Source organism: Glossina fuscipes, unplaced genomic scaffold, assembly GCF_014805625.2.
Source record: "Glossina fuscipes isolate IAEA_lab_2018 unplaced genomic scaffold, Yale_Gfus_2 61, whole genome shotgun sequence".
NCBI lineage: Eukaryota > Metazoa > Arthropoda > Insecta > Diptera > Glossinidae > Glossina > Glossina fuscipes.
Genome location: NW_023998433.1, coordinates 6,145,227 through 6,217,315, shown reverse-complemented (window position 1 = coordinate 6,217,315; position 72,089 = coordinate 6,145,227). Strand labels below are relative to the sequence as shown.

The window sequence follows — 72,089 nt, the reverse complement described above, 5'->3', positions numbered from 1 at the left end:
ATCTATTCAAATATTCTACTTATTAATGAAAAATATATATAATTTTTAATTTTTTGATATGTGATTGTAATTATTACTAATCGACTATCAAACCTAGTAAACCTTTATATTTCGACGTTGACTATAAAAAAATATGAACACTGTTAATTATAAAAAAAAAAAAAAAAAAAAAAAGAAATAGGATGTAAACTTTTTGTTTAAGGGGAAAACATTTGTTAAAACTTTTACAACATTTTGGGATTCTCGTTTAGTTGTTAAGCTTGATGAATATATATCAACGACAAGCTGCTGGGGAGCCAATTAATACATAATAAAAACTTATAGAAAAAGAAGAAAAACTTTAAATATATTGTATACATTTATATTTAATACTGCAATGTAATAAAATATGAAAAAGTAATTCTTTAGAAAAAAACAAATATTTGTACTCATAAGGATTTCTTTTTAAATTTCTGATTTTTTGGTCATTTTGGTCGTTCGTTGATTAGCAAAGGTTATTCTTAATTCATTATTACACGTGAAAAAATTAGAACTGCAAGTGCACAGACGTTCCGTGAATCGGCACTAGCTATTTTATAGTATCAACCTCTGTTTGCTTGACAGCCATAAAATTATGAAAGTATAGCGGTATGAAGACAAGAAATAAATATATATAAATTATATATTTTATAAATATTTTGAAGAGATTGGATTACGTAACAACTATAAATGTAATTGAAAAGCAAAAAATTGTAAATATAATCTTTGAACTTCCAAAGGACTATTTAAAACCATTAAACTATTGCATGGTGTAGGCAGCACTCACTGAAGATGAAATAAAAATTTTCTTGAAACACGAGTTTGTAGGGACTTTAATTTTCTAGAGCCATCGTCTGCGTTCACACTTTTAAATTTTATACGGTGCCTAAGAATTCCCATTTTATTTAATTCAATTCCCTAGTAAGAATTTTAAGATCTTTTTTTTTTATTTTAATATACATTTCCCCAAAGTCAAATAAAAAATTTCAAGTCGACGCCATTTTTTTAAATCAACAAGTGCGCCTGGTGGCGGTGCGGTAAAGAAGAATTAGTAAAAGGAAGACCAGATTTGTAGTTTCAGATGTAAAATCCAAATATTAAGAAAATCTTCCAATTTTTTATATCCTATTTTCTGGATGGATTAAGTTTGCCTGTACATTCTATACATTTTGTTTTCTTTTATTCAAGGTAGAGGTCGCAATTTTTGATATAATGTAATGAAATTTGGTACAGAAACATATTTTAGTTCAAGGCCAGATGCTATTAAAAATGATTCCTATCGGGCGACTTCTTCGACCACTTCTTATATGAGGCTTAACTCTGAGAAATCGTTACATGAACACCTGTAGGGTATTGTAGGGCAATTAATGGCGGGACGTTCCCCACCGTAGTGTTTTTACTTGTTTCAAATTACAACACTATCCTTTAAGCATTTGCATAAGTGTGTAATTAGACCTACTAAGCCTTCAGTAAGGGCTTTTGTTTGGTTCGTACGGTTTTCTCTATTCACATGTACTTTTGTGTTTCTAGTTTCTTTTAGGGACTTGATTATACATTGTTTTTTTTGTATTTTTTGTATTCATCAGGAATGAACTTTAGAGATTTCATAAAGTACATACATGCTTGAGCAGCATTAAAATCTGAATTTAATTTAAGAATGTCCTTTTGACCGCCTATATCTCTATTGTAGACATGAAAACATCGGCTTCAAATTTGGCATAAATATTCGCAATCTTGCATGCAGATTGGCATTAGAGATGATTCAAATCGGTCAAGGGACACACCTTCAGTATACCGTAAATTGCAAATACTTCTGCAGTTTAGGCTTTTACCACTTTTTAAGATTATTTAACGATTTGCGAATCCGTTAAACTGCTTCCTTTTTTAAGTTTGCAAAAATTTAAACATAGTCTTAGTGTTCTTCTTCAGCTCACAAAGTCTTTTAAATCGAAATATCCGGGATTTGACTGTAGCATACGAAACGCTTATAGAAACACGCTTATAGAAAGCGGGTTCTTTGTCAATAATTTAAAAAGCATTGTAAATATTCATAATTGTTAACGTAACAAATTTACTCATTTAGTTAATGAATGATCCACCACAATGCCTTTTTACGTCAGACAGACACAGATCGTTTAAGCTTGCCTAAGCCAAAAATCAATTGCTTTCGACTTCGAAGTGTGGCTACTCTTTCTATTTATGTTTTCTTACTTCTTCTACTTAATTAAAAGTCACCGTACAATATGGTAAAATTTATTACATTAGAAATGTTACGAATGTATTGATCGGAAATGCACGTAATGCATATAATAATTACTTGAATAAATGTTCCGTATGTATGATGGTCGGTTACCTTTTCTGCTTTTTGTGCAGTTGTAACTCAATCACTCAATCATTCCAATAGCAATGTTTTTATTTAAATTGTCACACTTGTGATTACTCTGTTGTATTGCGTTCTTCGTTTTAGTTGTTTACTCATTTATTTAAGTATTTGTTTTTTTTTTGTTTTTGCAAATAAAATAATTATTTTCCTTTATGTTCTGCGGGTTACCGTACCGCATAACATACCCTATACAGGAATAGCAAAACGACAGAACTTTATCAATATTTATGGTAGAGCAACACCCCTTATTTTTACTCTTAACAAACTGATCTCCACGCACAACATCTGCTTTAATTGTACATTTATTCATTATACTGTTCTCTGCAACAGTAACCCAACAAGCGGCCATATACAAGCATGTGTATATAGGCGAACACACACATAATATTTTGGCACAATAAAATAATGCCTCATACATCATTATCGCCAAGAATACAAGAAAAAAAATAGAGACCATTTAGACATTCTCCTGCACAAATTTATATATCCACACCCATACATATATATAATGACGTTTATGTTTAGTTAATGTTGAAGTGCACACAAACTCGCAACCATTCCGACACATATATATATGTTAAGATATCATGGTAATAATTCAATTTTGACAACACAAGTCACAAAATATGTCACCATAATAATATGATAAGCGTATGTGATATATATACACATCTGCGAGCGTGTGCTTATTTGTGTGTATATGTGAGGATGCTGGTATTGGTGTTCTGAATTTATCATATATACACTGTATACAATCTTCTCCTTTACTTTTCCAACACTAAGTAAGTAATAACAGAGACTATGGGTGGTCTCCGGGGTTGCTTTAAGTTTATTGTAAAATTTACACTTCTTTTTACGATCTATCTTGTCTTGCTTTTACGTAAAGTGATCATTAGAAACTTGGAAACAAAAAAAAATCAAACAACAAGAAAACAACACCAAAAAATAGCAAGTACTTCAAATGAAATTTATTCAGAGGATTTTATAGTGTTTTTTTTTTTTTTACGAATAAGAGCAAGTACTAAAACGTTTGTACATTTTTGTGCTTTTATTAGATTCGACGACAGCTTATGCTCATTTAGTTGGAAAAATGTGTCGTAAAATTCTTTTATAATATTAGCAAAAGCAATGTTTTTATAAAATTTATTAAAAACTATGAAAACTTGCTTAAAAGCAAAAAGTGAAAATAAAAAAGTTTACTCTATTGTACTTAGATTCTTTATAAAGCTATTAATATCTATGATCTTTAATAATAAATGAAAAATTGGCGATTTCTAATCTCTTCTTTCATTAATCTCATAAATGAAGTTTTCAAAATTTCTTCCTTAATGATTTATTAATTATTAGCTTTTCACAATTGTTGAAGTCGTGAAAACAGCGGTTTGCGCAGCTTTGCAAAAATTGCAAAAATTTCATCTAAAACTCCTAAGAATTTAAATGTTGTCTATCTGGGCATGTCCAAATATATCTAGACATCTTTACGATGTTCAAGGGAATATTCCTTGTCTCATGCAAGATAACTGTATTTGATGTCGATAACAATTTCGTACGATTCATATCGAACTTCTCAATTAACTCTTCGATAAGAATTGTAATCAACTGCTTTACCATCAATGCATTTCCTTAGAAACAGGAGTGCTGTCAATCATAGAACACTTCGATACTTCAAACGAAGTAATCAATAGATTAGGTTTCTTAAGCCGATGTAAGAAATACTTCATCTCAACTGATATCTGCACTACCTAAAACGTCTACATTCAGTTAAAATTAGAGTATAAGTGCCATATTAGTACGTCCAGATGTTGCCTCTAACGTATTCATGTATCGCGAGGGGAGCTTATGAGTAACGAGGACGTTTCCGACATCTGCTGTACCTATGCTTACGAATTTCCACTTGAAGATAAAATAAATCTGTCAGTTAACACCTTTTATTGGATCACTAGTTTTCTTTACTTTCTCAGAATCTCATCGACTTATCTCGAAGATGCTTGTATATCGCATGACTGCTCACGACTGCTTACCCTTTAGCCGCGCTACCCACCTTTGGGACGCTCAACATGCAATAGTCTTTTCCGCCGTTTCTGATATTCGTACTTTCAAATTTTATGTGTTTGCATACTACTCTCTTTTTACCTCCCTTCTCCACTTATAATTCTTCTAACCATCATCGTATCTACATTTTAGGCTAGATCTTTAAAGCGAACCATTTTATTTGAAGGTATAAGAAATTGTTCAGTGTAAATACATTTGAGGTGAATTATTCAAGTTAAAGAGATGAGGTAAACAAACCAAATATGCAAATAATTACCGATAAACTATTTCATATTAATCCGAGAGAGAGTATTAGTAATATTGTGGGGGTAGAATAAAACACGCACTGCAACTTCTTCATTTGAAAGTTCTCTATTTAAGCTATACGCATCTGTGTAAATTGTTGCTTTAAAGTGTACACAACGTAATATGTTAGAGCTTTGAATAACTGTACTTTTGTGCCAAAAAAACCGGAATTTTGAGAAAACTTTACTTATACTGCACAATTCGACGAATTGGATAGCTACATTCTCACGAATGATGAACAATGATTGCATTACGTTATTCAAAGCTTAAATAACCATCATACAAACCAGGCCAACCACAAACATCGTCAATAAAGATAAATAAATATCTATTGTAGGGCCATTTGGACGAAATGTTTTATCCTCCTTGTTGTTATCAGACCTACATTACTCCGATTCCAATCAATCAATAGATGTCTTATTGTTTACTTGAGCGGTGCTCCAAGTCTTATGACTTGAGCAGCGAGGGTACAGCTGTCGATAAAATATGCCATTTTCTTACTATGGAACTGAAAAATCTTTCGATCATAAAATTTCTGTCAAGCAACATATTCAAATTACGATTGAATTTAATCGATATCGATAGCTATAAACTAGACCCTGATTAGATTGAGAAAGTCTCCGCATTCGCCACGAACTTTGCATACGATTTCAGCTTAATTAACTGGTCTTCACATACCGTTCGTTAATAGTTTTTTGTGTTAGTATAATTTTATTGGTACTCATGGTTTTTGTTAGCGGCTTCGCGCATTTTTTTTGTAGTGTACAGGTGCACATGCAGCAATACGTATATAAATTATTTAATTGTAAAATGAAAAACAAAAGGAATTCTATAGGATTGTGCTCCAAATTTTCATATACATTACCTATTTTCTTCTTTTTTTTTTGCTTTGAAAAGGAACAGTTTTTTTTTTCGCAGAAACATTCTTTTGTAGCTCGTAAGAGTGACTGTATACGGTTTTGATCACTATGAAAAGCACAGTTGTTTACTTGTCCATTTAAAATCACGTGAATTATTATACACTTTAATGTTTAAAGCAAATGCAGATGCACACAGTTGAGAGGCCTATCTCTCATATCTTTTATTATGAAACTAGATGCTCACTATAATTGACCCTGCCCACAATTAGCAAAAATCCACGAAATCTTTTTTGAGGTCTCGAAGAGGCATACATCTGTCTATTTACTTAAAGGCGAATAAGGATTTTTCACTAAATGGAATAACTTGTGCTTCATGTTTTATTACGTATTCCCCTTACCTGTACTAAACAATTACGATGCCGTACATTATCAAATGTTATAAAGAAAATGTTTATATTTATATTACATAGTTTCTCTTTCTTTATTCTTCTAAAATGGTTAGAATTACAAGATGTGGTACACAAAAATGATATTTGAAATACGAACGCGGATGGATGCATTGCAGGTTACACAGGATCTTTTCAAAATGGCACATTAACCGTCCGAGATTCACTAACGTTCTGTTATATTATTATGTTGTACCATATTATTGTCTTGTCAATGACAGTATGCTCGTTAGCCTGTTTGCCGCATCAGTGCAAAAATAAATTTCGAACAAAGACTTAACGTTTAAAACCTTTGCTAAAATGTTTCGATTGAGGAGACAAGTTTAAGAAAATGAGTGTTTACCGCGTATCAAAATCCGTCAATGGTGCCCGCGTTCCATGTGTGGTCATGAATATATGAATTGCCAATCAAGTGATACCTGTCACAATTTATTTGAGAACATGCGCGTACCAATCAACGATTAGTCAAAATCTTTGTCGAAATTAATCCTGATCTTCACAAAGAATGATTTTAAATCACCTTTGAACTTTTCTAGTTACCTCACGTTAGATTTCCGGAAATTCTTTCTCACGTTACTTTGCACCAATAATTGACACTCAATGAAAAAAATATTTTTGTAAATTTGAAATTAGTTGCAATATCAAAAATTATCATACCCCCTAAATGTGTATTATTCTACCACAATGTGACTAATAGTCACATAGCCAGAGAAAATAATTCGGAACTTGATACCAGAAGACAATCGAAGAGAAAACTGAAGACAGAGGTGCGTTGAGGACTTGCGCAGTGGAGTATTTCAGAACCGTAGCCACAGTATCACTATTCTTTTCGGAGTCATGAATTGCATCAACAAAAAACTTTCTTCTGATGTTTTTAAGAGCTCTTATATAACATATGTGCATAATATTTTATGTTTGTTTATAGGTTGTTTGGATGAATGCACAAATTGACACTATAGATAAAAACAGAATCATTTTGATTAATCCACGGGTTCTGCTAAGTGACCACGAGTTACGTCGTGGTATGATTTGTAATAAAAAAAAAAAAACGTGGGAATTGGAATTAAGTATTAGGTGTGCAACTACATTTTCTGTGAATTTTCATAAGAAACAAATTTATTTAATGTTTAATAACTGAATTATTTACCATAAGTATCAATGGTCTTTTGCCTCTTATGCGGTAGTTTACGGATGCTGTCGCGGTAAAACCTTCGTGGTAGTCATCGAGTCATTTCTGTACATCTTCGACTTTTCTAAAGCGCTGATCTGCTAAATATGACTGCGTTGATCTGAACAAGTGGTAATTAGGGGCCAAGTCTGGAGAATAAGCCGTAATCGAGCGAAGCCCAGCCGAAGTTGAAGGTCACGTCCCAGATTGCGTTCACAGCAGATTTCATCTCTATGAGTTTTATTCGCTTCCGTAAGCTGAAAAGGAATTCATTATTTTTGTTTTTTCTCTATCTTTTCCAATTCTGCGCAATGGAGCTGAAATTGCGTGTTGACTTATTCCCAACTGTACAGCAAAATCTCTTTGAGGTTGTTTTGGATTTCCATCAAGTAAAGTTTGAATACCTTTGTCTAACAACTTTTGCGGAGCTCCAGAGCGTTCATCGTCCGCATGGCTAAAATCATGCAAACTACTTTCTAACTATCTCATATATCTTACTTCATTCTTATCCCAAGTCGATGTTATTATTATTTTTTTTACTTTATAACGGAATAATATGTAGTGCCGTAAGTGCTGCTGTCTGACATCCAGCTCTTTACACCTTTACAGAACTAAGGCTTATATTGTACAAACACCTTCCTCTAAGCTATGTGCCAACCAGAACGAACCGAAGAAATAAATACATTTGATTTCCTAAAGCAATCAATCTCAACACACAGAATTCATTTGCACACCTATTATCTGTAAAACGCCCGGCATTGCAATGTTGGCCAAATAATTAAATCTGTCAAAAGTTTGTTCACGCATTGTTTATAAGCAAGTACGGAACTTCTGATTGATTGTTTTTTTTTTTCTTCTTTTACCAAAAAGCGTATTTTGCTAATCAATCACTCGTTATATTCACCAAATATTTTTAGTATACTATGTGCGAGTTCTAGTTATTTGAAAAACTTCGCTTATCGGGAAAGCAGAAGCATTATGGGGACATATGAAATCATTCAAATGATTTACATCGACTTTCTTAACAACATATCTGAAAATGTCGTAAAGCACTTCTTTAAGACTGTTTTTCAACAAGCTGCGTGAAAGTTGCTATGTAAAATAAGATATGCCATGTTATCATTGTGCAAAGAAGGAGAATGAAACAAATCTATATAATAACATTTGTAGGTGTATTGCAAACAATTAAATCGCAGGAGTCAAAGACTCGCTCTGAGACGATTTGCATTGAACTGAAAAGGCCGACTTCACATAATCACTTGGATCACAATATCAATGTAAAAATTGTAACTGAGTGACCAAGTATCGGACGCATATTCAACTAACAGTCTTACCAAAGCCGTGTAGAGATCTTTCGTAAGATAAGAGTCATCAAAATCTTTTGATCACCTTTAAACGAATTCAAAGGCAGATCTCGCTTTGCATACAATCGATTTCACATGGAGATTAAACGTAAATGTGTTGTTATCAAAAACTACACCAAGATCATTAAATAATGACACCGACACCAAAGGCTCGTCATCGACTTATACTCAAAATTGTTGTTAATAGTGGACACTCTGTTAAATGACATAAATTTACCTTTTTTATATTCAACGACCTTACACCATTCCGACAGTAAAAATTAATCGGACTCGAGGAGACGAAAAATTACGATGTTTGGTGAGGACAGAAAAGGTTTAACATTATCAGCATACGTTAGTACCCTGGAGTGTTTAATTATGTTAGACAAATCATTTATACATAAAGAAAATAAGATGATTCTCCTTCGGAACTGCAGATTTCATCATTATATGTTCAGACAGGTACGATTTAATTAAAACTCTTTGGGTACGATGCATTAGATAACAACAAAATCAATTTACAAAGCCGGGACTAAAATCAAATTTATTTGACTTAAAAATTGGGAACTCATGACTTTGTCAAGCGCCTTACTAAGGTTAATATAAATAACATCTGTTTGCACGCCATTTTTGAATCAGTCAAAGACATGGCAAGCAAATTCTAAGAGATTAGTGACACTAGATTTGGCATTCACAACGCCATGTCGCCATGGTGAAATAACTGATTTAATATTGTTAACTAATCTCTTTGCAAGAAGGTTTTTCAAAAATTTAGGCAAAGCGGATAGTTTCACAATGCTCCTGTAATTCTCAACTGATTGTCTACTGTCAGACTTATCCAGCGTTAAAATATAACTGTATATCCCAATATCTGGAAAAATTCCTCTAGACCGAGAAAGATTGAAAATATGCTAAATCGGCACTCCAAGGACGCTATCAAGACCGGAGAAATAGAAAAACTTTCACCCACATAGGGTATTAAAAACTTCAGAATCCGAGCATTTCAGATTGGAAAAAATGTCAGAATTCTCAATATAATAGGAATAGCTATCAATATCCATACGACTTTGGACAGTATAACATTGTTCCAAAAGTTTTGCAAAGAAGTTAGAAATAGAGTTCAGATCACCTGCTTCCATATTACCAAGATGCTTTTGTGATGGTAAGCCATAAACACTCCTTTTCGAATTCACAAAACTATGAAAACTTTTGCGATTCCTTTTAAAATTCAGTCTCATTTTTTATAAATAGTGTAAGTAATACTTATTGTTGAGAATACCGAATTTCTACGTGTAGGAAGAACGCAGTCTCCTCTTATAGAAAAAGTAAAAGAGGATTGTACAGTCTATTCCTATAGTTTCTAAGGCTTTTAAGTTCTTTCGTCCATCGTGCACGCAACCTTTCGAACCTTTTTTTTTGAACCTTTGGTTCAACTGAAGAGGCATGAAACGCGAAAAAGTCAATGTGTCAATATATCATAAAAGCAATTTAAACTACTATAAAGATATGTAATATACGAATCCCAGTTTACTATGCTTAACTCAATATACAGCGTTCCACAATTGGCTTTGAAAAAAACATATTTATGTACCTCGATATCAGATTCAGTTTATTTGTGAAACACAATACCAACAGAGATAACAATTGTCGAATGAAAACAATCTTGCGGGTAGATTAAGAGGCGGGTGCGAGAAATTAATAAATCATCTATATTCGAAAATATTAAATCCAGTAATCTGTCACTAGAATTATATATAGTTGCATCAAGACCAGACTCCCTACATTTTCAAAGGAAACATAACAAACCTCCGAATAACACGGATCATGATCGCGATTCTACTCTAAAGTCGACATATTGAAGTCAATTCCCGACACTTTCCGAAAGAAAGTGGCGCGCTGTAAATAGAATTAGACGCTGGTGACATCTAAGATCAAGTTATATATAAATTATGTTTAGACGACTTCAGACGGACGCAAATGAGTTCCGCATGATTTGGATTAGATACGAAAAAAATTAGCAGGAATTGAAGAACGTAGGGCAATCAAGACACCACCCCATTTCTATCGGACCTATCACGCCCGAATATTTATTACACCGGGCAGAAAACTGCGCTGTTTCGCTTATTTTGATTTTAAACCACTTGTCTGTGGAGATAACAACTTAAATTTCCCAATCCATTGTGCCAATATACAAGACGCGAAGCTTGCTCTTTAGACTTCTTACAATTTGATATACAATTCTAGAACTAAAAGGTTGTGTAACTAGTTTTAGCTGGTGATACATTTTTTTTCATCCATGGTGAAGGTGTAAATGCTTTTACCAGAATATCCTTTGGCCAGAATGACTTGTCCAGAACGGTATTGAAATACCCCATGGGCAACAACATTTTTTTCGGTTGGTTTCAACTTAAAAATAGAAATTTTGCAAGGGTTGACATTATGAATTTTCATTGACATACGTAGTTTCATATCTTCTACTAACTGTACAGTGAGCTAACCTGGAAATAAACGCAGCTTTCTTCGGTGAAACCGAAACTAATTCACGTCTTCTCCTAATATTAGGACACGAGCATTGCCTCCCAGCACTACTTGAGGCTAACCAAACTTGATTATTTGTATCAGTCCTAGTTGAAAAATCGATTGAATAATTTTGAGATGTGCTGGGTGATGTGTAAAACGATGTAGCTGCGGATCCAAGGCACTCGACAGAAGCTGTACTCAGAGTATCTTTTATAGGCTCAGCATAACCCTAGGGGCAACATTTCTAACCGCTTGTCTTTAGGTAGCGGCAATTGATCCAGTTGGTCGTGAGCTTTATCCGCCAAAGGTGGGTTTCGCGAAGACAAATCAATAAACGGATACCAGATTTACGCCCTTATATTCAAACTCCAGAGAGGCGCGGCCCGCCGAGGTCAGAATTTGAAGGCTAATCGGCCTCATGATGGGCGCTCCACGCGCCAATATATAGCTGTAAATAATTTTTGTATAGTTTATAAAAAATCTAAATGGAAAAAAACTCAAAATGTATTTCTATCAATAGTTTGAGAACTGACTGTTATTGTAGATGTTATTTTTAAAAATTTTATGCCAATACAAGTAAATCCGTCGCTAAGAAAAATTAGAGATTTTTCCGTTCATTTCGAAAATTCATTCATAGTCCTCAAGAGAAAAGTGAAATATTTTTCAGGTACATGTGAAATAAAACTTTTCCGCGTTAGTCTACATTAATGACAGATGTTGTATGTTATACTTACAATTATAAGAATACTCGAAAATATTCATATAACGTAATAAGATACTTTAGATATTGTGTCCAAGGTCAATATAGCTTTCCTACTCGACATTATACACTTGTCATGAAAATTGAACACTTAACGTTACTAAAAATTATGACACTGAACTCATGTGAACTTGTGGTGATGCAAAAAAGCCATAGTTGATTGTAGAGATGAGGTAGCTAAGCTGATACTTATTTTTGTTTAATACGAGGTAAAATGTATAGAAGCAAAGAAGACAAAAAAAACATTCCCGTCTTACAGTCAACATATGTTTGCCTTGAACGGAATGTTGAAGATTTCAACTACACTTAAATTAGTTCAGCACACAATAGTTCCAAGATATAACCAAATTTCAGGGTTGTGCTAATTGTCAATGATAAGCATACGGTTTAACAGCGACAGTTCTTTGGTTCTAAGTACCGATATATACATGAACACATGCCATTTAAATCGAATCATATTTCTAATTTAATTAAATATAAGAGAAAATAAACTATTCCTTAGACCCACTTTTCTTGTGTGATTTTTCTTTTTTTTTTAAGTTAAAAATAAAGTGATAGTTTTTTAAATATTTTTCATACATTTCAAGGGGGTGTTAACCAGAAATCATATATTCTGTGGCACAAAAATTGAAATAAGAAGAAAATTAAGTGTATAAACAAACGAACGTTTAGAATTCACTCCTAAGAAGTACTTGTTGGCGCCGCTTTTCTTTTTCTTTTCTTCCCTTTTTTTGTTTTTTTTTTTTTTTTTTCACTTATAAGATGATATTTAAGATGAAACACGTCGTTCGTTTTGTTTTCTCTCTTTACAGAGAAAGAAAAAAAAAACAAAAGAAGAGCAGTTAAACCTTTAATTTTATGTGTTATAGAATATATTATACAAATCAATGCGTAAAATATGTTCTTCTCGGACAAGCCGATTTTCTTTTTCTCTTTCTTTTTTTGCTTAGTTCCGCTTTCAGTGTACGTGCATATACACGTAAGTGTTAAAGTTTTGTATGCATTTATATGTCTTTGTGTGCTTGAATTCAATTTAAATGCGTACATGACGCATTTGGCTGATGCTCTTACTGCTGCTTTAGTTTATGTTGGGAAATGCTACACATGTTGTCAAGTGCCAAAAAAAACTTATATATCTTTGAGTTCATTATATACTCACATTATATATAAATATATATATTTAAATGGTAAACAGCCGTCTCTATCAATATAAGGTGCTTCTTTAATATCATACTTTTTTAAAGCAGTATATTTATTTCTATATCCTCTTTGCCCCTTTTCGTACAATTTTCAATTTGAAATAAGAAATGATGTCTTTTCCATTGTTTTCGTATATTTCTTATATATTAAATGTTATTTAGATGCATTTACGCATGCACATATATCGGTATTTATATAAGTATATAATTCAGATGGAGGATACCTTAAGGAATTTGTTTAGGGATGATTGTGCTTTACCATGACGCATGTGGTGTATATATAGAGTATGTATTACGTTGCATTAATGAGATTTTGACCAGAGTGAAAGAGTATTGAAATTGCATTTTCTTAAGGTTTAAAATATTATTTAAACGTTAAATGCATAGCAAATTGTTGTCTACAACCAAAATATACTTTACCCCGTCTTTCTGTAGATAATGTTTTAAATGTCAAACATTATCAAAAAAAAAAAATATATATAGAAAATTTATTTAAAGCAATGAGAAAGATTCATTTTATACGTGCGAGTACTTACCATTAAATTCATTCATTCAGTCTTTCATATATTCGCCCTTGGTATTGCCGTTTGCTTAAGTGATATTTCATGTCACCTGAAAGAGCAGAAGAATTTTCGTTATACATACGCATATATATTGACATAAAGGAGCGTGTAACGTACTTTCTTATTGGAATTATTAGTCATTCATAGACACCCCGTATTTAAAAATACGTCCTTTCTATTAAAGAGCAGTAAGTAATAACCAAACATTGAAATCCAAATTATATGTTATATTCAAAGTCGTCAAAGATTCATAATTTCATTGTTTTCCTCTTTCCGATTTCACGGCGGTTTCATTAATTTAGAGAAAGTAACTAAAATCGGTCTTTTCGTTTATTTACAGAAATTAAACATGCGCCGTAGTTCGTAAAGTTAGAACAATTACTAATCGGATCGAAACGAAAACATAGCACTGGAAATTGATATATTTCCGATGGGGTCACTGGTAAAGGTTATAAATTTACTGAAAAACTGAACAATATTGTTATCTCCATACAAATAATATATGTTGTCATTAGTTATATTGCTACATTGGGTCTGAATTGTGTGATAAAACAAGATGTTATTTTCGTACGGAAATTTTCTTAACTTATACAAATAAGACGCCACAACTTTAAGCATTTTTTTTGCTTTCTAGTCGCTATTTACTAACTAAACTTAAAACTTGGAGAACTAAAAAATTTTTCGTTTACGTGTGGGTGAATGAAATCATAGCCCACAGAATTTTATAGAATCTGTGGACAATTTCGTATAATATTTACGAATTCACAAGCAGTGTTCCAATTACGCGATGACGCTGATACGATATGAAGGAAAGATGTGCGTCTTGTAGCTCAATATTTGAAGTATTATTATAAAGTGAAAGCAATTATTGCCATTAGGAAAAATCAATAATAAGTTCAGTTTAACACAAAATTGTTAAGGGGAATATTCTCCAAGTTAATTAGAAAATAGAACAGTGGGACAAACCGCTTCATTGCCTTTGATATATTAGGTAACCTAAAGCACTTGTCGGTACAGTAGTATCGATTCTAATGTGTATAACAAGTTTTGATTTAATTTAGTGTGATGAGCTGTCGTTTTTACTTTTTCTCTTTGATTGGTTTCCTCGATTCTCTCCACTTGTATAATTAACAGAAAGGAAACAAAAAAGTTTTTAAGGCACACTTAACTGATTTTTGAGATGCATTTTAAAACATTTTTCTTCTCAATAATCAAAATCGATGAACTCGGAAAATTATTTCTCACAGCTAAAGTAAGTTAGAAAACCATTCTGGTATTTTTCCAGGTCGTAGAAATTAACCCAATTATTTGTTGGTGTTGGTTAATTAAGGAAAATTATTAATTATGGTGGCATTTGGTATCCAAAACATGTGTAAAATCTTGCTTAAAAAGTTTTTAGATTAATTTAATATATGTAAATTGGTTGCTACTTGTGCAACAGCTGCCTTTTGTATGCTTGGTTTCTCTTGCTCTTGTTATTTTTAGAGCTATTTAAGACATCAAAATATTGCATAGAATAACAAAACCGTAATTTTTTCGATTTTCGTTTTGTTTCATCGTTTATAGACGGAGTCGAAATTTTCACAAATATTTCGTTTTATAAATGATTGCAAACCAGTCTTAACTTAAAGAAAGACTACGATGGCCCACCGCCTGTCTGCTTAAACCGTATTACAGAAAATATGGAAAAATTATTCTGAACGATCGATCGTTGCCTTTGCCAAGAGATAAATAAATACAATGTCCTATATGTCTTGAAGCTCCGAACATTTTCTCTAAAACTTCCTTTAAGCTCCTTTGAAAACGATAAAGTTACTAGCATTTAGAAATCTTTCGCTTAATATTTACCATTTGCAATGAGTCGATAGATACTCAACGGATGTGCTCTTCGAATCTCACTCAAGTTCTCCATTGTCTGGTCGCTTTTTTCAATCTGAAAAAAATACTTTCTCCAATATTATCACCGATAATATTTCTTGCCTTAGTAGAGATGTAATTTACGTTATTATTGTCGCTCGCTAACGGCTAAAGCTCAGAAGTTTGTTTTTCATGTAAATTTCCTCTGATTCTATTATTAACTTATATTGTGAGTATTTTTACCGTTCTCGTGGAAGAGATATGTTTCTTTGCTGAACATGTTTCTTGATTTTGACGCAGTCGTTCAAACGATGCAATAATGTTCCGTGACAGGTACGGGAGCAGATGCTTTTTTTAAGGATATTTAAAAATTTTTTGCTACGTGCTTCTCAAAATCCAGCGACAAAAATTTTCCTCATAATCTAATCACTGTGATGGATGCGTATTTCAAATAGTATTTCTGGCAGGGAAAAAGTATTCATTTGTATTGCTGTTGCATCCATCATGCAAGCTTTACGTAAAATGATCGTCAGTGGTTGAGTATATAAGTTTACATTGACTTTTATTATACTATTATTCTTGAATTTGATAGAATTACAATGTTGTTTTCAGCTTATTTTGTCAAAGGTGGGAAAAAATAGATACTTAACTTACTCAGTGCTGTGCCCAGCGGTTTCAATTCCGATTTCAATGTAAACGCAAATGAATATACTACATCCTAGTATCATATTTACTCGGAAAAGTTTTCGGTCTGTTAGTTGCAAACAAGTAATATATGATAACTTTACCTGTTTTTAATTTGATTTGATGATTTTTTAGTGATTGAATGCATTCCAGGTCGACATGTCCGAAGTTCGCGTATCCGTATTTATTTGTTAGCTTAAGACCGTGAGAACATTTAAACGCCTGTGTCCTCTTTAAAAAATTTGGAATGAAGTAAAAGCAAAAGAATGCTAGACCTTTCTGTCCGAAAGTTCGCCTCGTAGCTCCCTAGAACCTATATATGTATATATACTCTTTGTCTACTTAAAATAGAGAAATTAAATCTGTCCACATGTTTTGATTGAGGATGGATTGGGAAGGATATGGTTACAATAGGCAGAAAGATTCAACTTACGATATAAGAATTATGCTGAATCCAGGATGGAAACGAAAACATTTTCTAGAGCCTTTTAATATATCAATGTAATCAGTTGGCACGCCCATAGTTAATAAAATTCCAACAATCACAGATGTTTTGTACTGCTTTGAGTCGGTGATGCGTGTCGAGTATTTGCATTAAGATGAATATAAAATTATTATTAAAATAATGATAAATATTCGCATCAATTCAATTAAAAATCAGTCAAAAATGTAAGATCCCAACTAAACATAGAAAATGATAAATTTTCATTTTATTTACGTGATGAAACTACATATCTAACATTAACTTTGTAAAAACGAAAGAAGACAAGGCGTGTCATGTAAAGAAAATTACGAAAGGTAGCCACACCTAAATAAATAGATTAAGAAAAAAAGAAAAGTTTTCTTCAGGTTTTCAAAATCCCACGTGGAAGGAAACACAATCAAAAAGAAAAACAATTTATTACGAGATGTGAGGTGTATATGATACGTAAAAACAAAAAAAAAAAAAAAGAGAAAAAAACCAAAACAAACGCCATAATATACATTCCACTGGAAGACCGTAAAAACAGGGGAAGGCATTAATTTACAAGTGCTTGCTTTAGAAATTCGTTGCTCGTTTTAAAGCGAGCAAATTTTAAGAACAAGAAATTTTACGTTAAAAATGTTTTGCAAATTTTGCGTGATTACTACGATATTCTGATATGCTTGTGTACAATCAATGCAATACTTTCTTCTAACTTTTGTAACGAGTAGAGGTAAATCGTTACTTTTCGTATGAAGTGAGTGAGTAATTGTATATGAAAGTTTACAGCACTCCTCCTTCTTCGGTATTTTAGTAACATTTTTGTTTTCTGTGTGCAACTGAAGCCGTCTCTTTCACGAATACCTACTCAAAAGGTATCTGACCACAGCGACGTTGCTATTCTTGTGTATGGTATTTGGTTGGTTTGTTTGAGTTTTTAGTTAAGTGTTTTACTCATTCAAGTTTATTACGACAAAAAAGCAAAATATATGAACACAATATATTAAGATGTATATATATATATATATATATATATATATAGAGAAAAAAGAAACAAAAACAAAAAGAAACACTAATAACAAAATTCCAACAAAATGTTAAATATCACAAACACAAATAGTTTGTGCTCGAACGTGAATAAGTGCGCATCGGTGAAATTGAGAACTTTTTTTCCCTTGTTTAAATATTAACACAAAATTTATGAGAGAATTTCCCTAAGAACGAATCATGTTCAGTAGTGTAATTAACAAAAGCGGAACAACAAAAATTAAATATTAAGAAAATTTTTAAAATTCAATTTGCTTCTCATCAGTTACACAAAAAAAAAAAAAGTTAATAAATAAGAATTTAGTTTAACAAAAATTTACTTAATTAAATATATTTTAATTTTTATCAAAGAAAAACATCATGAAATTACTTAAAACATTAATAAGAAGAAGTACGCAAAAGAACCCTGAAGGAATAAGTAAATGAGACCCAGGCAGACAGAGGAAGAGACAGATAGATATCACTATTGTCATATATTCAGCATGTTTTTAACAATTTCCCGCTGTCTGCCGCTGTGCTGTTAACACAAATGCTTGACAATTTGTTATTATCAATGTTTCAAATGATTGTCATTGTCGTCGTTGTTGCTATTGTTACTATTATTTTTGCTGTTATTGTTGATATTGTTGTTGTTTTAGTATTACTATGCCATTGTTGACTGTGTTACACAAACAACACGGAAACGTTAACAATTGTCGTTTTAGTTTTTTCTGTTTCCTTTTTTTCCGTTGACTGTGTGCGTGTACATATGTATGTGTTTGTCTCTCCGTGTGTGTATGTGTGTATACATATGTGTGCGTATATTTACTAACAAAACCACCTTCTTCATTCGCTTTTTTTTATTTTGTTTCTATGATCTGCTAAAGAGTACTTATATATGTTGTCATAAACACTTGCTTATATGTATGTATTCTCACAGTCTATATACGGGCTGCTTAAAGCATTGATAGCAACAGCAACAATATCAGCATTGTCGTTTTATCATCAACAACATCCTTGTAGGATTTTTGTAAACGTAAGAGTGTTAAAAAAACAAACAAAGGAGAACAAAAGAAAACAAAGCAAAACTTGAAATATGTAAGCGAAAAAAACAACGCATATTCGCACACATGTACATTTAACCGCTTGGGAAAAAAAGCTCGTAAAATATTTTTGGCTTTACGGTGTTAATTTGAATATTCATTGTTGACAAGAACAGCATTTGGAAGAAAAGAAAAAACAAAAAAAAAAAGACAAGAAAAAAAAGGAACGAAAAAAGGAAAAAGAAAAACTATTTCTTGTTTTGTTAATACAACTTGTGAAGTATGGCTGCTTATGCACAGTTTGGATATGGTTCAACTTATCCGTCGGCTAATCAGGTATGTTCGAAGCTACAAGCATATAGGGAGAAGTACTGGTAATTAATATTATTTTTTTTATAAAGAATTATCAGTATTACTTGGAGACTTCTGTGTGAAAGTGTATTTTTTGGGCCCATACGTTAAAGAATGCTCTAAAATAGACTGATGCGTTACACTTTAAAAAGTCCAAAGATTACTGATGTCATGTATACTTCTGTTAGAAGAAGATTTCCTGATATTCTGATATCACTATATCCGCTCGTCTGTTTTTTACGAGTGTCTTCCATCGCCAATTGGAATAAAGTCAGACCTTAGGTGAATGATTAGAGTGTATTCACAGTTATTAGCTGAATTAAAAGTAGTTAAAGACTATAAAGTCGATGAGACTTATCTTAAACAACTGCAGAAAATGTGGAGGAAATGTTTGCAATGATCCCGCAACGTTTTTTCAAAAGATTGGAGACTAAAATCGTACTATATATGTACTATACGTATATGAATAATTTGCTAGATATTGTTGCTAATCGTCAGGATGACACTTGCCCTTGTTGGGAGTCAAGATTGTTAATTCATTTACAAAAAATTTTGCATACTTTTTCATTTTACTAATACCACCGAATTTAGTGTTAATTTGATACGAAACTTGCCGCAATTCGCCTAGAAAAGAGTCTACAAAAAGAAACTAGAATGTGTAAAGGCCTAACGGAGTTTGAAATCGCTTTTTAGAAGCGTATAGTTCTCACTTAAATGAAGTGCGAACATCATCGTTTATCGAACGTAAAAGCTTAGATTTAGAAGCAGTGGAAATAGCTTTCAATTTTTTTCGAAATGTCAACCATCGTTATAAGATCTCTCTGTTATTTATATGACTTCATATATGCTGCAAGGTAGTTCAGAATGATGATTTGCAAACGGAACGAATACAAAAATTGTCAAAACATTGCTTTCCATGTCGTCTATGTGAAGGGTCGAGTATGAAAAAAGTCTATTTTGTTTATATGTAAATGTTTAATGTGTAAAGGTGCGTGGTTTCAAAGGGAATACTGCTGGAAACAATCAATAGTAAAAAATTCTAAAAAAAGTTAGCATTTTTTAACCTTAATGAAAGTCAAAATTTCGTAGGTAGTTGAGTGTCCTCTTACTATAGATGATTATAAGTGTATATATGACGCTCCGTCAACTTTTCATAACGCAATAGAGGAGAAATTTGAAAGACTATTTAATAAAGGCTTAAAATTATTCGTCATTCATTTTATATATTAACAGAAAAGAAAGAAAGAGAATGGTAGAAGAACAAAAAGCACTACAAGGGATCTTTTCCCCTAACGTATCCATTAGATGATCTTGTTCATGAAATTTGGCTTAAGGTTTCAGTTTGCTGTTCAATTCCTTACTAACGATATTTGGATTATGTAATTATTATATTAATGTATTAATTATTTTATTAATCCATATCATCGCAGGTAGAGAGGGAAGAAAGAAAGAAAGCAAGAATCAAGTAATTTCTGAACATCAACAAAGTGTGGAATTTTTTCAATGTTTCAACTCAACGGAGAAAAGATGACAGTTTCAGCGAACGCAACATTTTTAAAATATATCTTAACTTGATTTTGTGCTTTTTACAAAACAATGTAAAGCAAGGATATTTTTTTTAAAGCCTTGCTTTTTAAAGGGTAAAGTGCATCCAATACATTCGCATGTCTTTCTGCAAGTCTTTGCTTTTAGAATTCGAAAGAGTAATTCAACAAACTCCGGGGTTTTTTTTTATTTTAAATATTAAATTTTTTTTATTTTAAAATTATATAAAAAATCTTTCAGTAAATACATTTTTCTCGAGATTATGGAAATTTCTATATTTGCTAGAGTTCGTTTTTTATACAAATTATTATCGGAACATTATTTTACAAATTTGTAATGAACTCTTGCTATACGACGCATATTACATCTTGGTGACGCTATTTATTAATATCAGTATGTAAACATATGTAATGACAAAAGCTTACAATGATAAGTTGATCCAATATGATTCTTTTCATGGCACGTGCTTTCTTTTTTTTTTTTCTTCAAAACGAAAGAAATGAAAAGAATAAAAATAGAAACAAAAAAGTTCTTCATCACAGAAAAGTGATAGCAAATGACACCGTTAAGCGTCATGTATGTCGTAGCGGCAGGATAGACAGGTAGATAAACAAGAAAAGCCAAGAGATATATTGGATAAAATCTGTTTTCCTCTACAGCCATATTAGGATGACAGTCTAGGTTTATGTAAGCCCCCGGTCAACCCAAAGAAATATCGTGTCGTTTATATCGTATGCATATACATGATTTGGGATCAGCATGGAAAACAGTATTCACATAGTCCTCCTTACTTATTTGCAAATCGTGGGCTTCATTATGTAGGACATCGAAAACCCAATGTTTTTCGCTTTTTTGGCTTTTAAGGCCAATAATTAAGAAAAAATGTTCGTGTGCGTGTGTATATTTTTTTAATTATTGCAAATCAATGATAAATGCAAAAGGACCTACAGCATGTGAAAATTGAAAATCGTTTCTTTATGAAATTAACCCATTATATATTATCTAGTAACTTAACTTTGCTTTAACAACAATTGGAAGCTACAAGTTCAAGTGCTTTTCATTTAATATTAAGACGTGCTTTAATAAGTAACTGCATAGATTCAGTGTTCATTAGATAAATTCCTTATGCAATAGCAAACAGCTTTAATATATTGTAAAAGATAATGGCTAAGGCAAAGCTAGCAAAGAAGGTTTTTTTTATATGTATCGAATAGAGATATGAAAGTCCCTATATGTGGACGTCAGCAGAAAAAATTTTGCTTTTTAACTTTTATTCAACTTGTACAATTATTAGCTTTACACATGAGCATTTAAATATAAAAATTAATATTTCAAATATATTACAGATATTTTCGATAAATTGTTTTTTTGAACGCATAAAATTTAGAAAGCATGAATTCTTTTAAATTTTCTAATAACTCTTCTAATTTAGAAAAAATAGGTCTGATAATATAACAGGTAAGCATTACGGGTAAAGCTCGAAATTATGGTCAAGAAAATGATTTTAAGATTATAAAAAGCATTACTTACATACTTGTGTAGATGGTTGGATAGGATATGTATTTAAAGGTATACACACACACATACATGCATACGTATGTATGCACGTACGTACATGCTTATACCTATACGGATACATATATGCCGTGGCAGTAAATATATATCTATATATATATATATAAGTGAGTATGTATATTTAAATATTGAAATATGTGCTGTAATGGTCAAACGCTCCATATTACATTTGTGTGGAATAGTCTATCCATAATATAACGGCAACAACTACAAAACAACAACAATAAAACTATCAACGTATTTTGTGTCTTCAATACAAAACTCGGCTACTGAATATAATATACAAGAGACTTATAAGCAAATCGTTGTATTTCATGCCTTTATATGCAAGTTTACGTTTAAAACTTAAAAATGATTTTATTATAATTACTCCAGAGGATTCTTGTAAGGGTGAGGGGTAAAAGGACACAAGTTGTATAATTTGCATGTGTTGATGGAATGTTATTGCTTAACCAGAAAGAAGGAAAGGGTTTTTTTTTTTTGTTCTGAAGCCTTGCAAGCAATTCAAAAAAAGTATATATAGCTGCGTAGCTTAGTTTAAATTTAACGAAAACGTCATTTAAGTAACTAACTAACTAGCTGGATATAACTACACAAAGATTTTTTAAATTATTTTCTTCCATTATTATAGGATTTATCTATTAATATAAAGTAAAAAAGGAAACTTTAAAAATTTAATAATGAAAGAGCTCTCTTTATAGATAAGGAATTTTAGATTTTAAAAGGAAAATATTTTCAGATTATTGCACTTAGGTTAGGTCAGGCTGTTGGCTTTTTCACGTTTCGAGCGTTACCCAATATCAATCACATTTACGTGAAATTGAAAACCAAATTCTTATCCAATTTTGTTTATAGCTATTAGTTAAAAAAAAAATTAAAATATGTGGTGCAGATATAAATGTGAATATATTTTATTTGATCTTTGTAAACAAAAATACTAATTTTTAAGATTTTGCTTTTATCCCTTGGCTATTTCCGACGGAAATTCATGAAACGGGCAGCAAAGTGCCATAAAATGTAGCGCATACAAGAAATGAAAATTGCGTAAAAAGTGTTCATTCCGCTAAACCATTAGCGTTTGACTTTCATACGAATTAAAAGCGATTCACTTATTATAAGGAATCGATCTATTCATGAACATGTCAGCTTTGCAAAGCAAATCATTATTGATAATGGCGAATTGATTATCGATAGCCATGCTACTTAATCATCAAAATAGTCATAAATTGTATCCTTCGCCGACATATATGTTTTCATTTTTATGCTCAATTATAATACATTAAAGCAAAAATCATGTTACCAATTTTGCATTTCAACACCCATTTACGAGGGATGTCACGTGATCAATTTAAACAATTATTAATTGAAAATTAATAAAAGTTTATGAAGAAATGAAAAAAGAGACACCATCCAAATATTGCCACACTGGAACAATAGAAAGTTACACATATCCTTGCAAATATAACTGAAAAAAGCAACTACGCTCGAATCCAGAACACATTCGCCATGTAGTGGTAACTGTTTCACTATTGCGGTGATAATGAGCCCAGTTTAAGATATAAAAAGGATTTTAACATATAAAATTTTATAAGTTGAAATGTGAAAACAAAAAGTTTATCATATATACAGAAAAAAGGGAAGGGAACAAGTTTTTGTTTTCGATGTAACGCCAAACTATTATTTGCATTATTTATACTGACGAGAGACAGACAGATATGCTTAAATCGATTTAGAATTTGATGCTGATCAAGAATATATATACTTTGTAGAGTCTGTGATGCTTCCTTCTAGGCGTTGCAAACGTTTTGACAAAATGAATGTACCCCTCATCCTTCATTGATGGGTATAATAAGAGATTGTATAAATTATGTATATTGCTGGAAATAATTTGGATCAAATTTGTGCCACATGAGTCTATTTTTTTATCCCCATTACGAATAAGAATTCCAAACCCACAGCAGCAATTTGACATGAATACCAACTGGACCGAATGTGGATCATATGGGTGTATTTTTTAATCTTTAGCAAGGAAATTAAGCTTTCTAAATTTTGATCACGTCAGATGTAGGTTTCGAAAATTCTTCAATATGAGGAGTTATTTGTTTTTTGAGGCTATCAATAAAAGAAGCCGTAATTGGGATGCGGCTATAAGAAGCACAGTTCGAACAAACAATAGGTTCTCTATTGAAACCCATGTTAATCGGAAGAAGTAATGTCTGCTGACAACACAGGGGAGGATATGATATTCTAGGTTAGAGCTGCAAATATTTTGACTTAGTTATGGCCAACTGAATGAAGATTGGAACAAAACCGTCATACACCATGCTCAGCTGCCCTGTCCTCTAAATGGGGATGCCATGGATGTCTAAAGTTAATACTGTCCGTAATGGTTCGTCTATTCTGCATCATATCTGTTTAGATATTGTAACAAATTGACCGTTGCGACGCGGTCGTGCTATTTCATTTTGCACAAGTTTTGTGGGGTCAACCGTAGAATATATGGGCAATTTTTTTTTCATTGTATCTGCCATCCAAGGAACTGAGAGTATCTGAATCCCTTTTGTACGTCACATCCTGTCATCAAACTGAGCATACTCCTATGCTCACAAATGGCGTAGGGTAGAAACATTCTTATATTTCGTAATTTAGTCACTTGAAGTTGACACAATTGTCTCTTCAAAATTCTAAAAACACTCGTTAAAATCTACAATATCAGTTTGAACAAGTCAACCACGCTGTGAAGATTTGCGAAGAAAATTAGGATTTTTATGATGAAGATGCCTTATCAAAATCAATAGCACGCGAACGCATTTCCCGCTGGAAATTTCGAATTATAAACATGTCGCACTCGGTCGGGGATGGTGAGATTGCGTTTGAACTGGAAACGAATCCTAAACCATAAGCTACTTCAACTTGGGCAGACGATTGACTGTCAACAACTAACTTTATTAGAGCGCGCCAATAAATACAGTTATCCAAAATAGATCAATAGGGAAGACGTCATATTCCCAACACATATGTGTCACACATGTGAAGTCCACAATCCAATCCAAGTGCTTTCTCTAATCCGCGTGAACAAACCGTAAGTTTCATGTGCAAAGTTATTTCGCCAACTTTGAATTTTGAAAATTTAGATACATATTTGTTACAAATATACATATTTTTTTATTATGTTATTACATATATGTATATACATATATAAAAATAGAGATATAGTTTGGACTCATGGGAGCCTTTTTAATCCAGCGTCGATCGTTCGTCTTTTTACATCGAGCACTTCTACGAAGCGGCAGAAAACCAGTTTGTCTCAATGGTACCCCAATAAATCATGCATTAAATGCGTCGGTGAGAAGGAATCATTACCGGGGAATGAGTTCAAACATACATGCAAGCGGAAAGAGGAATCACGACGGTAATCTTCACTCTTTTATTTTTAAACTTAAAAAATGGACAACTACAAGCATAAAAACCCTGACTGCAAATAAGGATTGTATTCTTGGCAACGAGGATGTTTAGTAAACAAAGGGAAAAAAAATCAACATCTATAGATGATGATGTGTAGTTTCTGTCATGATTTGAATCTTGGAAAAATTAATTTTGAATATTTTTTTGCAAATTGGTTAGTATGCATAAATATATAAATATATATATAAATATAAGTGTATATATATGTATATTTATGAATTCATGTCAAGAAAAACTAAAAAGTGTTTTTTTTTTATTGATATATATAGCAAAGGTATAAAGAGGTAGATATCATTATGAGTTTATGTTGTGTTTATGTTTACGTTCACAAACAAAAACCAAACGCTAGTCCACAAATATGCTCTGGCTAACGTGGCTCTTTTTCATTAAAGCTCAGCATTTGTTGGTAGATAAAATGCTTTTCTCATTTAATTACGGTAAACTATCAAAGCATTTGCAGTGATTCGAGTCATCTTGGCTTTTTAAAAGTGTTGTCACATAAAACGTCACAAATTTTTTCTTTTACATAATAATACATTGGCAAAAAATTTCGCGGCGTTTTTTCGCTAAAACTCCAGAAATGCCAAACATATGACATTATATCTAAGGTACTATTATGGGATAACAAACTCAAAGCGTAATTTCCATATGCAGACTTAGAATAACACATTATTGTTATTATTATTATTATTATTAATAAAGCGAATAGCAAAATGGAGCAGCAATATATCTGAAGAGCCTATGACTAGCGGCATCGATAGCAATTTCAGGCGAACTTTTGAGTAAATTGCAATGATTTTTGAAGTGAAAGAAAAACGAGTACAAGTGAAAGGAAATATGTGCATTTATGAAAATAATAAAAAAACAATCCTAGCAGACGCGGCCTTCTCAAATTTACTATTCAAAGTCACGAATGCACGAACTTTATAACGTACAAAACGTTTGCGTTCTTGACAAGAATTAAGGGCATCCTCCATTGTCTGTGAAGACGTATTTTCGAAAATAATTCTGCGAAAAAAATATAGCGCACTCTACAAGTCGGTTAAAAATTTCGAATGCATTTATGTCAGTTCAACGAGGCTACGTTTATGTTTATTATCTAAGATAATTATGTGTACAAACATAGCGCAGGCTCAAGTGAACGAGTTCAACGATGAGTAAAAACAATTAAATAAATTTTCTATTATAAGTTCGTCTGCCGGTCGAGAACATTTTCAAATGTTACTGAGTTCTTCAGTGGATATTTGTGATTCTTATCAATGTAAGGAAAAATTAGAGTTTATCATCCTATGACAAATGGGTAGAAAACGAACAAAAAAAAGCATTTAAAATGAAAGCACTAAATAAAATAATGTATGAAACGACTTTAAAAAATTTTTCCTCTTTTCATTTGAATTACGCAGCAAAGTAGAAATAGAGATTTTATTAGAATTGCTCAGAAATCTTTTAAGTATATGTATTTTAACATAAAAACCTTTAGTTTTGGAGATAATAAAAAAAAATTTGTTTTTATAACAATTTCTAGTATCTAGTAGCGAATAAAAATCTATGTTCTGGAGGAGGAAGTTCTATTAAATACTGCATGTACATGCATGCAATATGAAAGTAATGTGTGTTTGCATGTACTGAGTATAGTGCATTATGTTTATTTCTTATTTAACCATAAAATACTTTTCTAAGAATTACATTTTATAGTGAAACCGAACACAAAACCTGTGCAACACCTTTGTTCAACAAAAATGCACTTTAAATGGATTTTAGTTTTTGCTGATTCTTAAGATTTTTGTTTTTAATTTTTTGCAATATTTCGAGAAAGAATTGCTCTTCAAGTTGTTTGTGGCGTAAAGATCAAAAGCAATTAGTTAACATAAAATTCAATTTGGTTTATTGAACCGGAAATGCTTTGCTTATGTAAATATTTATGAAGCGAATCATTACAAGACTGAGAAAGATATAATAAAAGCAAACAAAAAAAAAAAAAATTGAACAAAAGCCAAACCCTCAAAGTTATTAATTAAAATCATTGCTTTGTACTATTTTTTAAAAAAGGAAAATATTAAGTTTTCTATTAGTTAAGTAACCGATTTTGCAGTGTACACATATCATATTACGATTAAGTAAAAAAATTTCTTCAATAAGTAAAGTAAAAAAATAATTTGAAATTTTGACGTTTGTGTGTGTGTGTGTTTTTTTTTTTGCTCTGTGAGCTGGAGGTAGAAAATCTTCAAAAGATACTGCTGGGTCTTAATAGCAGCATGCACGATTCGCCATCCCTGACGCATACGTACTAAAAACTACCCCCCACACACACTTCGTCTACCACTCTCCCCCGCGGGACCACCGTTAGGTATTACTTCGCGGGGGCTGGTTGTCGCTAGCACGCTTCGGATGGTGGGACCTCAGTGGAATACACTAACGGCTTCCACTCCCTCTGCTCTCCACCCGTTGTCTCTCCAATCGCCGTAACTTCACGAGAGTAGTGCTAGCGAAAGCGTCTATGGCGTTCTAGGCTGCTGTACTGCCGATCATTTCGTTTGTGATCTCGTTCGGCTGCATTTGAGGCCTCCCATTTTCAAATCTGCTGCAGTGGAACATTACGCATCTTCCTCCGTATCTGCGCATATCGGACAGTTAGGCGAGCTGTCGTGCCCGAATCTGCGCAGATACTTCCGAAAACAGCCATGGCCACTCAGAATCTGGGCTAGGTAGCTTACTTCGTCGTGGCGTCTTTCAACTCATCGTCTTATGCTCGGGATAAGAACGAACGTCCATCTTCCTTTGGTCGTTCTTTCCCACCTCGACTGCCAAATCCTTAACGAGGCCATCCGCTCCTCGCTTCTTATAACGTGCGAGGAGAGCTCGTTGCCGCGACGCCGTTTGTAGATGCGGCTCATCTCATCGGGCAGAATGTCAACTCGCAGAGTGCCAACTAGCACTAGCGCTGCTTCTTCCGACACGGTAGGGAATGCGCAAATCTGTCTCAGGGCGCTAAGGCGATATATTGCTGCCACCTTTCGGTACACTGTCTTCACCTTGAGTGCACTGGCCCAAACTGGGCTTCCGTACATTATGACTGAGGTTATCCCCTTGGCTATTACCCTTCGGCTGATGAATTTCTGGCCTCTAATATTTGGCATGATCCTTGCCAGTGACGCCTGGATGCCGGCAGCTTTCTTAGCCGCGTACTCAACATGGTGCTTAAAATTGAGTCGATGGTCAAGCATAACTCCAAGATATTTCAGGGCAGGAGATGACCGCACCGTGTGCTGCCTGACTCGTATGCAGCGTGTTTCCACGCTCTTCCTGCTGCTTATTAGGACCGCTTCCGTTTTGTGCTTTGCTAAGTCCAGCCCCATCTCTTCTACCCACAACTTCACTTTCACGATAGCCTCGTTAGCTCTCGCTTCTACCTGCGCGACGTATTTTGCAACCACTACGACTTCTATATCATCGGCAAAGCCGACGATCGTTGTCCCGGTAGGAAGGTTAAGTTCAAAGACGCCGTTGTACATTATATTCCACAGGAGAGGACCAAGGACTGACCCCTGTGGAACACCCGCCGTTATTTTATGCGATTGTTTCCATCATCGCTATCGTACACTAACGTGCGGTTCGAAAGGTAGCTTGTTGCTATATCAAATATATACCTTGGAACCCGTATCCTTATCAGGGTTTTGCGGATAATCCCTCAGTCTGCCGAGTTGAAAGATTTTTTTACGTCTAGCGTAACGACGGCGCAGTACTTTTTATCACCGCCCGTCCATCGGTCTCCGGCTATGGCGTCTGAATCAAGCGCCACGCGGTGGCTTATGGCATCTATTGTAGACCGCGCTCTACGGAATCCATACTGGTTATCCGAGAGAGCACGTCTTTCTTCAACCACAGCTAGCAGGCGTTCATATACGACCCTTTCCAATACCTTGCCCATTGTGTCCAAAAGGCAGATGGGTCGGTATGACGATGGCTCCTTCAGTGGTCTATTGGCCTTCGGAATAAGGACCAGCCTTTGGATATTCCATACGTCTGGGAACGTCCTTTCTTCCAGGCACCTTTGCAGCAACGTCATGAAGACGTCTGGCCTCCTTCGTATCGCTGCCTTTAAGGCCTTGTTTGGGACTCCATCTGGGCCAGGGGTTTTTTGTCCCCAATCCGCTTGCAGGCGCTTAAAAGCTCGTCGGCAGAAATTGCTGGTATTGCTTCCTCTTCCCTGCCGAGGAGGTTTACCAACACATACGGCGGCCTCTGCGGGAAAAGTGTCGCTACTATTGTTCGGAGCGCGAGCGGACACGTGATTTGCGGTATCTTCTGTCCTTTGACCTTCTTCAAGGCCACTTTATATGCCGTTCCCCACAGATTAATATCGGCATCCTAGCATATTTCTTTAAAACTTCTCCTTTTGCTGGCCCTTATGGATTTCTTTGAGTCACTGCGCAAGTTTCTGTAGAGTAGGAGCAGCTCATTAAAGTTTTCCCTACCTCTCGAGCGCTGCACTTTTCTTCTGGCTTTCAAGCAGTTCGCTCTTAGGGACGCTATCTCTTCGATCCACCAATGGCACGGAGATCCTCTTCTCCGTGTATTTCGTTTTCAGGGCATGGCGGCGTCGCATGCTTGTACCAGCAACTTTGCTACGTTTTGCCGGACTTCACCAACTGTACCGTCACCACCCACGTAGGAGTCCATAATGGTGTTAAAGACATCCTCGTCAAAAACTGCATCTCTCCACCTCGACCCGGTAGTTATATTCCACCTATTACCTCTGTACTCTCTAGATGCTATGTCGAGGAAGATGGCATGGTGATCGTTATTTGTGTGCTTCTCGCCCAGCGACCACTTGCATCTGGCCACTGGTGTGTGTGTGTGTGTGTGTGTAAAATAAAGTCAGAAAAATAAAAAAAAAATTTCTTGAAAGGTTTGGCTCACAATCTGGTAAGTATCGCGGGATTTTTTCTACAAATCAATTTTAACGAAGTTTGCGACTAATATTCAAATTATATACCGAAGGCAATGGGGCAGACAAATTAAAAATTGGAGGAGCTGTTGCCACAGCAAAATGGAAAGGCATGTCTATGACAAAAACGCACTTAATATTTCAAGTTTCAAGGTTCACTTTTGAAGAAATTTTGTCTGCGTTCTCACCTCAGATGACTGCATAAAATAATTTGGTTGACGGTTTTAAACCGTCTATTTTAAGATTGTATTCCACATTTTTTTGATTTCCTATTGCTTTTTGTAGATTTCAAGTGTACGTTTATCAAATGCAGTTAAGTTTCCTGCAGTGGGGTTCTGACATTGTGTTTTGACTTTTCGCACCATTTTTATATAGTTAGTCGTGTGTAAGCCAATAGAAAAAAAATCGGAACAAATCAGAGCACCATGTTACCCATGTAAAGAAAGAAAATTTTCAGTTTTAATACATATCCTCAATAATAAATATCTTAGGCGGACTTTGTATACCTACCGTTTCAAAGAATGATTCAGTAATATTCTGACCACCAGCGTATCACCGTGAATACAAAAACAGGAAGCCGTTAAGCCGCAGTTGCTCCCGAAAATACACATGTGGGCGGGAACAGTATAGCTCGCAAATATGCCCGAACGTAGTGAATATGAAAGAGAACGGCGAACGTAAATTGCCTAAGCTTTGTGACATCTGGTCAACTCAAATGAGGATCACATGAGATAATTAGGGATATAGTCGACGAACTGCACGCTTCAAGGACTGCGTACAGATTCGTGATATAGTTGTTCAAAGTCCACTGAGGTCACTCGCCGATTACAATTAGTTTCTGCGTAGTATTTCGTGGTGGTTATTTCGTTTAGGGGAGTAGCAGAAAAAGTGGACTGGAAGGTGAAAGGAAGGAGAGGGAAGATACGTTTTGTACGTAGCCGCTATCGATGGCGAATCGTTTATACTGCTGCTACGAATCGATAATATTTTTGGAAGATTCCTACTACTCACCTCTGATAAATACATAGCACACACTCATATGCAGAAAATATAGAGACTTATTTAATATATTCCAGAATTTCTACAAAAAAATTAATTAGTATTGAATAATTTTATAAGATTTTTATCGTACTCACTGGAATCTTAATCATCATTGTTATCACAGTCTTTTTTTAATTCGTTTTTAAAATTTAATTTATCTTTTCAAAATTAGCGAAAAAATCTGCTCACGTTTCAATGCTTAAGTAAATAACAATTATTGAATTTACTTTTAAATGTTGGATGCTAAACATTAAGTAGAAGCGAAGGAGAGCGATATGAAGATAGAGAAAGAAAGAGGTAGAAAAAAAGTCAAAAGACCTAAAAAGACTTCTGAAGCTGTCACTTTACGGTTATTAATTTTATGATTTATGTTGCTGAGCACGAAATTGCGCGCAAAAACATTTTATTATCAAGCATTGTTGAGTTTTTATTGTATTAACAATAATATACAACGGCAGCCGCAAGAGAAACAAAAGCAATAGTGCTTCAAATGAGTGAAAAAACCCTAACCGCCAAAGAGTTAAGATGAATTTTATATATATCCTACACTACATTATAGAATGAGTAAACGTTCCAGTACTTTGGCGATCAGATGATTAGGCGGTGAAATATCTAAGAGGTCGTAGGATTAGCCGATTATATAACTTCGTAATCAAATGATTAGATGATTCAACAACCAGATAAAGAAGAACCCGATCAGATAACTGGCCGATTGGATCATTGAGCGTTTACACACAGAGGCATGCTTAACATAAATCTAGTTTCTTAGAGCAATTGCTTCCGTAATTTTGTATAATATAATACAGGCAGAAAGCAAAAGAGTTTCTTGCAGGAGAAGTCTCCGCATCTTTTTACACACTTTGATAAATTTTATAGAGTCGCCAAACTTTTGGATGAGCTTATCATAACACTCAGTATAGAAAAACATGAAAGGCGAAATTTTTCGACGATTCAAGCAGCAATTGCAGCAGTCAGGAGCAGCAGTAGTAGTTGTTGTTACAATAGTTTTTGTCATGCGTTTATTTACTTTTTTTGTTGTTTTTTTTTTTAACCGCAAGAAACCGAAATTTAATAACAAAAATATTGGGAGGCTGAGTGCGTCAAATAACGATTCCTACGCCAAACTGCCAAAAAAAAAGAATGAGAGTGAAAAAGTCAGAAAATACCACAATAAAACAAGAATCGCTTTTCGCTATATGTGCCTGTGTCCGTGAACAGGGTCTTCCCCCGCAGTATACATATAGGTGACTACGTTTGTATAAACATTGCGTAAATACTGTAAGCACTCCAACAGTAGTGGAAAAGAGTAACTTTGATGGTAGTAGTAGTATTATAGAAAGTAATCGTGATAGTGTGGTTGTTGTTATTCTTCGTGTTAGTGATGATGATGATGGCATTGTTATGAACAACACACATATTCTCACATGCATTAATAGATGACCATGCTTGCATGCATGCAAGCAGCTTACTAAGCACGTTGGCATCATCATCATCATCATTATCGTTGTCGTCATAGGCTATACTTATAGAATCAAAAGCAGGAGAAGCTACCTTCTGCCATTCATGTCATTGACAATAATTGTTGGGCATTGTTTTGTGTTCATTCTCTTCATCGTGCAGCGCGTTGCCCGTTGTTGTTGATGACGATGACGTTGGTGGCGACAGTGGTGGTGCTGATGCCGATGCTGATGCTAGTTGGTAGTTGGCTAAGAGAATTGTATGTGTTGTGGAATACACAAAGCAAAACTACAAAAGTTTGCATTAAAAATTCATAAATCAATTATGGAATGTGTGCATGAAAATATTATTAGTTTCTTTGTATAGTTGCGTCTTCGAGTGTCCGTCCATCTACCGTTCGTTATTTATGCCACAGATCGGATCCACTTTATAAGAGAACTACAGAGTTGTTCTTTTGCTTAAACATATAAAGTGTTTTTGTCCTTATTTTTTTGTTGTTTTATTTTTTGTCAACCAAATTATATTCACAGGCATGCATGAATGCATGCATGCGTTTCCCGACAAACGTGTTTATGTGTTTGTATTATCGTTTTGTTATAATGCGTGCATTTTTGTGCGATTTTATTCAATACCAAGATTTAATAAGAAGCCACATAATCGAACTCCATCCAACCCAACCCCATCATCACACAATCAACCTAGTGGCTGGTTGGCTACTTGGTTGGTTGGCTTATTACCGGCGTCTGGCACATTTCTTTTTCTCTTTTTTCTTGTTCTTGTTTTTCATCTTCAATTTTCAATATATAACCATTTGCTATATCACACGACTTCCTCTCATCATTAGGTTGGTTAGTCGAGTTTTATATGCAGTTCCTCAACTTTTTCTTGCCTTTTGTTTTTGATTTTCTTCTCATGTCAGAATGCAAAAAATTCGCTTGCAATGGATTGACGCTTAGGATGTTCAAGTATTTGGAAGTTAATTTAACCTGGTGGACAGTTCAGAAAGTTATTCGATAAATGCTCGAGATAAAGTGATGATGGGTTCGTCTGCTTTTCGTCCTAATTTACTGAAAATATACATTTATTATTAATATCAATAAATAAATATGGAAAATATGAAATGCGTGCAGAAAACTAAAGAGAATGCGTTTTCCTAGACACTGCTTCTGATTAATGCTTTCGTACATACTACATTGTCATAGGTGTACAGCTTTTACTGTCCTATTTTCTCCACCGGCAGCATACAATTTAAGAAATATACACATAATTTGTTGGGAACATTCAATTGATTTATAAAAAGGGAATAGAATGAAGGATTCCTTTTTTTTAAATATCTTATGAGACCGTCACAAACTTCATGTATAATACTCATGGGTTTTGTTGCTGTTTATCAAGGCTGTCGAAGTAGTAATAAAAGCATTAGAAGTTCCCATAGGATTTCGCCATTTTCTTTTGCATACTGCCATATAAGTTTCGCGAACTTTTTACTGTGATATTTCACGCAGATAACAATATATAACAATATTAAATAATAAAGCAAATATTCTAAATTTTTGTAAATTACATGAAATCATCTGTGTAATTGAAAGCAATGAAGAAATTGATCTGTCCGTAGTACTCATTTGCGAGCTGCTAAGTGCGCATAGTATGCTTCGTTATGTATAGTATATAAAAGGCGACCAACGTTTGATATTGCGCAATATAAATTTTGTCATAAAGATGTGAACTGTCACGGGCGCGAATATTGATAAAGGAGGGAATATAAGTTAACACGATCTCCCATTAGAGATTGAATTTTTTCAAATTTACCTCATGACTGCAATCGTTTCTATGGGGTTCAATCGAGGAACACTTTGCGATCGATACTTTAGTCATCTTTTAGTCATATATCTGCTATAGGTCAACAAGACAGTTTCAAGCGCTTTATTTCTTAATTGAAATAAATGCTTGATAGCTACAGCGATATGGCCGCAGATGCAGTTCGGAATTGTTTTGATGAGTTAAAGCTGGAGATAACAACTTACTCAATCATTGTTTCAATCCGTTTACGATATTGATTAATACTTAATACAAAAATTGAATTCAACTTTTTAGCTCAACAAATTTACAAATTGTAAAAAACGGAGCGCGGCACTGAAACACCAATACCACTTATAATGTGAAATTTAGGCATGGATGTCTGTCACAGTGCGGCTAATTTAGAAAAAAATAGTTCTGATATTCGATATAAGCGCGCAATTTAATTTTAATCTTTCTTTTTGAGCACTGTATAATATTTAAGTGTTAAAAAAAAGAGAGGAAAATATATTTGAGATATGTAAAAAAATGGCAACACGGGAACTATCTCTACGAGATATCTGTAAATCAAGACGCTCTGAACCAAGCGGTGTAATTGATGTGCACTTTCATTTAAAAAAAAGAAACAGCGTTATTAAACATACATGTCCGTAATCAGAAAAAATTTTTTAAAAAATATTTACTCTTGGTGTAATCGTATGAAAAACTTCAACTTTAAACGAAAAAGAAACCCACTCTTTTTTAATAGATAGTGTAAAAAATGAACTTAATGAAAATTTTGCACGAGAATGCTATTTATGAATATATTGAAAAAAATTCGAACCATAAGAACAAAAATTGCCAGATTTGAGCTTCGTGTCGGTTTGAAAATACGTGTTTGGAGAAAAACGCGTTTAAAATTTTGGAAATAGATTATGGACGTCTTTCATTATTAAACATAATAAATTAATGCGCAAATGGAAGACCATAAGAAAACCTCTCATTCCCATTTAACATAATTTTGATATTAATATCTCCTAAGAGTTCTATGTGTCGCAGTTTATTGTTAAAAATATGTCTCAACGTGATGCCGCTTAGTTTAAAATTTACTTTCTAGCACTATTAGCACTATTAGTCAGATAAAAGTATGTCTTCTATCTGCAGTTTCGCAGTTTTGAGAAACCCAAGAATAGGTAATTTTTAAGCAAAACTAGGTTTATAATCACAATGCGGACTGAATTAATGAGAAACATATACGTCATACGTTGATGACGGTATATGATTCATCATCTGGGTCGAAAAGAATAACGTTATGTTGGGACCGATTACCGAAGATCATACCGAACACGAATTTTTGATGAGTGTGCTCGGTTTTTTTTAACATGGCAATATCAACCATTCTCCACACATAGTCTCTCCAACCAAAAACTTCCTTTATGAAAGGAAGGTTCATATGATTTCTGAGCAATTTTTGTCTTTTATATACAACAATGAGGTGTCATGGCACACTTTGCTTATTACTACTTTTGGGATATACAGAAAAATAAAGCGAAAATGCTACCGATAACATTGATTTCTGAATAAAATGAGGTAAAGACTTCGTCGTTTGGTTAAAAGTCTGGAAGGCTAAGAGATCAGTCACGTCTATCCTTTGCAGCTTTCAACAAAAATTGCCTTAGCCTTATTTGCAAACGATGCGGAGATAAGAAAAATTTACAAAAACTTTAAAATTACAGCAACCTTTTCACTGTCCCATCACAAATCTTTTGTAAAAAGGATCCCAGTCGAAATATTAATAATAATAAGTAAATACACTAAGCTGTGATTGGTCCTAAGACGAAAAAAAAGTTTTCGTCAATTTTTATCTACTCATCATAGAAATTATAATTAAAGGTTGACCGTTCTTACTTTATGCCAAAGGATCTTCAAGGCAATGAAATGAGACTGAGTGCCAGGAGATAAGAAAAATGTTTCCAATTTTGTTTACTTAAAAATAAATACGAAATAATTTTCGCAAAAATCGACTGAAATTTTTACAAGAACTTAACAATGAACACTTCGGTTTACGGATAAATTTGATATGAAATGATTTTCTTTTAGAAGATGTTATATGGCCCCCAACATATTGCAATGCATTTGAAGAAAGCAAACAGAAAAAAGAAGAGAGAGGAGTGTAAGCAGAGCTCGTATTATGTATTGTGATATTTTAAACATCTCCATTACTGGCCTGGCGTATTCGCTTTGTTTCCTTTTATTTTTTTTTTTTATATAACATTTACTGTCAAGAAACAGTGGAAACATTTGCAAAAATGTTATTGGTTTAAGATATGCGCCATATAATTATTAACCATTAAACTTTAAACTTTCCACAAATAGTTATTTATGATTACGGTACATTCTGTAACTGCTATTGAGTCATTTACATACTCTTGATTAGTAAAATTGACAATTGATAAATTATAAAAACACGTACATCGGTCATGTAAGAAGCGAAGTTTTATTCACTCAAAACTCTCGCTTTCATTAATTAATGTTAAATGTAATTGTGCGATTTTTCGAATGGAATCCCTGCTTCTTTTCAGGTGACAGCATATTATTGGAACAATTTTCCAGAATTGAAGATATTTTATAAGTACTTTTCAGAAAACTGAAAACGGATGCATGTACACGATAAACAAAATAACGTTTCTTTATAAAGTGATTTTAATGTAAGACATGTTGAGATTTTTATTACTGGACGTTGGTGGTTGGCGTCATATATCGCGCAATAGTAATTATATAATACTTCATATTAATGCGTGTTCGACATTTGGACCTACGATTTTCATAAGCTTCACTTTTTGTATTTTGCCGATCGACTCGAGGTTATATTATTGCGAAAATGTGAATTAAATTCGACTTGTTTCACACAAACAATTTGTAATGTTTTCAATCAAGATAATTTACCGAATGCAACACCACACGAATGGTGTGCTCGCTTCCATTCCTTAAATTTTATTGTGGGAGATGCATTCCGCTCTAATGGAACTACCATTGCAGAAGTAGATATATCTGTAGAAATTTGACGTACAAGAAAGCATGACTAAGTCTAAGGAATTAAATATCTTTCTTACAATAAGTTTAACCCATTTGTGTAGTTCGCGTAAATATATAAAAGAACTCCATGCTTGGGTATCGCATGAATTGCTGATCAAACACTTAATTGATCGGAATTCTGCTAACGAGTCGTTATTAAAACGCCGCAAAATCGATTAATTTTCGAAATTAATTATTATGGCGATGAGAAATGCGTAAAATATTTGGTAAAACGATTTGTTTTAAATTTAATGACTAGCGCTTCAAACAAAAACAAAAGCCACAACAGTGGATGGAAAGAGAGACATTATCTTTTTGATGGCCAGGTTGGTAAATTTTGATCCATTGACCCCATAGCGCGGAAAATGTAGCCGCTGACTACAATTTATTTCATTCCCTGCAAATGTGCGTTGTGAGTCTAGAAAGGGCTTTTAATGATTTTCACCCCACCAAGTTTTTCTCCAATAATCCGCAGAAGTTCTCCGTCGACTATTGTCCGAAAAAAACCATAAGCTCATAGCCATTATGTACTTAAATAAAACTCATTTTGAATAAAAAAAATTTAATAAAAGACCAGTAAGAACATTATAATCTGGCAAGGCCGATCGTTAAATACTTTGAACCTATTCGCCTAGTACAATTATTCCCCCGTTTTGATAACAATACATCAAAACTTACAAATTATTTTCACGTAAAGCCATATTTTTCATAAAAGCCTACATAAAAAATCATAAGACGTGATCCAAATATAGCAAACCTAAAAATTTGATTGTTTGCTCTGCTCTCGTCATAGAAAGCTAAAAATTGTACTGTCACACTGTTCATTACAAGTCTTATATAAAGTGAGGTCCAAGAAGTACAATCATGTGTTCCAAACTTGGTCCATTTAATTTTTATGTTAAATTACTATCATGAACATGCTTTATTACAAAACATTAACAATTAGCGTTTTTTGGCATGTAAGAGTTCACATTTCAGAAGAATCTTTATATGTAGTGCGGAAGAATCTTATAGGTGCCCGAAAAATAGACCTACGTGGTTCAAATTAGCAGAGTTAATTTCTGTATCAATTTACTATTATGTACCAATTTTCCTCATGAAATATTGAAAATTAGACATTTTTTACATTATGAACATTAAGTTTTCGTAAGAACGGTTATGTGGGAGGTGGCTGAGAAAAATTACGTTTGCCGAAACAAATTTTTCATCCAAATTTAGAATGTCAAAATATTGTTTTTTCCATATAAAGACTTTTAAAAATAAGACGTTATATGGGAAATTCCCGGAAAAATGGATTAGTCCCAACTGTTTTCGAAAGCTTTCGTCTTTGGGGCAAAGCACGTCAGTATGTCAAATTTCACCAAAATATCTCAGCAACTGCGACCTGTAAGCTGAGTACAAACTTACATTGACCGACATCAGGTGATTTTTCAGGGTGTTACATACGTCCGCAACAACTTGACGTATGCATGATGTACGGTATAATGATGGAACATCTCCAACTTTTTTCCGAAATCTCATATAATATCAACAAAAAAGGGGGAAACTTTTAAATACTACAATCTTCCCGAAAGAGAAAATATTTCGGACTACTATTCTTTATATATATATAATGCTTGTGTGTGTATATATTTTTTTTCAAATCGAGATTAATCACTTTGTATAATTTATACTTTAAAGTTACCAATAATACCTAATAAAGATGTAGGCCAGCCAGTGAAACATTTATACTCGTCTGCTTAGTAACAGAGTAAGAGACACACAAAAAACCAATAACCGGAAAACGCGTAAATATGTTTTGAGTTTAACACCTACTAAATTATAGGAATTAAATGCAAATCTTATCTAATCGAAACCTAAAGCGATATTTATGATTTACGTCTTTAGCTAATAAATGTCCACTGGAGAATAACTGGTATTGGATCGAATATAATAGGTTCGACTCCGTATTAAGCTGAGTGTACAACAAATGGAAAAAAAACACACACACAAGCGTAAACATACATATGTACATATGCATTTGTGTTATATTCGTAGTACAAAAAAACTTGCCAGCAACTGTATATATCTATGTATACAAATGTGTGCATGTGTATATATGTGCATAATGCTTGTAATAAGGTTGAAAAATAAAAAGAGAAATAATAATAATAAACTCGTTCACAAAACTGTATCATTATCAAGCGGTTCTTTTCAGACAATAAATGATAGTTGCATTACGTAAGGTAGGGGGCATAAGTAGGAATGTGCAACGAGTCGCGCACACAGCTGTAAATGCGTTCATCAAGCTTCCTTGGCTTCTCCTGGTTATTATCAGCACGCAACTAAGTTTAAGTGTTATGGATTTGTTGTTGTTATATTTCTTTGAAACAAATTTTTTCCTCTTTTTGTGTTGTTTTTTTTGTCTCTTGTTAGTCTTTTTTCTTTGTCAAGTTTAATGCTTTATTTTACGTTTTAACTATAGCTCTTTTTTTAAATTGTGTATAGATTTTGGGATCCTTATGACTCGTGACTTCCAATTTTTGTTTGCACGTGTGTGCGTCTTTGCAAGTTGTTGTGCATTAAGTCTTTTTATAAGTTTTAAAGTTTGTTAGTATGATTGTGTGTAAGTTGTTGTAGTTGTTTCGCAGTGCTGTTGGAGTGTTAAATGCCAAAAGAATTTATCGCAGAAATTATGGCAGTTACGATATAAAAAACAATAGAGTCCCATCAGAACCCATAAAAACAACAGCAATAATAAATAACTGTAGTGCTGTATGTAAGCAAATAAACACGGGAATATGTCTACATTCATACATACAGACCGAACACATTCTTATGCTTTCATGCACATACATGTATCCATTGCATTGCTCTTCCTTCACTCTTGAAATAAAGAATTATTTTGCTGTTTGAACAGCATTTAAACTTACATGTGAAAGATTAGATTAGTTTGGCCAAAAGAAAAAAAAAGGATTGCATATCAAAAAAAAAAAAAAATTATTCGGGCCAGCACAATATTCACCTTCTTTATTTTTCTTCTTCTTCCTCGTCTTTTTCTATTCGTTTCTGTTTTTCTTTGCATTCATACCTTTATTATATGTTTCTTAACAAGTAACGCGCTATATGAAATCAATGACGGCTACCGCACTTTTTCTGTATGCTTGTTTTTGGTATCGGTTTTCAGCGAAATACATACACAATATGCCTAAGCATTCCGGTCATAAAACGTCTTTGTGCGTTTTTTGTTACTTCTTTAATCTCTGACAATCATTAGGAGTAATTTGATATGTGTATTGTATGCGTACCTCAATTCATAGTAGGGAAAAGAAACTCATCATATATGAGGTATATATATTTATAACCGTATATATCTCGGTACTACACAATGTATTATTATATAGTAGGCAAATAATCTCCGCATAAGTAGTAAATTACGAAGAAGTGAAAACCTTTTTTATATATCTATATAACAAGACACGTACTATTACTACGTATTACGTGGATCATAGTGCGTTGAAGGGCAATAAAAATTTACATATTTTACTTCATGCACCATATGCACCATTCGTAATTGCGCTTTGCAATAATCAATGTGATCATGAAGCTTTTGCCGCAATTTGTGTCAAGTGTAAGTTAAGTTGTGGAAAGCAAATCAAAAGATGTAATTCGCTTGCATGCATTTTTTAAACTTTTTAAGGAAACAATGTATGTATGTATCGATCACCACAAGATGATGAAATAATGAAGTATATTAAGTTTATCAGATTTTTTCTAAATTGACTTAATCCACGTCAAACTGTTTTCGTATGTTCTAAAATTGAGGCATGAACTCTGTATCTTAGTACCTTGAAAAAGAAATGTACAAGGCAGCCATAATGAACTCATGAGGCCATTGACTTAAACTATGTTAACGCTCGAAATTAGGAATTGTGGGAAAAGATGGTTGAATTCTTCTCAAAGGTGAGACATTGTACCATGACGAGGAATCAGGCCAAGATACTTAATTGGAAGCATATGCAAAAGGTAGATTAGTCGTTTTCACCTTATAAATTTCCCAAACAATCACACAAATTCTAGATGATATCATAGTAAAATTTGACAAAAAGAGGAGCTAGAACCTACTGCGATATAAGATAATGTCAAGAATTCATCCATCTATCATTAACCAGTATTTAACAATATATAGAGACATAATGATCTGAAACGAAACAAGTAAGAGAAAGTTCGGTCGAAACCGAATCTTTTATACCCATCATCGTTTACCTCAAAAAAGCCGAAAGAAGTGAAAAAACACAGTTCTCATGCTCTATAATATGGAGTGGGCGTATTTGATTTCGTCTATTTTAAAATAAATGTTTTTGTCATAGAGCCATGTGGGCATTAAGGGCGTGTCCTTTGAAAAGTTTAGGTCAATTTCAAATTCTTTTGCAAATTTTTAGGCGATATCTTCATTTTCGCCAACGAGAGAATATTTACCAAAAATATTACAAAATGAAGCAGACGGATGGACCGACGAACAGGCGGATATGCTTAGGTGTATTTAAAATTTAAAACTGGCTAAGAATTTATATACATTATTGAGTTTTTGAAGCTTGTTTCTGCGTGTTAAAAAGGTATTGAACAAGTAATTAAATTCTGATGCAATAAATATTATGATGTGGACAGACTAAAACGACACGAACAAAACATTATGCAGGCTTCCCTTTTATAACATGCTATTTGTAAACATTGTTTCGGTACAGCAAAATATCAAATATCCGTTCCACCAGATTATTCTTCAATTGGAGAACTTTGAGAAAAAAAAAATTGATTAGCTCTAATTTTTGGTGAAAATTAATTTTGTAATCACAATTATATTTTGAATACATTTTTAAATTTTATATTTCATCGTAATGTTGAACTTTATATATACGTATATTTTTTATAAAAACTTGCCGATAACTTACTTTTTCATATATATGTACATTCTGAACGAGGTTTTAGTTTTCATAAAATTTTACACTGTGAAACTTTGTTTGGATTAAATGGGGTACACATTGTCTTGATCTATATTATTCCAATGGATTTCGATACAATACACCATACACTGCCTTGATTAATGGTATATCTAAGCTTAAATTATAATATTCTGTATTATATCTTAATTTAAATAAATAAATAAAAAAATTTCGTATAACATGGCTTTCACGCAGCGTTATTTCAAAACCGTGGTATATTGAAAAAGCCCATGTACAATGTACTACTTAATATCACTTTTTATTAAGAAAGAACGCACTTCAACTTAGATTTTCAAACAATGAATAATTTCTCACCATTGATCCAAGTAGAAGTTGTAGCGTTTGTGGTACTTGTTTTAATATCTCTCACGGTCATAGCAAATCAATATGCAAGTAAACCTCCAACTAAAATATTCAAGTGTATATGTAATTTTCACGTCAATAAGCAAAATTTATTCTGCAACCTGTACATAGCTCCCAAATAGATAGATGGCAAGAATTGTTTTGCAGGCGATAAATTATCTGAGAACGAAGGGAAGGCTAACCTAAGACGAGCACACAACAGCTCGCATGGAAGGTAAGGGTCTATACATAGCTGAAAAAAGGAAACCCCATTTCGATTTCAAAGTAAGCCAAATTCTAAAAATAATGGCCAAATTTTACAATAACGGTTCGATTAAGCTCCGCATACTTGCGAAGAAATTTGGAATGCTTATGGTGAAGATGCTTTGAAAGATCAACAGTACATAAATGATTTATTCGCGTCTGCCTTGGAAACTTCAAATTTGAAAGAGGCGTCACGCAATGTTTTTGCGGGAACGGAAAAAAAAACTTGAATCATAAGCTGCTCTAACCTGAACAGATAATTGATTATCAATGAATTAAAGCAGCCAGAATATATCAATAAGCGTTATCTGTCATCACGATGATGCCAGATTACGCACATCCTTGCATGTTTTAATGCATCCAGCAGAACGCTCTTAATGGTTTAAAGGTGACATATAAGACTGTTCAACCTTTCAGATGTTCTACTGCGGAAGTATAACGATTCCACCTGAAAAGTAGTAAAAACTTATCGATCAAAATGAAACATATTTGATTTAATAAAGTTTAGGTAAAATATAAAGGGAAAGCTTATATTGTGGTCGTAGTTTTTTCCTTGATTTAATATATACACCGTTAAACGTAAGATACTCAAAATCTATTTAACTTGTGACATTATTATTGAATAGTTGAACTAAGCCAAAAACTTATGGAATGTGCAAACAAAAAATAGATGTACTTGAAATCCTTATTGAGTGCTATTTACGCCCAATTTTCAAAATATCACAAAGTTGATATATGTATAATTGTATTGTTATGAAATTCGCTTTTGCTATGATACAGTTCGTATCACTAGATCGTGGATATTTTGATCAAAAGAAATACACTCCAAAGTTGTTTTATATTACTACTTTGTCTTTCACAACAGTAGAAATATTTATTTACGATTTATTTTGGCCGTACTCTCAACTTCTACGTTCTTGCCAAACTAACTCTACTTTTCACAAATATTCGATTATATACAATTTTACAAGAATGTTACTATACCTAAATTTATGGTTATGGTTTAATCCCAGCCTGGTTTTTCCTCTAATCGTTTCCATCGGCCTGCACCTGCATGACGAGCCTGCGAATATGCACTTAGCTTTTACCTGTTTGCTTTTCCAGTAATCGTTTTCATTGGCCTGCAGCTGCATGAGGCGCCTGCGAATGCTCATTTGGTTTTCCCTTCTTTAGGGAATTTATTCTTACGAAAATTACTTAGCTGACATTTAACTGAATTTGGGATTTTCGTAACAGTATATATATTCTAATAATATACTCGGCCTCCTAATATATTTTATGTTCTAACATCACAAACTGGTCTAAATATTTTAAGATGTGTTTCAGTTACAATACGCTTTCTTTTAATTATATTGGACATAACAACAATAAGTAAAGGAATAACTCAAAGCGGTTATCGTCACTTATCGAAACAGGTTAAATTTCAGATGGCATACCATTAAAAAAATGAGGAATATCATGACCACTTAATGTGTTAATCCTCACTTCATTCCTTCACTATATCCAATCAACATCGTGAAAGTTAGGGTCAAAACATTTGAAAAAATTCGCTTGCATCATAACATTACAACGCCCCAATGAATCCTTAAAAAATCTATTCCTCTAGTTTGCAATTGTTGACACAATCTCACTATCAATAAAGTATTAAATTTATTAAAGTGACTGAACCAACTACTTGGTCGACCCCTTAAGACAAAGAACAGATAATCTTCGTTGCTAGTTTTCATCCTACTTTCTACTCTCAGAACTTAAATAAACAATAATAGTAATAATAATAAAAAAAATATTACATTTTCTTTTAATATGTTCGCTGTAATGCACCGCTTACCGTGCGACCCAATCAGAAATTTAAGCTTGCCATGAAAATATTTTCTAAATCTCGTGAGCCTTTTTTAATGCTTTTTCGTATTTTCGAAAAGAAGTAGTTTATTTTATAACTCATTTATTTATTTTGCTGAAAGGCACATCATTTTGGAAAATTATTAATGTAAACTTTTTTTATATCAAACTTTATACGTGTATTGGATTTTTTTATCCAAATGCTGCATTGACCGCCACGTACTGAAGGCTTTGAAGATATTAAACTGAAAGGAAAATATTCGCGCAAGTAAGATACCAAATAAGAAATCCGGCAACTTTAACGTACATGGAGCGACTAGTTCACCAGCCTTTACTTTACACAAACTGGTTGATAACTGTCTTGTTAATCAAACCTCTGTTGAGTATTTTTTTTTATCGGGCTTGCCTACGAAATGCCATAGCATCAGTTCCTGGAAAAGCAGTTTGTTTCAATTGGACCCAAAAAATTCATGCAATGAATGTGTTAGCAAGGAATCCCTATCTGGGGATGAGTTCAAATGTACAAGCAAACGGTTACGGAATGATCATAAAAAATTTTGATATATTGATCGCTCAGTGTCGCTTCCTAAAAAGCGACAACAATCTATGATTTGTAAACTCGACTACCAAAAGCATAAACGTCGCGGCCATTAAAGATTGTATTCTTATTGACAACGATACCTAGCAATATTTTTTTATGCCTTCAGCAACCAATGAAAACAAAGCGTAATTTCGAAGGATATTAACGTCCAGTTTTTCCCAATTAGAAGATGTATGTTAGATGGCTTACGATGTTATCAGGATGGATCTTACCATTTACGATGTTGGTCTGATTACAAGACTGCCTGATTTGAAATCCATTTATTCCGTTATATACCGACTAGTTAATAAGCGTCACATATTCCAAGGAAACTTATCTACTAATATTATCTAATTTTTAAATATATGGCTTCTTGTCGCTTATGCAATTGCGATTGTCAGTAAAAGGAAACTTGCAATAAGATTGATTTGTTTTTGAGTTAATATTTTTCTAGTCTACAATTATCAAATTAAAGGAGAATTTCATTTTTTCTTTAGTTTTCAATTCGTTTAAGTTATTGGTACAAATAACAAAAGCAAAAAAAAAACAAAAAAAAAATCTAAATGAATGGCTTTTCCGTAAACACCTAACTAACCTTATTTGTTTATTTACTTAACCGACTTTTAATGCTTGACGGTATCGTGGTTATTTTCTGATTTTCATTTAAAAATTTTTTTTTTCGTTGCCGGTTTCAAGAAAAAATAACCTTCCGAGTAAAAATCTTAAAAATAAGAAAAAACATCAGGTACCATAAGCAGAAACTTTCAACACACAATATACTTACTTATAATAACCCAGTCAACTAGGCACGCAGGCAGCCAAGCAGCCAGCTAGCTAGCCAGTCAAGCAAGCGAACAGAGTCCGGAGTCATTCAGTCAATATAGTTTCATTTTGAAGCAGTATCTGAAATCAGTACGAGTGATAAATTGAAAATTAATGAAGTGAAAATAGATGGAACGGATCGCAAATTGCGCCAAGCCAATAAAATATTTTGACATTTGGAGTTATCGTCTTAATCTGCTTCGATGACTTTTAAATGCAGCAACAAAAACAAAACAAAAGCAAAAAAGAAAAAAAAAAGACTAAACGTAACTTAAACCAAAGGAACGCAATTCCTACTATTCATCAGAGAAGCGTACGGATTGTTTTATATTTGTTATTGTCTTTAGGTAGAAAGAGGCATATAACAACACAGACACACCGATAGAGCAGCATAAACAGAAACCTTAACTCAAATGAAACGAAAAGGCTACGCATGAGCTATACTTTGTTTTCATTCAGGTATAAATAAGCGAACACATATATAGTCACATTTATGTTTGATATATACATATATATAGATATATATATTTTATGTATATATATGTAGATATATATATTTTATATATATATATATATATAGATATATGTATTTTATATATATGTATATCAGTCGACTTGACCAACTTATTTCGTATATGTTTGAAGCATACCGCCACAATGTTTATTAATGTTGTTGTCGCTGCGATTGTTGTTCGATTTTTTGTCTTATTTCGCATGTATTTTCTTACGTTACTGCTTACTTTCAGTTACTTGGCGGTGGTGTGGCTCAATCTGTTACGGCACCGTTGGCTAGCAGTGCCCCCTCGCCGCTGTCCGGCTCAAATGAGAATTCTTTAAGTCCATCAGGTGGTTCGGTCGCTTCGATTTCCAATGGTCCCTTAAGTCCAGGTGCAATTTCGCAGACATCAACTAACAATGCGGGCAGTATGCCGTCAAATCCTTCAGCTTCTTTAATGACACCAGCAACAACAGTATCCGATGGTACATCAGCGACGACAGCAGTAGCAGCGGCAGCAGCGGCAACGGCAGCTGATGTGATGAATCCAATAAATGCAGGTTCTTCGCCATCTTGCTGTGAAAACGGACGTCCGATTATGACAGATCCCGTCTCTGGCCAAACTGTATGCTCGTGTCAATATGATTCGGCTCGTTTAGCATTATCTAGTTACTCACGCATGCCTGCGACGAGTGTTGGTGTCTATGGGTCGCCCTATCCCTCCACCGAACAGAACCCCTATCCCAGCATCAGTGTAGATAGTTCAGCGTTCTATACACCATTGGTAAGTCATTATTCATCTAAATACGATTATTAGTCAATTATCATTTATCTGACTGTAAAATAGTAAGTGAGACAGAGGTAGAACGAGCAGCATATCTGCTAGACAAAGTTAGACAAAGTGGTGATGAGGGAAATAGGAAATGAGAGAGAGAAAGAGAGCGTATAGGTGCTGCCTTCTCTTCTCCAATTATCTTGTAGATGTCAAACATTTAATTCAATTAGTTTAGTTGTGCGTATGCAGATGAATAGTCGGTTGCTTGGTGGATGGGAGAACGATGCACATCCGCATAAGCATGACTACGGTTATCATTATTTGTGTTATTCCCATTACATAAACGTACCCGCATTCATCAGCAAGCGTACGTACCAATACGTGTCGTATCGCCTGATATCGTACGGAAAATAGTGAAAACCCTTTTTAAATGAAAATTGACAGTATGTTTAGATAGACTGACAACCAACTGGCCAGCAACGGCCCAGTTTGTTGCGTCTTTAACTACGTCATAATATTGCATGCATACATGCACACATCAAGCAGGCGTATGCATTCAGTACACTTAATCAGATAATGCTATAATTTTCAATTTTAACTTTGTATGCCTGTCCGTTATGGCAAAGACAAATGGCTTTTATTTGTATTTCTATTTATTTTTGTTATACTATCATTATTATTATTATTTTTATAATTTGAATTTATTTTTCTTTTTAATTTGATAAAGTTGACATATATTCACTTGATAAATTTTTTTTTTTCGGCACGGCTTCGTATTAGAACCATTTGTGACTTAATTATGATATTATAAATAGAATTTTATAACTTTATGGAGTTCGTAATTGTAGTCTTGAAGTCTTAACCATTTCTTTTTTTTTAAATTTTCCAGAGCAATCCCTACAGTTTAAAAGAAAACTCCAGTGGCAGTGATATGACTACTTGGACTTCAGCCGGATTACAACCAACTCCCAGTTATTATTCATATGATCCTACATTCGCTTACGGGTAAGTTGATCGACAATAGAGTTAAAAATTTTATAAAACTAACTTAAATTCGCTTATATAAAATGCATATCGAACTGACACAAATAGCTTTAAAAGGAAAGAAAAAGAAATATTGCAAAGACAAACAACTAAATTAAATTAAAACAATCTTTATGACCAACTTAGGATTTGTTGCTTAATCTAAAACTCGTTGTGGTGTTGCTTGAATTGTAATGTTAGCCTGCGGCAGATCGTTTTCCTTTTTTTTTTTTTTTGATGTGCAATGAAATAGACCACCTCCTCCTTATTCTCTCATTCTAGTTCTTTCCCGGACTGTCTGTCTGTCTCTCTCTCTGTTTTATTTAGACAGCCCCAAGTAAATAAAATGCTCCTTTGAAATGCAGCTTAAAACAGAAAAATCTTTTCATATGTTTTAATGGTTCACTCCGGGGATTTGTCTTTATTGTTTTCATTGTTGTTGTTCTTGTCGTTGTTGTTGTTTTTGGTGAGTTTTCTTCACACATTTCACACTCAACAAGTGTTCAAGATAAGCGATATATACAGTAATAAAAGAGTTCTTGGATATATCAATAAGAAATAAAAAATTTGTTTGCAAAATTTCAATTTTAAAGCAAACAAAAAGTAAGGACAAAAATGAAAAATAAACTAAATTGTGTGTATAAAATAAACGAATTAATGAAAAAACGGAACGAAGTTTTTTAATATTTAATATCATGACGTTTAATATGATTTGCATTAGAATTTTTTTTAAAAATTAATAGCGAAATCGACAAGATTCTAATTAAATAGATCCCATAAAATATTATTAAAAATTATTAAAAGTTTACGAAATATTTTTTTTAGAAAAACTATTTTCGAAAAAGAATTGTATGACAACGTGCCCTTTAAAGTAAAAGTATATTTATAAATTTTTAAAAAGAAGAAAATGGACCTTCGAATAAGAAGATGGAGGGGTGCCAAGCCGTTACGATGACCGTCACGATAAAGAAGGCATGAAGACCTTTGGGATTTTACATCACCCGTCTACTCATCCAGTCCGTTACTATTCTACACTTAGGCCAAGGCTTTTAGGTAGAGCTTTTCTATACGATCTCAACTACCTCTATTACTGATGTCGGGGCTATAAGCAAATGTTTTGAGTTCTGTAACTTTTATAAGCCATCTGTTTTGAAATTAAGCTTCTGTACATGTCCACAAGTAATGCTTATGAACCAATTTTTGTTAAGTGTACCATGCGGCAGGCGATCTTCTACTTTAACTTAAGCCAATTTCTAGTGCTGATATATAAACGTGTGATAGACAAAAGATATCCAACGTATTCTTCATCAATATGTGTATCTAAAACGACTCAAGCCGCTCTTCGTCTTTCTGAAACTTTTCCGATTATCGAAAATTGATTATTAAGCTAACCAGTAAATGTAATCGGTAAATAGACGTGATCCGACAAAAATCATAGGCGACCGTTTTACATTAAAAGACTTAATTTGTAAGCGGAAAAGAAGCAAATTTCTCGTAATTGTAATTTACGATCTATGATAATCGATCTGAAGTGAGCCATACGTATTAATCATTGTAAAAGCAATCTGCGTAGCACCTATTAGTCGATAATAGGTTATCGAAAATTCTTCATTGGTATTCGAATACAATTGTAACGTCCTATTCTCCGTAACAGAGAATGATGTGTTCTTCAATGTCATAATGCCAGGAAGTATGCGTAAGAGATCCCGTAAAAATTCTGATCTTGTTCGCAAGTGTCCGTCCGTCTAAAGCCATTTGTTAGTCGCGAATATGTATTGGTTTCAATGCCCATATAGCTGTAAGTCGAATCGTATAGCAGATGGTAGTCTAAAATTTGATGACATGAATTTTGCACAGCTCTCTAAAGGTTTTCATATGCACCTTAGAAATAGTTTTGCTAGGCGAAAGACTAATAAGAAGAGAATAATAATAAGATCGTTCTTTTAATAGTGATAAGTTAAGAGACTATTGACGTATACTATACTCGAAATGGGATTTTTAAATATTGCAATAATTAAAATTGGCAGTACATTTAAACCTTTTTTTTATGGTCTTACAATTGCAGTTATGGCCCATCGTATGATTTGGCCGCTCGTCGTAAAAATGCTACTCGAGAATCTACGGCCACTTTAAAGGCTTGGTTAAACGAACATAAAAAGAATCCCTATCCTACAAAAGGTGAAAAGATCATGTTGGCAATTATCACTAAAATGACGTTGACTCAGGTATCCACTTGGTTCGCCAATGCTCGACGGCGTTTGAAAAAAGAGAATAAAATGACTTGGGAACCGAAAAATAAGACAGACGATGACGAAGATGCTATGCTATCGGATGATGATAAAGATTGCAGCAGTGCAGATATGGATAAAGTAGGTGGCACTATATACTCTCAAATGCAAAAAGGTGAGTACCATTATTTCTAAAAACTAAAGGTGAATATATCCTGTTATATGTAAAGTTCCGCTAACATTTTACATTTACAACATTTCGCGTGATATCATTATATAAAAGGAAACTAAATTTCTTTAAAACTAAAGGTTCTCTTCACAAAAACCAACTAAATTGTCTAAACACGTTGTATATGATGTTTTGGCGGCAGAAGTGCCAGCTTAAAATCTAAGGCTTAAGTTTTTATTTTTTGTGTGTTTTTATTCTTTGCTAAGCGAAAGCCAAAAAATGAGAATAAAGTGTTCTTGCAAAGGCAGACTAAAAATATAATATAATAAAAAAATAGAAACAGAAAAAATATAGAGAATTGCCGTCTTGTATTTAATAAGGACTATTTAAGGACTTTTTGATCTTTTTCGCTTCTTTTTTTGCACTTGTTTAACTACAATTACAATCGAGAAGCATTTAACAAAGTCTTAAAATCATTTATTTTTGCGATTCTGATCGTCAACAAAGTCTTACATTGTTTTTGCTTTTTGTTATGTTTTTCATTTGTTATAGATAATGATATAATGAAAAATGACCTACAAAAGAATCATCAAAAAGATAACAACAACGATTTAAATGACGACAATAACAAACCAGAAAATTTAAGTGCTACCACAGCTGCTTATAATATGACACATGGCAATATTTATAGTCCCTATCAGTCGGCTCAGCATTTACAACATTCCTATGCCTACCAAACAGATCTGCAAAGTTACTCGATGGTTTATAATACACCAAACGCCCCTAGAGACGATTGTGGCATACCGTTGCCAGCTAGTAAGCCGAAAATCTGGAGTTTAGCTGATACGGTGGCCTGTAAAACACCACCTCCCCATAGTATGTATGGTATTTCAAGTGCTGTTCATCATCAACAATCACCAGCGCAAGCACAAATTAATGGACAAACACGTTCATATTATGCTAATAATGGACAAATGAATCATGCGGGAATATCTAATAATTCTACAGCCTTGACTCTGATGAGCAATTATGTGAATAATACAACATATGCCAGTCGTTCAGCTAATAACAATAACGGAGATGATGGCAATTATGGTGCAGCAGGTTCTCAACCGCATGGCTATCATGGCAATATGAATGCTATGGCTAACATAATGCAAACCCAGCAGCAACACCTTCAACATCAACAGCAGCAGCAATATCAATGTAATACAATAAACCAAAGTCAGCAACAACAACAACAACAACAGCAACACCCACATCAACGTTTGGGGTTCCCCGAAATACAACCGGATACACCACCTCAGACACCACCCAATATGAAACCAGGCCAGAGCCTAAATTCTCTAATGCTTACACCTCATCATACAATCAACTATTTACATAACAATCCAACAGCAGCAGCAGCAGCAGCCGCAATAGCAGCAGCAGCACATAACGTTTCCTATACTAGTGATATGTCTACGACAGCAACTCAAAGCAGTAACGGAGCTGGCGGTGGAGAATGTTCGGGTGATAGAGCTCATAATATGGAAATGCGATAATTATGCAAATGAAGTACATTTAATAATAATAATAAAAATAATAATTATAAAATAGTTATAATAATTAAGGGAATTGTGCAAAAAACCAAATAAATCGAAATAAATTAAAAATAAGAAAGAAATTTAAGAAAAAAAGATCATTAAATTAGAAAAAAAAAAAACGGTGAAAACATTGTTTCACCCCTGGACGAATTTTAGATACATAACCATCCCTATGCAGAGCGACATAAATGTAAATAAAATGTGAATGAATAAATATCGATTGGTTTTTTCCTTCTTCACTGATACCGACAGTAATGAGATCAATTTCAGGTATGACTTCGATAAGTGTGTTAATAGAAATCCGCATACCATCGATAGTTATAGATAGTGGTAAATCATTCGTTTTTTTTTCACATCTTGCTTTAACTATGGATTTGAGTGAACCGTTAATATATTACAATGAAGGTTCATTTTTGGTTTTCTAACCCTACTGGTTTTAAAATTGACAATTTCAGGATTAAGAACGCAGAGAGACAGCTGGACAGCCTTAAAACAAAATAGGTTCTCATCTTATATACATGGCAATTTGTGTGGTAAAATGGTTCAGTGACTATTACATGCTATATAACAGAATAGTTATAACCTCTCATTTTATGATGATGGCTATATTGTTGATTATATTTGTATATAATTATCATTAGAGTAATACACATTACATAAAGGTATGCAAATACACTAACTTATAACACATATTTAATAATTTAGTTTCGTGCACGTAATATGATACATATCGTACGAAGTTCATATAACTGTATACATGAAGATACACACACAGACGCACACGCAAACACATACATATATATTACATTTTGTTTTCTAATTAATAAACACTTAAATCATAGTCTCGCCACAGTTCCCGGAACAGCTGCATCTGTAAATAAATAATAATAATAATAACAATAATTAATAAATAATAAAAACCTATAACTTGTAATATATATTGAGTTATTTTATATGAAAAAATAATCCTGGTATATTAATAATTTTTTTAAAAGCAGACAGAAGACATTACTCTTAAAACCTCATTGCTTTGATGCCCATCATTCCAAATTTGTTTTTCACGATTATATATGTATCCTTTACATGTAGCAGGCAGTCGTCTGGCGAGTACAATTTTCAACTCATCTCAGTGAATATAGATCTGAAATTTTTTATTAAAATTTTTGTTAGACCATCAGCATTTTCACAACAAAAGACGGACGAACGAATGGGTAAATGTATCGGGCGCATTTTTTAACATAATCTTGTAGTGTTTATTGAGAATGGCTAAAATAGCTTATTTGTCTTTATGAGATTATCCTGTGTTATGAAAAATCTAGCGACGATAAGTCAACGAACCAATGGACAGACAGAAGTCTTTTATGCGTATTCTTTACGGTAAAAAAACACTGATGACGAAAATATAACATCTCCATATTGAACATATGCGTTTGTTCGCACGCATGCGTGTGAAGCCGGGCATATATATAATTGTTAAAAAAATGAATTCGTACATATGTATTATGTATAATTTATTATAGTAAAAACGATCTCTTCATCTCTTCATCGATCTCCCCACCCCCTTTTTTTTCTTTTCCATAAAACTGCCTTATTATCTTGTTAAGCAGTGACTTGTTTGCGTATAACACTTAATATAAAATAAAATTTAAAAAAAAAAACGCTATAAAATTACTTTTTAAGGTTTCCATATATAAATTTATTTTGGTTTTTTCAACTTTATGACTTAATAATCGTAAGGAATGTAAGCAACATAGAAATTAGTAATTAAGCACTTAAATCTATATATGTGTGAAAAAAGTGGAATAAAAACAAAAAATTATCAAACAAACACATAAAAATTTGTGTAGACATTTATTTTTATTATTAATTAGTAACTAAATGCAATTTAAGTTGTTTTTTCCTTCATACTTATGTGTCCCACTCCCGTCCCAACGCCCCTCTCTCTATAACTCACTCTCGCTCTCTCACTTCTATTTCTCTCTACTTCTCTTTATGGACGTACCCACCACAACAACACAATTTTTTTATTGCCTTAGCTTCTAAAGTGGAAAAAAAATTTGAAATAAAAAAAATTAAAAGCATAATGAAAAACAATAAAAAAGCTACATGTAAAAATAAACAACAAATTATAATCTGTGATAATATTTAGAAAAAGTGTATAAAGCGATAATCTAATAAACATTATTATTAAGATTTAACGCATTATTGTACGTAATTCAGACACTAAAACAGGAAATGTAAATAAATCCAAGAACGAAAGTAAAAATTAAATAGAAATGTATAATTCCATGAAAATAAATAATAATAAATTAATATATGCATATATGTATATATATGTATATATAAGTAAACATATATTAAAAATATAATCTAAGAACCTGTGATTTGAATTTGTATTGACGGGGAATTTTATTTATTTGTTGCGTTAAATTCACTATCGAAGGGAGAATACCAGTATTCTAATTTAATCAGTATTTACGCAACTCCTAGATATGTCCGTCAAAGATTTCGTAAACTTTATACAAATGCAGGTTTTTTACTAATCGCCCCTTTCGCAACAACTTTTTTTTATCACCAGATGTACGGTATATTGCGACAACGGATATTTGAGATTTTTCCCATGTATGTCAGGCTAGTATGACGTACGTTGGCACTCACTATTTATTACTATGGCTTTGTTACATATACTTCGTACTGCCGAAATGTTTTCTTTTAAGAAAGGCTTCACGTCGGAAGTTTCAAAAAGACACGGGAAAACTGGAAACCTTTCCTTCTAATTTAAGATGCCAAGTTCTGACTGTTACGGAAAGTAAAAAAGGAGTAATTGCGTGCATGGGAAGGATAATATGTCCAAACATAACCAACGAATGTTCTAGAAATCAAGTAAAAATATTGTATTTATCTTGGAAAGAAATCTTAAAGTTACTTACCTCAAATCAATACATAGCAGTTACAAGGTATTTTCTGATTTTTGGGGTTTCCGAGTCGACCTAGTAAAAACTGCTTTGTATAATTTCAGATCGAAATATCTTCTGTTCTATGCTATAGGTTGATGACATTAATTTCTGCTTAGAATTCTTAGTTATTGTTTGAACCAAGTAAGAGATATGCTTTTTGTTCGCTGGCGTAAATCAGATCATGTCCATTCTAGCATTTGATCTGTCGTTTCGTTAACTACTAATATATTTTCTAATTTTAAAGTTCTTGTTAAGTTTGCCAGCATTCAGCTTCTGAGCGTTTTAAAGATAGACGCCAGATAGAGGGAGAGACATTCTCTGCGTGTTTGTAGGCGTTACAAGCGGTATAGTAAGTCTAGTATAATCGAATACTTAGGGCAAATTGTTAAGTTATCAAGTGCGTATATAACCGAAGCTTTGAAATGGAAAGAACGTGGTGCATCTATAGCAACGATATTACCGGAACGAAATTCGGCAAACCGGTTTTGGCGATGGTGTTTCCTCAACCGATACTCTCTATACACATATAAAATCTTTATACTTTTAATAAGAAAAAAAGCAAAATGTGCCGAAAGTGCTGCTTTCGACTTTTCTTATTTGATGGGGGAAGAAACAAATTCCATTGCAGAGAATCAACCGAATTTCTTCAAAAACAAGCCTTGTTCAGCTGAGCTTCAAATACCAGCTATCCAAATATAAAAGGCTTAAATTGTCGGTTGGGAAAAACAAACGAGACGAATTTTCGAATAAACTAAACCTCTTTAATTTCGTCATTTTTATTACTGAGAGAAGATTATGATGCGTACACGTTAAAATGGGAAAACAAGTCATAACTAATTTGTTCACATAATATAGGAGAGAGCAGTTTAAAACCCTTTGTGAAAGTAATTTATACTTCAGCGATCAGCACGATGGATTCGTAAGTTTATCTGTCTTTGGAATAAACAAGTGTGATAGCAAAATTTGATCTAGATAAACAAGAATCGCTTTAACTAATAAAGTTTAATACAGCGTTAAGTTCAAACACCATACGCTTGCTATTGATTATCAAAAAGCTATGAATCCAAGAATCTGCGCGGATGCAGTTGTACGTTAACTGTGCCCAAAGTACGAAATAAAATATTCACTTGATTTCTGATATGAGTAAAATTTTCATTTGATTTCTGTAATCTTCTGATGTAACTCTTGTGTGAACTCACTGAGAATTTCCTGTCACGAGATTTTGTAAAGTACTTTCGTCTCGTGGTTTCTTTCGTAACTGGCATATATCTTTTTGTAAGTTTGGGAAGTTCAAAAATTTCCTCATGTCCTTCGGAGAAATAATGTGAACTTGAAAAAAACCAAAAATTTTTAAAGAACATGCCTATAACACGCCTACACACTATACAACAAGTACTATGAACACTTTTGTTTTCTGTGTTGCTTGCTTGTTACCTATTAAGTATAATACATATACTATATAAATTAACACTTTTATTTTAAAAATAGAAAAAGTCAGCCGCGCCCGCTCGATATTATAAAGTACGAACATTTAATTCTTTTCTTTTTTTTGGGATCATGGTGATGTATAGAAAAGATTTGTTCACAACAATGTTTATTAGAATTTATAATTTACTGATGAAACTATATTGAGATTTCCGAATTTTTATTTGCCCCGCTGTAGTACGGATACGGATATATTTTCATTTTAACGAACTGTTTGGAACCGCCAAAACCAAGCTTAGGAGAAGCCACAAAATGCATATACTTTTAATCCGTATGAAATTCTGAATCGATATAAGCATATATGCACATCCAGGAAGTGTTAAACTTTCTCACGCTAGTAAATGTTTGGATATCGATTTTCAATTAATTTAAAATAGTGGTAGAAGTAGTTCTTGTACGCAGATGAATATTTACAGTGCAACTTAAGCTGAGAGCACCTCTGCTGCCCGAAATTTTTTGCCATTACTTGTAAACTGCAATGGATACAACGATAGACATTGTCCCATATACATATTCTCTAGCTGATACCCTAGTATCTGTGTAATAATGGAAAAAATCGGCCTTCCTCATCCAATATATCGAAATTTCATTTTCATCGTTTTTTTTTTTTGTTTATTTGAAGATAAAGATGTTTTTGAAGAAGAATGGGCCGTCACTAGTTTTATTTTGAAATCTAATCGGTATTATATCGAACGTAGGGAGTTACAACTTGTAAATTGAATGTGAAATTAAAAGTAGGTGTGGTTGTTCTGCCCGTGGGGTATATATAGGTTGAAATAATTGCGATTATTAAGGAAGACCAGTAGTCAACGCAAATGACCGTTAAAAATGACAACTTATAATTTTCTGATCTTTTTTGGAAACAAAAATCAAAGTACAGGCAGTAACAAGAATAAGGAGAAGCAGTAAGAGAAAAAAACAAAAAAAATGTCCAATTGAAAGCCTTGTAGTAAACGTGAGAGAAGCAATAGAAATCACTGAAAAACCTTTAAGACAGAAAACAGACAAGTTGGATACTTATCGCATAGTCGGAATCTTTCTTTTTAGATTAATCGTACAAAAACACGAATATACGCACGGTCACAGAAATAAATATAAATATATATGTATATATATCTATATATATATATATATATATATATATATATATGTATACATATATATACATATATATACATATATATGCACACGTACATGTACACATATGCACAGATTTAAAGATACGAATTTGACTAGCAAAGTCTAGTCACATCACTTATGATCTAAAATGTTTAACGAAGGGATCTTCTCAGCGGAGGAGATTTCAGAAAAAAAAAAAAAGACATATTGCATATACACATAAACAGACCATACATAAATTCATTCATCAATTGCAATAGTGGATTTGGCAACAACAACAAAATTAAGGGAGGAGAGAAAACTAAATAAAGGTAGAAACTATTGTCACATGCATTAACATAAGGCTTCAGGCAAAAAGCAAACTAAAGAAAAAGAAATAAATGGTTATTTCATTTTTTAAATAAATTAATGATACTCAATCAATTTTATGCCGAGGAAAGGAGCAAATAAGGCAAAAAAATCAGTCGTTAAAAACATGTGCTGGAAAAAGTGTCATTTAATGAGTATTTAAAAAGTTTGTAATAATTCTTTCAAAATCTACACTATCTTTAAGACTGCGTGCACACGCGCGCATTTCTCAGTGGTTTATTTTATGAGCTAAAGAATCATACATGAATGAAAAGAAAATTTGTCCCTTCTTTCTACGAACCCGCTCGCTCCGAAGAAAAGATGTAGATTATTCTCTTTAAATAACTATTCCAGCGATATGTATGATATATATGTGATATGTATATATATATATATATATATTTATATATATGTTATGTATGATGTATTTGAAAAGATATTTTATTCATTTATTGAATTATCAGGGCTAATGAATTTGATCTGCTGTGACCTTTGTTAAACTTTACTATTTTTGACTTCAAAGTATATAAAAATTCATGTCTGCCTAGTCATTTTGCTTCTAACTGTTGTTTAAATACAGAGATTGCTTATTTGCCAAATTTTTCGACATCTGTTTCTATTTGTATGCTTAGGCTTAATTCAATGTCTGGGGTCCCTTACCGCCGTAAGCAACAAGCGTTTAAGCTGATAAAGCCGACAATGCCACCAAGAAGAGTAGACCCTCTGGTGTGCTGTTAGTGTTGCAAGGATGGCTTGTCTAATTGACTGTATCCGCATGAGTAGTCGGGTAGGTAAGGTTCGCGCATCGCTGTTTCGAGGTTCAATTCCCAAGTGTGTTAGAGTTTACTTTGATCGCAGCTATAGTGAGTGGTCAACCGGTAAATGTATAATAGGCGATTTGGCAGGCACTCACTAGGCTGTGGCCATCAGCTTTCTATTAATTTCTCTACGCTCACCGTTACTGTGTTGCACGAATAGCGGACATATGCTGCAGTTTATATCACTTCAGAATGGAAAAAAAATTTTTTTTTATTCCTCCAGCTCTATTTGTGCAACGCAGACGAGTCAAGTAGATACAATTATATTTAAGTAAAGACGCGCTACCGATTTTTTCCTCTTTTTCTCTGCAGGTTTTTTTTTCAATTGTTCTATGGCTAATATTATGTTATTATGCGGAGGCGAAATTTTTTTATCAAAATTTTCATCGGACAACTCTAGTGAAATGTATTTATTTATCTCTAGTAAAATTTCCTTCTTAGGATTTACTAAAATTTGAGCTTTTGGCCGGTTGGAGATTCGCCTTACAACTTTTCATGTTTTTAGAAATCATACATAAAATCTAAAACTACAGATGGTTTGGATGGATTGCCGTCACATATGTGTTTACGCTCTATTTATAAAAAATTTTAATCATTTACATGAGTATTGGCATAAAATATGTTTCTATCAATATAAAACACATTACTCTTATCCGCTATGCTATTTAGGTTTCTAAACTCAGACATGAACTTTGTCACAGATCTGGTTGGACTTTAATTTACCTCGAATTTTTCGATGACTCATTGACAACTTACAACATACGGCTTCCATTTTCGTTATATAATAAAGTTGGTTTTTTTTATCAAAAAGTTGCTTAGTTTGTGGCCTCTTGTTGGCTATAATTCTATACCAAATATCTACATACAATAGTATAAATATAATAAACATAGCTGTTTTCATATCCATTCCGTTCAGGCAACTCTCACTTTGCCCGCTATGTTTCATCATAACGTGGATAAGAAAAATTAAAGAATATAAGAAAAAGGCGTCCCCGTATGATTACTATTCTGCCATTGGGCATAGATTTAATTACCTCGACCATACAAATCTTTACTCCTTACGAACTTAAAATGTTTCTACAAATATTCGATATCGCTGATGGTCATGAAGTTTGGGAATTCTTTGCCAAATATTTTCAAAGTAATTTTTTATATTACAGGGTATGGTCTATTACAAACTTTAAGATAATTAAGACACCGTTTTGGTCCCTTGGTTCCGGCGACATTCCGTCATGTGTTCTAAAATCATAAACTATTGAACTCTTATATATCGTTAATGTTTTCCTAGAAATTGATCTTTTCCCGTTGTACTGAAAAAGCAGGTTCCTTATTCTATTGCACAAAACTGGAAATCAACGTCCAGTTGGGGAATTGCCAAGTTGAGTGAGTGTTTTATCATAATTATTTGAACGATATTCAATGATTACATTTCGCTATCAAGTCATCAATTTCTACGTTGCGGTATACTTTTCTACAAAAAGATGTCAACCATAGTGAACTTTTCAGAAATTTCTTATCATGTTTCATAGCATATTCTGGCAGCTCTCTATACGGATGTCACATACACCGATTTAATAATTGGTTTGCAATTAGACTTAAAAAGTAAGGAAAGCAATTATTTACACTAATCATAAACAGATCAAATTATTGAAAGTTATAATGTTCACGAAGTATATAAGGTAAGGTATGAAATGTTCAAAATATAAAATTTTTTTTATTGCTATAGATGTTCGATAGAACAGCTGATAGATTTTTAAGCTTTGCTCCTCCAGCTTCGTACTTAATGAGATATATAAGTTCTTGTCTTCTTTATGGAATTGTTAATTGTTCTTCATAGATTGTTAAGAGTACTGTTTAACTCGATCCTCTCCATGAATATTTCCATGATGGCATTTTTGTCTCAAAATAGTCATTCTACTTGTCTTGTACAATAACTGTGTGCGTTCAATACTCGCGTTTACATCAATCTTGATATAAGCTAATGATATGTTAAATCGATATTTTTTTATTTTATATGATTCTTTAACAAATTTCATATATATGTTCTTATCGTTTGCATATTTACGTCGATTTTTTGTTACCCTCTTAGGTTTGATCTCCACCAGTTTGGAGTCTGTTTTTCAGATAAATGTATATATGCAACATTTTTGTCATATTGTTTCTCTTTTATTTGCTTATGAATTTTTGTTTTTAATAGCTTTCAAGTTAAGATTTTTTAGATTAATAAAGGTCTTAATTCTTCTACTATTCACCTATGGTTTTTGAACGTCGTAAGCAACTAACTAAATCAATGAATTAAATGTGGTTTCATTTATACGAATTTAAGTGTAATTTTTTTGTCACCTTCAAGAGTGGGAGTGCTGAAATACGTAACTCTAACCCTATTATTTACACTGATCTTTAAAATACTACCTTCGCGTTGTAACCCTACACTAAATATTAAGATTAGATTAGATTTTTAAATAATTTTAGTTGTTTAGGGCTTAAGTACACTTGTATGCATATAAGATTAGTTTAAAATTATTAATCAATTCAATCTCATGTTCAGTTTTTGCAGTTCGCGTAAAGTTAGAAACTGAGTTCTTACCCGATTATTATAGAACATGTTTGAGAATAGATTATATGTGCGGGAATTCAGAATGATTAACATGTGTACAAAGGTCAACTGTAAAAAAGAACAAAACAAATGACTGATGTAAAGGTAGCCCACTGTACCTAGCTCACATTTGCTACCTGTCTATAGAATGTTTTGAACAAAACTGTACGCGATTCATATTTAGAAAAATGACGACAACTCAACAGCATGCATATAATTTCTTAAACAAGTGCATGGACAAACCCGCTACTACTATTGTAATGATATGCCCGTAATGTATAATCCTAAACCCACATGTTGAATAAAGACAAAAACATAATGTATATAAGATCGAACATTTCATTAGCAACATTATTGCAACATTTAAGGTCTTGTGTAGCCGGTTTTTGGCGAATTTGAGGTGATGTCTCCGGATCAGGGTAATGAAATTAGGGTTTTCTGACAGGTTTTAGCATTTTTCACGACGTAGCAAAAATCTGTAGTCGGGTAATGTCTCTGAAAATCTTTTAGCATTTGTATTGCGATTTTGCATGAGATTTAGTGGCAATAACTTAACTTTTTTGATTTTTTGTTTATAATTGGAGGCGTAGTTTGTTTTATATGTGCCCGTTTGCTTATATCATTCAATTTCAACACTTATTTTACATGTGCTTTGTTCATTTCGGAATAAAGATTTACGTAGCGAAGACATTTTCAGCGAAGACACGACCCGTACAAAATGTGGGTTATCTTGCTGGGCTATCTTCACTTCACTAATAAATCGTTATTAACCGATAGGTATCAAAAGTACAATTAATATGAGGTCATCAAATTTATCCTACATATTTTTTAAACTTCATAAAGTCTATTTTTGTTTTTTAGGTTCCCACAAAAAATCACATCTCATTTTTCACAGCACTGTTGCGTGACGTGTAGGAATTGTTAAAACTTATCACGATAATAAGGAACTCGTTGCGTTTTCATTTTATGCGTTTGAATTGAAGTTCCTTTTTAGTGTAATGGACAGTAATTACATAAAGTTCTCGCTTTGCACTAAGAAAAAGACCCAATGCGGTTTTTTAAAGACCTTCCCCTGCATAAAAATTAACTATTGGGTTGTGGTCTGAAAATTTCACATATTTGAAAAGAAAAATCATTTTGTACTTATCATCAATAGAGACTGCTACACGTAACATGTCTACTGATTCTCTGTTCCATGGATTAGATGATTGGACGTTATGGACCTCCAGCAGGATGGTCGGGGCTACCAGATATCTCATGATAAAATCAATTTATTGACAGAAAATTTAAATAACCATGGAATCAACAAGAATACCGCGATTGTGAACTAGCAACCAAGATCATGCAATATAACTCCGTTGAAATGTTTCCGTTGGGGTTATTTAAATAATTTAAAAAAAAGCGCTCTATACCCTTACAGTCAATGTTATTTGTGTTTTAAATAAAATAAGCGCAGGTTCTCGCCGGTGTTCCAGAAATGTTAAATGAAATCATTTTTACATAAAAAAGTTAGAACCGATATTTAAAAAATTATATTAATTTCGTTCACCGTTTGCTTCTATTTCAAATTAAGATTATTTATAATATTTGATCACCCTTTCGAAGTATTCAAAAGTGTCATTTCAAATGCTTATGCGGGAAGAATATCGATTGTCTAACTAAAACTAAGAAAAAAAATCGAGTATATAAAGTATTCGATTCAAGTCGCATATAGCTTTGTGTATACATTTGATATAGTGAAATCGGTTGTGCTGGAGCTGTTTAATCGAATGTAGAATATGGTAATGATTAAGCTATAACGACATTGGAGAGCTCAGCAATAAAAAATAATATCTTCTTTTTTCTCTCAATTTTTACAATTTTCTCTAATCCAATTAATGGCGGACGGACTTCTTCAATCAATTCTAAGCAATCAATTACTATGAGGGTTCAAATTTTTCACAAATAAGTGGGTTAGAAGCAATAGTGTGATTGGATGCTTCGCGTTGATTTGAAACTTTTTTTTGTACATGTAAAATCCATAGGGAAAATAGATGTATGGATAATACTATGAACAAAATGGCGTAGTGTCCACAACCTTAAAGCATTGTAGTCAGAACTATCGGTCGGGGATCATGATGCCCGTCTCTATAAGTCAACGATGTTCCTCACTGTTGAGTATGGGGAATACCACAGTGGCTGTGGTTACCCCAAATCGCGGGGGTGTCTAAATAATTTGAGGTATTAGATAGGCCTTACTTCGCTCAGAGACGAGAGTTTGAATCACACAAAAATTTTCATATATAGTATTCCAGGTATGGTATAAGCTCTCTAAGTGACGCAAAATAGTGTTGCAAGTTAGGGGACGTAAGGTAGCGCTTGTACATAGTTCATAAACCAACAAATCTCGTCTAATTAAGCTATTGTACGAAAATGGAGACTTAAGTTTCAAAGGATACCTGTTGTAGCTTCACTCAACACGATAGTAGATATAAACAATAGCAACATCTAAGAATAAAAGCTTTTAGCGCAGAAGAAAAGGCTTGCCAATATGTAAAAAACTTAAAAGTGGGTCAAATCACTTCCTTTAGTCAAACCTCATCTTAATGAGCATAGGTTTATTATACTTATTAAGTTGGGAGTGTTATTCGTTATTAATTTGTGCGATTTGTTGGCAGAAACTCTTTTCATTTGAAATTTTAAGTTAATCAAACTTGGGCTATTGCTTAACCAACTAACTAAGCAGCGCGATTATCAAGTGGACATACTAGGGTCACACTGTCAGTGCGGTAGTTTATACTTTAATTACCTTTGGTGTGTGGTTGCAGCTACAGCGAAAAAGGCATAACACTTACTCATTGTGCATTTATCCCCCACGCTGCGATCGCTCCTTATATCTCTCCTTCTCTATTTCCCCCACTTCTGTATGATCATCATCGTCTTTCGCGTGCAGGGAACATACCCTGGGAGATTGGCTACAATTGTCGAACTCGTGAAAAAGTCCTTAATCAAAAATTTTGGTCTGAATGCTTATGGATGCAGTTAATTTTTCGATACTTAAAGACACTGAAAGTCTTTTTGATACAGCTGTAGAGTACGCGTAACCGTCACTATTATGAACTTTAAAGGTTAGACAGTTGAATAACGATATCCCCCATTAAATGGACCGGAAGTAAACTCATGTATAGCTATATGCATTGATATATATTGCCTTTTATTCAATTTTTGCTTTTGTTTTCGTTTATTTTTGCATGTTAGCGATGATAACCCAACATTTTCAATTTTATTTGTCTTTGCTTTTATTTATCATTTTTTTCTTCAGTTTTTTGCCGTTTTGCTGTTACAAATTTTGTTTTATTGTTTATTTTGTGTGTCCTGTATGGAATCGTGTTAACAAACTTTAAAACATTTTGTCAACATTTTTGGCAATTAAATACAACATGTGTACATTTATTTGTTCACATACTCTCGTACATGGCTGACAACCATTTATTTCATTTTTCAGTGTGCTTGCCTTTTTATTATTATGGTTGTTGTTGTTATATACGTAGTTCATTCATTTATTCACTTAGTCGGTCATATCATTCATTTATTCATTCATTCACTCATTTACTCACTCAGTCATTCATATCTGTTCTGCTATCTGCATGTGGTGGTAATTATTATTTGTTGTTTTCATGTTGTATTGTTGTTTCTGCACTTTTTCGCTTTGTTGACGATGTTAGTTTATGTGCTCATTTGCGATACTCTTATTAATGTAGCTATGCATTTATGTAAAATAGTTAGCTCTTTTCTTCTGCCAGCCAACTGTAGTGTAACTTCGTACGTACGTAGGGGTATGATGAGGACGAGTTTCTGCCAGTTATTATTATTTTATGCATATGTACGTATATTTGTAAGTATGTATGTTCGTTGACTGTTCTTTTTTCACACTGCGGCGAAAATGAAGAATTCGCAAGAACGCATAAACAGGCAAACATCGCGTACAGATGAACGGGCAAACCATTTTCCTGAATGGTTGTCATAATTGCAGCAGCAGCATCAGCAGTGATTCAAAGAATCACACAAAACGTATATACGCAACAATAAAGTTATGTGTGTTATGATGAAAAATGAGAGATATGTTTATATGTTTGCAAAATACATGAACGCATACAAACATACACACACATATATATATCATATACATACACACACACACACACACACCAACAGGTACGCAACACAACGGATGTATAAGCATTCATACGAATGTACGCACATAAATGAAATGGGCGGACATGTGTATATATATGTGTGTGAACTTAATTCCGAAAAAAAGCAACCGCTCATTGCTCTTTAAGTGACTCCATAAAAATATAGTGTTATATTTGTTGTTTATAAAGCGCCAGCTACTGGTATGCTTATGTTGCTCATTGCGTACGTGGCCGTATGTATATTGCCAACAGATACCTATTATGTATGTTCACAAAGTGCACTTATAATCATACATGCACGCCTACACGCACACATTTAAATACATCTGTCTCTGCGTACGTTCTATTATTGTATTGTGTACACTTATATGAACACTTGTCAGTTGAATGTCAAAAATTTTGAATCGGATATTTAAGCATAATAAGTAGCAAATATGCATATAGGTATGTAGGCATATATATATATAGGGATATATATTTATATATATCTATACCTATTTATATGTATATGTATATATATATATATATATATGTATTATGTGGGTATGTGAATGTATTATTCACCTACGTGAGTCTACAGACGTAAAATTCTGTCCGCTTTTGTTTGTTTATATCAGTCTGTTCGCTTATGGTTTAACGATGAAAATAATTCGTTTACTTCTAAATGAAAATGTTCAGCTATTAACTTATTGTTGTCTGTTTATAAACTTTTTGACACTTGCGTTGGTTGCTTGTGCATTTTGTATTGTTGTATTTCGGGGATATAAAAATAAACATAAAAAAAAAGAATAAAAATAAAACAAAAAAAAAAAAATAAATAACACAATAACAGTAACGACAATAACGGCAGCGACATCAACAACAACAATAGTGTTTTCAGTTAGTTTTGTTCAAGTTTTAGTCATGAAATGCCGCACAAAAGCGACGCGAACGGACAGATATGAACGGACAGCGGCACGGTGAAACGGGGCAGAAAACGCTGATAAACATTTGTAATGGTGTCTACGTACTATGGTTAAGTTCACACAGTAGTAATTTGTTGTAGAATTTGTTATGATGTTATTATTATTATTTGTTTTCCTCTTTTTTTGTTGGAGAATTTGTTTCTTGTTGTTATTATGATTGCTGTTTATAAGTTGTTAATTACACTGTTGTTAATAAAAGATTATTTTATTCTCATCTATTCCCGAGACTTGAATTTCTGCAACATTTTTTTTCGTTATATATATATAAGTGTTACGTAGAATAGCGATCAATAATTCCTGGGATTATTGTAAGTAAGAAAGCATGGTTCTTTTTTCTGCATAATTCGATGTTATTTATTAACGCGATCTCCTGTAAGTGAGATACAATCAGTACAACGCTTGATTAATGTTTGACACTTCTTCTATATGGAGCTAATTGTTAAAACACGCTACAGCTTTCGCAATAATCTCACTATTTGATCCCAATGTTTGATGATTTGATGGTTTAGCAACTCAAATTTTAATTCATGCAATTTGCTAGCGCTAGGAATACAGTAACAAATTGGACTTTTTATATTAAGAATATCCAGGATATCCATTTGGAAAACAGCTTGACTACGCCTAAATTCTCATGAAAGAGAGTGAATACACTATCCTTTGATATTTGTAGGATGTCAGATACCTTTTGTAGCTTCAAGTTTCAGTTAGCGAGTTAAATTTTCAGGATTTTCTCTATGTTTGTAAGCTTGTCTTTTTGGAGTTTATGGCGTACGATTTCGTTTAAAGGAAGGAAGCGCGCGGCAAATTGTTGTTTTCAAAAGTAAAGAAATGACAGAACATTTTTCAATGATAAGTTCGAACGACATTGTATCTGATCATAAAGCAAAGTTGAATAAATGTACGAATTTTTAAATGCTTTGTTAACGACTTGGAGTATTCATACCTTCTAGAGATTTTCTGTTTCCAAGTTCATCTTTGCATGAGATTTAATAGCAGTAACCAAGCATTTTTGGTTTTGAGTTCGTAACTAGCGGCTTAGTATATTTTATACTTACACGTTCGCTAAGATTGTTTAATTTTAATACTTATTTTACTTTATTGTTATTCATTTCGCAATATTTTGTAAATTAGCAAAGACATTTTTTAGCGAAGATACGGACCATAAAATGTGGGTTATCTTGGGGGCTATCTTCACTTCAGCGAATTATTTGCTTCCTCAAATTTTCTGACCCAGAAAAAAAATAAAATTGAAAAACTCATTCTTGGCTAACATTTTAATTAAGAAAGATCTGTTTTCTACCCAATTTTTTTGTTTTTAATTATAAAATTTTGAAATACCCTTATTTGAATCCACCGGTTGAAAATGTTATAAAAAAAAATTAATTTACGGAATTTAAAAAAAAAAAGCACTCATGGCTTAACAAGCAGAAAAACGAAACAGCTTTTGTTTTGATTGGAAAAGTTCAAATTTTGCATTTTATGGAATATATTGTGGGATCATATAAGCGTTTTTATGAAGGCTAGAGATAATGGGTAAATATATAGACGTGAATTTTGTTCTATTTCAGACTTTAGGTCATGCCATTTTCGTTTTGGACTACGTTAAAAGTATAATCTTCAAGTACTGTTCAGGCTGTGGGCTATATTCCCACTTAAATCTGCTCTTATTGCAACAATAAGACGAATAAACGAGGTGAATAAGGCCACTAAGACTGCGTAGTTTATTGGAGTAAGCCAATGCTCCAACATAATTCCAAAGCAAAAAATCCAATAGAATTACATTGCATAATGTTTCTAGAAAGCTCTCATAGGAATTTTTTGGAGATTACAGAGATGTTGAGCTTTTCTCGTAATAAATTGATGGTGAAACGAGATGTATGGCATGTTGCAACATTTTGTTCGTTATTTGTTGTTGTTTTGGTCGAAGTTATATAATTTTCACACAAAAATTCAGTTATTAGGTTTCTCTAGGACTCTCCATTGCCGGTAACTGCAATGCCAAATTCAGCCTACAAACCACGCCCAAAGATATTTTTTTACGCGTAATAGTCCTTTAGGAACATCAAATATGTTTCCTCTACGGTAAGGGAAAAAATAATCCTTATTTATGAAGTCAAAAACGCGGTTCATCCCTCATGCACGAAACGTAACTGCGGTTCGTTATTATCGTAACAAGTTTTAATAATTTCTGTACACTCTACACCTATCTACGTAAAGGCAAGATTCAAATAAGAATTGAAAAAAATTTGATCCATACCTTTATCGGAATCGTGTTTTATTTATGCTTTCTTTCGAAAGCACAAAATGGAGTATTAGAAATAAAAAAAAATGAAAATGAATCTAGTTATCAATCAATAATACTTGACGATTTATCAGTACAAATGAAACTGCTGACATCAGCATTGAAAGCAGTTGTGACATTCTGGAGTAAAGTAATTAAGACAAAACTGAAGTTGCCTGAAAGCTTTGTCTTGACAAATGATATAGAATTATAAACAGTTACCTTATGAAGATTCTATTATTGAGGGAATCTTAAAGTAGTTGAATAAGACACGTAGGATAATTGTTTATAGAAGGCTGTTAGTTCAAAAGGAATCGAAGGCGCTGTCAATATCAATAAAGAGAACTCCATTATGTTACGTTGATTATATTTGACTAAAAACATGTTTAATGTAGTGTCAAGCTGAATAGATCGATGTAAAACCGTAGTGAAATATACGAATTTAGTTTTAATTATTGAAAAATTCAATGCAATTTCTTAAAATCTTGGAAATGGGAATGAAGACGATATTGGCTTCTTTCAAAATAATTGGAAGATAGGAATATTCTCTGCAGAAATTAAATATTCTAAGTGTTCTAACGCACAAAGAGAAAAATTTTTAAGATGACTATTATAGATGCCATTTTGATCATGGTTCACTTCAGGCACTTCAATGCATTTTACGAAGCAGTTGATTGATTGCACATTAGTATAATCCTAATGTTTGCCGTCATGTTTTGGAAAACACATTCGTCAGGCGCGCATTGTGTTGTGTATAATCGGTCCAGTTGTTGACAGTAGAGATCAGAATTTAGCGTTTGGCCATATGGAAGCAACTCATAATAAATAATCCCCTTCCAGTCCCACCAAATGCTTAGCAAAAACTTCCTGGCCGTTTGAGGTGCTTCACCGCTCTTTGACCACGATCGTTTTCGCACAGGGTTATCGTATGTGGTCCATTTCTCATCTCGAGTCACCATCCGTTTAAGAAATGGGTCTATCTCATTCCGTTTGGCCAAGGCTTTGCAGATGGAAATTCGATCCATCATGTTTTTTTCTATTAATTGGTGTGGCACCCAGACATCGAGCTTCTTTTTGAATCCAGCTTTGTGTAAATGGTTTAAAACCGTTTTATGGTCGATTTTTAGCTCCTGGGCGATGTTACGACTGCTAACATTCCGGTCAACTTCGATCATTTCTCCGATTTTATCGACATTTTCGATGACCGGCCTACCTGTGCGAGGTGCATCTTTAACATCAAACATTCCTGAACGGAAACTACGAAACTATAATTGGACATAATTGGCTGTTACAGTATCGGAACGATAAACACCATTCACAATTTTAGCCGCCTGGCTTGCATTTTCGCCTTTGTCAAAGAAAAACTGCAAAATGTACCGAATTTTCTCTTTGTTCACTTCCATTTTTAACACGCTGTAACTCACAACTGAATGCACCAAACAAAAAACAGCAAAAGAATTTTTTTTACTGCGAAATGTCACCTTTCCAACGAGCATAAATATGGAATTGTTTGATCGATACTTTACGAAAAATCTATCAGTGCAGCCATCTACCGAAAAAATAATGGATTTCTTTTTCCCCAAACTAATATAATGTTGTTTTATTTCTAAAATAAAAAGTAAGAGTAAAATTTTTTATGTCATTACAATAAGTCTAATATCTTCATAACTTCTTATAATATCCTCATAATATCTTATGATCAACGCGAAATTTTAATTTAACTAAAATTTCAAAACGCCTCTCCGCAAAAGTATAGCTCACGAATATTTTTAGATGGATTACCTTCACGCCGATGATGACACATGTTATTATGTATTTAACTAATAACAGAGATATAAGTGTCACGAAAAAATTTCATAACAGACGCAATACGTCCCAACAAGCAAAATTCTTTTATGTTACCACTCTTTTTACTTGTCGGGAGCATATCAAATGAAATAATTACTTCGTTGTTTATACATATTGTTTAATATTTATTTAATCTACTTTGAAAAAAAGAATAACGGTGAGAGGCCCGTAATTTTCAAGGATTTTTGTATATCACATGGACTACGAATGAAACAATCATCAAAAATTGGATTCTGGTATTGCGCTATTCGTCTTATTAATAGGCAACGCGCATAAAATATTTTTCATATAGATTTTTCATATATAAATATTTTTGATATATTATTGCGATAAACGACGTAGAAAAATTGGAACTTTTCTAAATGTTTAGCAATATCGCTTACTTTCCTGACTTTTGGCTGGGTGTTCTAAAATTAGTTTTTTCAAAGGTTTGCGACCTCATACATAAAATAACATTAAATTTTATTCGAAAATATAATTAAAAGATTGG

At 33.2% G+C, this 72,089-nt stretch overlaps 1 protein-coding gene across 3 annotated transcripts; it reads left to right on the top strand.

Moving 5' to 3' along the window:
• The first annotated feature begins 13,988 nt into the window (after positions 1–13,988).
• Positions 13,989–53,000, top strand: LOC119637979 (homeobox protein araucan-like). 3 transcript variants are annotated; one of them, XM_038034474.1, is made up of 6 exons: positions 17,957–18,066; positions 18,651–19,006; positions 47,477–48,010; positions 48,891–49,006; positions 51,090–51,427; positions 51,974–53,000. In XM_038034474.1, the coding sequence occupies exons 2-6, from the start codon at positions 18,953–18,955 to the stop codon at positions 52,963–52,965; spliced, it is 2,034 nt and encodes a 677-aa protein (XP_037890402.1). In that variant the 5' UTR covers positions 17,957–18,066; positions 18,651–18,952; the 3' UTR covers positions 52,966–53,000. The 3 variants fall into 3 exon arrangements, with proteins under 3 accessions (XP_037890404.1, XP_037890402.1, XP_037890401.1); XM_038034476.1 differs by lacking the exons at positions 17,957–18,066; positions 18,651–19,006 and adding an exon at positions 13,989–14,039; XM_038034473.1 differs by having other exon boundaries at positions 17,957–19,006.
• The last annotated feature ends 19,089 nt before the right edge of the window (positions 53,001–72,089 follow it).

What these genes read in the sequence shown, in the direction of transcription:
- LOC119637979 (XM_038034474.1), top strand. Translation starts at nt 18,953, where the DNA reads ATGGCTGCTTATGCACAGTTTGGATATGGTTCAACTTATCCGTCGGCT. An exon ending in CTTATCCGTCGGCTAATCAG is followed by an intron (nt 19,007 to 47,476) that starts GTATGTTCGAAG and finishes GCTTACTTTCAG; the next exon opens with TTACTTGGCGGTGGTGTGGC. An exon ending in GATCCTACATTCGCTTACGG is followed by an intron (nt 49,007 to 51,089) that starts GTAAGTTGATCG and finishes TTACAATTGCAG; the next exon opens with TTATGGCCCATCGTATGATT.